The sequence below is a fragment of the Haliotis rufescens genome, unplaced genomic scaffold (assembly GCF_023055435.1).
Source record: "Haliotis rufescens isolate VD_foot unplaced genomic scaffold, xgHalRufe1.0.p SCAF_13, whole genome shotgun sequence".
Classification (NCBI taxonomy): domain Eukaryota; kingdom Metazoa; phylum Mollusca; class Gastropoda; order Lepetellida; family Haliotidae; genus Haliotis; species Haliotis rufescens.
In genome coordinates, this window is record NW_025963813.1 from 477070 (window position 1) to 549158 (window position 72089).

At 40.3% G+C, this 72089-nt stretch overlaps 5 protein-coding genes across 8 annotated transcripts in view; all 5 read right to left on the reverse strand.

The window, feature by feature from the left end:
• Window positions 1-814: 814 nt before the first annotated feature.
• LOC125378828 lies at window positions 815-2760 on the reverse strand. The gene is made up of 3 exons (XM_048394789.1): window positions 2733-2760; window positions 1160-2125; window positions 815-864 (listed from the first exon to the last, which is right to left on the reverse strand). The coding sequence occupies exons 1-3, from the start codon at window positions 2758-2760 to the stop codon at window positions 815-817; spliced, it is 1044 nt and encodes a 347-aa protein (XP_048250746.1).
• A 623-nt stretch (window positions 2761-3383) lies between these two features.
• On the reverse strand, window positions 3384-24448 carry LOC124148656 (organic cation transporter-like protein). 2 transcript variants are annotated; one of them, XM_048394051.1, is made up of 10 exons: window positions 24360-24423; window positions 16363-16478; window positions 15705-16025; window positions 14072-14493; window positions 13444-13677; window positions 12159-12290; window positions 10868-10950; window positions 10408-10528; window positions 6683-6755; window positions 3384-4311 (listed from the first exon to the last, which is right to left on the reverse strand). In XM_048394051.1, exons 3-10 carry the CDS (start codon window positions 15975-15977, stop codon window positions 4111-4113), a joined length of 1539 nt encoding a protein of 512 aa, XP_048250008.1. In that variant the 5' UTR covers window positions 15978-16025; window positions 16363-16478; window positions 24360-24423; the 3' UTR covers window positions 3384-4110. The 2 variants fall into 2 exon arrangements, with proteins under 2 accessions (XP_048250008.1, XP_046375841.2); XM_046519885.2 differs by lacking the exon at window positions 16363-16478 and having other exon boundaries at window positions 24360-24448.
• Window positions 24449-36761: 12313 nt separating this feature from the next.
• Window positions 36762-46664, reverse strand: LOC124148654 (organic cation transporter protein-like). Of its 2 annotated transcripts, none has more exons than XM_046519882.2 (8): window positions 46323-46664; window positions 44298-44719; window positions 43702-43935; window positions 42989-43123; window positions 41813-41895; window positions 40984-41104; window positions 37952-38024; window positions 36762-37330 (listed from the first exon to the last, which is right to left on the reverse strand). In XM_046519882.2, exons 1-8 carry the CDS (start codon window positions 46593-46595, stop codon window positions 37079-37081), a joined length of 1593 nt encoding a protein of 530 aa, XP_046375838.2. In that variant the 5' UTR covers window positions 46596-46664; the 3' UTR covers window positions 36762-37078. The 2 variants fall into 2 exon arrangements, with proteins under 2 accessions (XP_046375838.2, XP_046375839.2); XM_046519883.2 differs by having other exon boundaries at window positions 37190-37330; window positions 37969-38024.
• Window positions 46665-54230: 7566 nt separating this feature from the next.
• LOC124148653 (organic cation transporter protein-like) lies at window positions 54231-66071 on the reverse strand. 2 transcript variants are annotated; one of them, XM_046519880.2, is made up of 10 exons: window positions 65969-66071; window positions 63379-63657; window positions 62289-62494; window positions 61111-61326; window positions 59457-59690; window positions 58542-58676; window positions 57863-57945; window positions 56993-57113; window positions 56459-56531; window positions 54231-54959 (listed from the first exon to the last, which is right to left on the reverse strand). In XM_046519880.2, exons 2-10 carry the CDS (start codon window positions 63649-63651, stop codon window positions 54342-54344), a joined length of 1959 nt encoding a protein of 652 aa, XP_046375836.2. In that variant the 5' UTR covers window positions 63652-63657; window positions 65969-66071; the 3' UTR covers window positions 54231-54341. The 2 variants fall into 2 exon arrangements, with proteins under 2 accessions (XP_046375836.2, XP_046375837.2); XM_046519881.2 differs by lacking the exon at window positions 59457-59690.
• A 3686-nt stretch (window positions 66072-69757) lies between these two features.
• The window catches only part of LOC124148652 (organic cation transporter protein-like), an 11195-nt gene continuing 8863 nt past the window's right edge, over window positions 69758-72089 (reverse strand). Inside the window, exons 8-9 of the mRNA XM_046519879.2 lie at window positions 71286-71358; window positions 69758-70294 (exon numbers count right to left, since the gene is read on the reverse strand). Coding sequence (XP_046375835.2) covers window positions 69893-70294; window positions 71286-71358 — 475 coding nt within the window. The 3' untranslated portion in view covers window positions 69758-69892. The remainder of the gene's footprint in view (window positions 70295-71285; window positions 71359-72089) is intronic.

Consider the following 72089-nt stretch of genomic DNA (forward strand, 5'->3'; position numbering starts at 1 on the left):
TCACGATCCTTATAGTTGATTAAGACAAAAACGTAATTAGAAACCATTTTCTATCCAATAAAATCGTATGTTACAACTACGAATATACTCCTGGCGAGGTTACAGTAATAGTATTGATGTTCAGAGATTTCTAACGACACCAAAAATCGAACGACTCTTTGCACGTGTTATTTATACAATGCTTCGAAAGCGGAGGTATTTCCCAGTTTTTTCTAATGTCACTGAGCGGAAAGCTACTATTGGCGGGAAATATGTGACGATGGATCGTACTTAAAAAGAATTAATCATCATTCTCCAATTACTTTAACAATGAAAGTAAAGGCGAAATAAGTTAGTGGATAGCTCTATCATGAAATCTTAAAATTGCCGAAAATCGTAATAAATTTTCGCTTCCTTGGTGCTTAATCTGGACGTTATGAATATCTTAGCTGAAATCTTTAATAAAAACGAACTTAATTAAGTTGTAAATGCATTATTTAAATAATTTGAAAAAAATAACTTTAAAATTTATAAACATTAGGATTAGACCTTTCAAATGGTGTATGACATGTAGTATGTAGAGTATGTGTATGAGATGTTTTACAAGCTGATAATTTCCTTGATAAATGTAGGTTTCATCGATCACCACAGAGTCTCTGGGAACTCGGTGTGACAAAAGTAAAGCTTCTGGTTGACTGGTTGTGTCTTGTAATTTACATTGCATGAGTATGTCTCTCTGTTTCAGCTAAAATGTTTGGGCCAATTGTTTTTTCCACTGGGCCAACACTTTTTAAAATGTGTTGAAAAGTTTTCTCTGCTAAGTATCAGACACTGGTCATTTCACTTCTTGACATCTTCCTTCTAAATTAGGTTTATGTTCACCCACTGCACAATCACATAGACATTATGAATAGGCCTCACAAAATAAAGGGGCACAATATCTCCTTGTCAGAACTCTCAGCATGTCAGGTCCCCGTGGGGATTCCGGGTTAGAACTGGTCCCCACAACCTCGTACGAGGCGACCAAATGGATTAGATGGACAGGTGTGATGACTTAGTTGACAGCATTTCTCCACATCCCAACGGCGTGTATCATGGATTACAATATCGAGAAATGGTTGTATGATTCAGACTCGATTATTTACGAGTGCGGCGTTAAACAACAAACAAACATACATACAGCCCTTTGTATAGTCCCAGATGTAGCACAGTCCCAGATGTAGCACAGTCCCAGATGTAGCACAGTCCCAAATGTAGCACAGTCCCAAATGTAGCACAGTCCCAGATGTAGCACAGTCCCAGATGTAGCACAGTCCCAAATGTAGCACAGTCCCAGATGTAGCACAGTCCCAAATGTAGCACAGTCCCAAATGTAGCACAGTCCCAAATGTAGCACAGTCCCAGATGTAGCACAGTCCCAGATGTAGCACAGTCCCAAATGTAGCACAGTCCCAGTTGTAGCACAGTCCCAGATGTAGCACAGTCCCAGATGTAGCACAGTCCCAGATGTAGCACAGTCCCAAATGTAGCACAGTCCCAAATGTAGCACAGTCCCAAATGTAGCACAGTCCCAGACGTAGCACAGTCCCAAATGTAGCACAGTCCCAGATGTAGCACAGTCCCAGATGTAGCACAGTCCCAGATGTAGCACAGTCCCAGATGTAGCACAGTCCCAGATGTAGCACAGTCCCAGATCTAGCACAGTCCCAAATGTAGCACAGTCCCAAATGTAGCACAGTCCCAAATGTAGCACAGTCCCAAATGTAGCACAGTCCCAAATGTAGCACAGTCCCAAATGTAGCACAGTCCCAGATGTAGCACAGTCCCAGATGTAGCACAGTCCCAAATGTAGCACAGTCCCAGATGTAGCACAGTCCCAGATGTAGCACAGTCCCAAATGTAGCACAGTCCCAAATGTAGCACAGTCCCAAATTTAGCACAGTCCCAGATGTAGCACAGTCCCAAATGTAGCTGAGTCCCAAATGTAGCACAGTCCCAGATGTAGCACAGTCCCAGATGTAGCACAGTCCCAAATGTAGCACAGTCCCAAATGTAGCACAGTCCCAGATGTAGCACAGTCCCAAATGTAGCACAGTCCCAGATGTAGCACAGTCCCAAATGTAGCACAGTGCTTGACAGCATGTCACTGGATGTGGATGTCACGCGCCCTCGATGTACAATGACAGCGACAATTTGTAGTCTTGTGGGACAACAGTCCTTCAGGGAGCTTCCACGACGTTTTGTCTCGATATTCCCATGCAGATTAGCATAATATTGGCCATTAAAAGACAGAATAGTAGATAGTCCACCAACATGATTCCTTGGGGAGTCCCAGAAGACTGAAGCCACCACCTTGCCAGCGGTAGGAACACTCCAAGTTCTTCTATGGAGGAGACATTAGATGTTTCCACTGCTTTTGGTGCATTTAGTATCTGGCTGATAGTGCTAAACCCAAGACTTAACCATGGTGACACATCGCTCAACAAACACAGCTGGGTCTGCTTCCAAACGACGTAAATTCTCACGAGAGAAGATGAACCTGGAGCGTTTCTAATCAGGGGTTAGAAGTCTTGGAACCCAGTGTTCTGAAACCTTTGTCATGCCCAGTTCATTCCCTGCATGCTCACAGCTCTCTCATGAGAGATTAATGTATTTTATCAACGTTTTCTCAGCGATTGCAGTTGAAGGTCTGCCTGATCTTAAATCATCTCCGAGGCTCTCCCTCCCCTCTAGAACTCCGCTCCGGGGCTCACCCCCTGACACTGGGAAAGGAAGGAACATCATTCCCTGAAGGTGATACCATGGACGGCTGTTGGAGTTAGCCTTACCTGGTTTCAGTTGGACATTCTTGATGACAGCACATTTTGTACATTTTCATAGTCACTTTGATACCTCCAGAAACATACTGCTTGGGTGCATATATGGTTCAAATCCAGTGTTGTACTTGATACTCGAACACTTAAAAGTGAACAATATATACACAATTCGTAGTTTCCGTGGAAGAGCGGAATAAATACGATCCCCGACCGTTTCATACCAAAAGACGTTAAACGATGGTACCGTGCCTGGCGCTCGGCTTTAAGGGGTTAAAAGAAGGACTGGTCGTCTCGGAGTCAGTATATTGTGTCTGAGCGTGGTATTCATGTTAAACTGCGGCATGGTATCTCAGTGGGCTAGCACTATAAATCGGCATCAGTCCGGACTAGTACAAGCAGCCACACACACACACACACACACACACACACACACACACACACACACACACGTTTGTTTGTTTTCATGCTTCTGTTTAATAGTATGCTGGATTGTATATTCATATTCACCTTGTATCACTCCACTAAACTACTGCCTGGCAAAGATAGAAGAAACACACGTTGAAACAACATCGTCTCCGGAAAGGTATCTGCATTTATTTGAAATAGTGTATTGACGTTATTCATTGACAATGTACAAACGTCAATGTGTTAAGGACATTTACAAGAATCATTCAGCGAGTATCGCTATCACATTGAACATAATAAAGAGATAATAGTCCCAAATAAAGTATAGCAGTGTTCAGATAGAGAGAGTCAGTTCCTTTGAGTACCAGTACACATCCCACAATAAACACAACACAGACAAGAATGAGAACATAAATGAAATGTCAGATCTACGAAATGCATTACGCATGTTGTCAAAGTAAACAAAACCACTACGGTACAGTCTTCAATATTTTTTAGGGTTTACGTGTATTATCACATCACACCTTGAAGCCATGTGTATTAGCTGATTGTAATATATAAAATATATGAACGTTTGTGATTAAATCTTTCGTGGTGTCATCCAAAGTTTTGCCCTTTGTTTTCCTAAGTCGATGGTGGTGTCAAATAGTATTTGATGGTCTTTCCTCTACGTTTCTGAAGTAGGTTTCTTCTAAACTGTTTTACTTATTGACTCTTCGAAGCCATATTGAGGGGGAACAGTGATAAAGAGCAGTCCATGATAAAGTTTAAAACCAAATCTCAAGAAATAAGTTTCATGTGCAACCGAATGTACGAGAATGTAAAGACATTGGAGGTGGACATAGACATGCGGTCCTATATCCATCTCCAATGTCTTTACAATCTCGCACGGACTGAATCAGCAAGGAAATCATTTTCTGTTATCACGTGACTCTCCAGATGCTTTTTGTTGGAGGAGGTATCCTTTCTCAGTAGTTTCCTGTGTAAAAGGATTCATTGTGTCTTCCAAAGCTTTGCCACTTGTCTCTTCAAGTCCAAATGTAGCAACAGCTGCCAGAGAAACAAGGATTCCCAAAGCAATAAATGGCACCATGAGGTCTTTATGTCCACCCTGAAAAAATCAAATAGTGTATGAAAGAAGCATAAAATATCCGACTGAAACAATATACCCTCAATTTTTTTTAACATCGATAGGCGAATTGTCTCAGAAACACTTATTTATATACTGAACAACAAAAGTTCCTGTGACATTGAATAAGATTTAATGCAAAGTTATGTTTTTTACCAAATCTGAAACAATTTCGGTTTGCAACAGATAAAATACTCCTGTAAGTGTTCAAATGGTTTCATTTGTCATACTGACTTCAGAAAATGCGTGATTTCATAAAAAAAACATGAACATGCCAAAATGTCAATTTACAAATCAATAGCGTGTGTGTCCACCTCTGGTTGCGATGCAAGCAACGCATCTTCGTCTCATGGAATGGACCAGGCGGCGCACAAAGTCCTGTGGGATATCTGTCCATATCTGCTGGAGCATGTTTCGAAGTTCCTGGAGTGTCTGTGGAGCACGTGGTTGACGTCGAAGGTGCCGATCCATCTCATCCCACATGTGCTCGATTGGTGAGAGATCAGGGGAGCGAGCCGGCCAGAGGATGACATTCATGTTGTTTTGTTGAAGAGAATCCTGAACAAATCGAGCAATATGAGGCCGGGCGTTGTCATGCTGAAAGATAATGCCTTGGCCATGACGGTAAAAACGGTAGAACAACAGGGGCCGATGATCTTGTCGCGGTAGCGCTGTCCATTGAGATTTCCCTCTACCACTATCTTGCTGTAATCCCACCCCATACCATAACTCTGCCGCCCCCGAACCGATCTTCTTCCATGACACCATGATTGACGTAACGTTCACCTCGACGTCGGTACACTCGAATCCGTCAATCGCTGTGGCTGAGGCGAAAACGAGAATCGTCAGTGAATAGAACTTGTCCCCATTGCATGGCCGTCCAACGTAGACGCTGTCTGCAGCACTGTAGACGTGCTTGATGATGGTTTCCTGTCAAAATGGGATGTCTGGAGGGTCTTCCGGCGACAATCCCTGCACATCTGAGGCGGCGACGTACGGTTTGTGAAGATATTCGTCGAAGGCCAGGGATGCTTCTTGCAGTCACTGTTGCTGACTGGAATCGATTTCGTAGGTGTGTTGTTCGAATCTAGTTGTCTCGTCGATTATTGGTTACGCGTGGCCTGCCACTCCGAGGATGGTCTCTGACTTCATTCGTCTGTTGCCAACGTTGCCATAAACACCAAATGGTGTTTCTGTGGACGTTAAATTATCTTGCAACATCACGTTGACTCGATCCTGCTTCAAGCATACCAATGGCTCGCAGGCGCTCATTTTGGGACAGGCGTGGCATTTCGTAATGTTGAATAATTGCGTAATTTTGTTGTTTTTCTGAGTGGTTGTTGTCAGCACGATGCTAAACAATGCATATGGAATCCCGTTAACGCACATGTTTTCATACCCATTCTTGGGTAGTGTAATGCATGGGGCTTGCATAAAAGTCAACTTTTGCATGGAATGCATGCTTTTCTGTAGCAGTTGCGTTTTTGTGACTTGATTCCATACATGTACTACAATATTGAAAACCAAACTTTACTTGTTTGAAAAATACACTAAAATATTGGTGTCACAGGAACTTTTGTTGTTGAGTATATGTGACCTGAAGTAGAAACATTTCAGATTCAACAAAACAGGTGTCAGCTGATGTCTTCAATATGCATCAATATTTGGATTTTTTTGGGTGGTGAGACCAGATTCTTTTTTTCCAACAATATGAAGCAAAATAATTATTTTTAAGAAATTTCGGGGACAATTTTTTTCCCTCGATAAAATCCTATATAGTAGTATATTCGACTGATGGCATTTGGTTTTCGTTTAAAGATGCGGGAATTAGTGACATTTAAAATCCGACTTCCGACTGTTATGCCTTGATCAATGTTATGACCTTATGGTCTGTAGGCTGCCAGCAGAAGGTGGCCTCATCCATCCCATGCTTTGAGTAATACTAAAATATGAAAAAATCCTTTCATCTCCAATGGTTGTTTGGTTGGTATGTTGTTTAAAGCCGCGCTCAGCAATATCCCAGCTGTTTGACGGCGGTCTGTAAATAATCGAGTCTGGACCAGACAATCCAGTGATTAATATCATAAGCATCGATCCACGCAATTGGGATCGATGACATGCATCAACCAAGTCAGCGAGCCTGACCACCCGGTCCCGTTAGTCGCCTTTTACGACAAGCATAGTCGCATTTTTACAGCAAGCATGGGTTGCTGAAGACCTATTCTACCCCGGATCTTCACGGGTCCATCTCCAATGGATTTTTTCACTAATATAACCCCGGTACTCCTGATCCAACTCAAATTATCTGCAGAGTTTAATCGATATACCACGTGACCTGTATCTAGATACTCACAAGAGATAGAATTTGACCTGCAAGTATTCCACCGACTCTTGCACCCGAATTCTGAGCAGCAAAGGCCAGGTTTCTTGAGATACAAACATAATATTATGAATCTATTTTTTATTCAAATCAGATAGATAGATACACATCGATTTACTGAACTGCCTTTTGTACTTGAATATTTCTTTTTACATGAAAATTGTGGTATCTGTGATATGGAAAGAAACATGAAACTTTTTATAGATCAGGATTTCCTTATTGTTTGTTTCGTTTCCGGGTGGATGTAGGATGGAGTGAGTGAGTGAGTTGGGTTTACACCTCTTTCAACAGTATTCCAGTTATATCACGGCGTGTCAGCTTAATGTGGGAGGAAAGCCCGAAGTGATGTAGATGTCAGACGTTTACAACTTTGGGGAAACCCACGAACACGGGTGCGCTGCTGACCTAGAAACATGATCAAGGTGAATCGGGATTCGAATCCACGATAACAAGCTTCTGGAACGCCCAAGGGACGTAACTCCGGCCCGTCCTTGTCCGTAAGTTTCAGGGCGTCTTGGTTCTTCATTGGATATATACAGACGATATGTTTCCACAGGGGGAGATTATTAGGAAATTAGCTGTCCTTTTTAATGACTGGTTTGTTTCTTTGGATTTCTATATTTTCTTGGAGTTTCCTTTCTCGGATATATTGTGGATTTGTTGCTGGCTAGGGGTTCCGAAACTGCAAATTTCATGTCGAACTTAGCAACAGAGCTGTACTTTGTGCAACACGCTTTTGCAACAGAGTGTTCATTGATTATTGTGTCTGTGGGGCGTGACGTCTCTCCAATATAAGTGTATCCATTTGTCATCTCATTCACACTCAACCGAGTGGGACCTTTGCCATTGGACTGAAGGATGTTTCTAAGTGTCTGGTCTGAAATCTCTGGTATTGGGAATTTGGTGTGGGATACTGACAAGGCTATGTGATGGGGCAGATTTGGGCTTGCATCAATTTGGGTTTTGCTTGTCTTCCCAGTTTTATTTATCATTGTACATTAATCAGCATGGATATATATTAACACAGATACTCTGACTCGGTACTTCCCCTATGAATGCACAAGCAGTAGCCCTGAAACCTCGTTACAAAGTTAATTAAAAAAAAAGGTTATCCGTAAAATGGTTCATGTGTTCACATTCTTCAAGTTTCAAAATGGCTATGAAAGACATAAGATGTTTCTACTAACGCATAAAGTATCGTGTCGTTAATGGTTGTTGGAATATTAGATGTCAAGGTACGTAATGTTAATAAAACCAATGAGATAAACAAAAATCTCATTAAGGTAGGAATAGCCATGTGGGGAACAATCCTTACCCACAGAGATCTGTACTTTGTATACTTTGGAGGACCCGTACCAACCCGTACCAACCCGTACCTAATCAACAGAATGAATCGGACCTCCAAGCATATTCGTACTCAATGAAGGTTTAAAATGGTTTTAAAAAGTATTCGCTTCCATTGTTAGGTGTAGCAACAACCGGGCAATGATATTTGACACTGTAGATCTATGCTGTGGTGACCGTGATGTTATCTGAAAAATAGCTTCATTTCCGGGAACAGTGTTTTACCTGATGACCGCAGGGAATATTGTTAACCTGATGACCGCAGGGAACATTGTTTACCTTGTTATGAGAATCCATTATACATGTATATTTACTATACGTATATGTAGAATATATTTAATGTACTTTGTTATCATGAAATGTATATTCCTACCTTTTCATATATCATGTTGCTTGTGTACAGATTGCCAGTGATCAACACTGACCAATTACACACTTCACTTCACATTGTCTATATGTAAGCCCTGGTAAGCTCACAGCCAAGTTAAGGCTGATGTTATGCAATTGTGGCTTGGCTATTGCTCAACAGGTAGACAAAGTGGTCAGTTCCCAGGTCGGGTTGGAGGTGTTAACTGACATGCCATGTCGACAAGATTTTAAACTTTAATTGTGTATGCCATGTCGGCAATTTGTGAACTATGGTGTATTATGGATTACAGGAAACATTCACTGGATCTTGTTTGGAAATGATGTGATTTTTCATCATAAAGTAAGACTGTTTTTATTGTGATTGATACTTGCTTTTGCTGTTTGTAAATAATATGAATCTTGATTAGACTGCCAGTATTAAATTGTTTTTAAATTGTTGTGTGATCTCTCCTTCTTATGTATGAAAACGGTTTAGTGAATCCACACGTAACAACCTGATGGCCGCAGGGAACTTTTGTTTACATGATGACCGTACGGAACTTTTGTTTACCTGATGACTGTACGGAACTTTTGTTTACCTGATGACTGTACGGAACTTTTGTTTACCTGATGACTGTAGGGAACATTGTTTACTTGATGACCTTTGGGAACATTTGTTAACCTCATGACCGCAGGGAACATTGTTTACCTGATGACTTCAGGGAACATTGTTTACCTGATGACTGTAGGGAACATTGTTTACCTGATGACCAAACTGAACTTTTGTTTACCTGATGACCGCAGTAAACATTGTTTCCCTGATGACCGTTGGGAACTTTTGTTTACCTGATGACTGCAGGGAACATTGTCTTAACCTGATGACTGCAGGGAAAATTGTTAACCTGGTGACCGCAGGGAACTTTTGTTTACCTGATGGCCACAGGGAACATTGTTTACCTGATGACCACAGGGAACTTTTGTTAACCTGATGACCACAGGGAACATTGTTTACCTGATGGCCATAGGGAACTTTTGTTTACCTGATGACTGCAGGGAACATTGTTTTAACCTGATGACTGCAGGGAAAATTGTTAACCTGGTGACCGCAGGGAATATTGTTTACCTGATGACCATAGGGAACTTTTGTTTACCTGATGACTGTAGGGAACATTGTTAACCTGATGACATCAGGGAACATTGTTTACCTGATGACCACAGGGAACATTGTTTACCTGATGACCATAGGGAACTTTTGTTAACCTGATGGCCATAGGGAACTTTTGTTTACCTGATGACTGCAGGGAACATTGTTTTAACCTGATGACTGTAGGGAAAATTGTTAACCTGGTGCCCGCAGGGAATAGTGTTTACCTGATGACCATAGGGAACTTTTGTTAACCTGATGACCATAGGGAACTTTTGTTAACCTGATGACCACAGGGAACATTGTTTACCTGATGGCCATAGGGAACTTTTGTTTACCTGATGACTGCAGGGAACATTGTTTTAACCTGATGACTGTAGGGAAAATTGTTAACCTGGTGCCCGCAGGGAATAGTGTTTACCTGATGACCATAGGGAACTTTTGTTAACCTGATGACCATAGGGAACTTTTGTTAACCTGATGACCACAGGGAACATTGTTCACCTGATGGCCATAGGGAACTTTTGTTAACCTGATGACCATAGGGAATATTGTCTACCTGATGAGCATAGGGAACTTTTGTTAACCTGATGACCGCAGGGATTATTGTTTACCTGATGACTGTAGGGAACATTGTCTACCTGATGACTGTAGGGAACTTTTGTTTACCTGATGGCCGCAGGGAACATTGTTTACCTGATGGCCATAGGGAACTTTTGTTAACCTGATGACCGTAGGCAACTTTGTCTACCTGATGACTGTAGGGAACTTTTGTTTACCTGATGACCGTAGGGAACTTTTGTTTACCTGATGAGCAAAGGGAACTTTTGTTAACCTGATGACCGTAGGGAACATTGTTTACCTGATGACTGTAGGGAACTGTTCAGCACACAAAGTCATGGCAACCAACCACCCTACAGTTATTATAAATTTGCCAGTAAATGCGCATGCGTTGATGTAATTTCCTTTCTCATCAGCAGGTGCTGAAAATACATAAATCAAAGAAAAACATAAACTTATACAGTTAATGATTCCTGCATATAATTATTACAAGTTTTACGTACATTGCTAGGGTATTGTCCATCACTCACTCGCTTGAAGACGGTAGATGTATCTACTACTACTACTACTACTAATAATAATAATAATAATCCTACTACTACTACTATTACTACTACTAATCCTACTACTACTACTACTACTACTACTAATCCTAATCCTCCTCCTCCTACTACTACTATTACTACTACTACTACTACTACTACAATCACCATCACAACTGTTACTACTTATATCAGATATATGGAACAAGCTGATCGTACCTACACTTGCAGATGCAGCCAATCCAAAGCAAACAGCAGCAGTTAACAAAAAGCACGAAGCAACCCCAACCCGCCTTCCAAATCTGTAATGAAGAAATCAATGAGAACCCTGGCCATGAATGGCACTGTGATTCCTTTGACCAGACGATACACACTAAAGTGTGAGACATGTTGAGACGATGAATCCTTCATACATATACACAACTAACATCTTTAATGAGTGTTTGTTTGTTGTTTCACGCCGCACTCAGCAATATTCCAGCTGTAGGACGATGATCTGTAAATTATCGAATCTGGACCAGAAAATCCAGTGATTTACATCATGAGCATTGATCTACGTAATTGAGATACGATGACATGCATCAACCAAGTCAGCGAGCCTGTTAGTAACGACAGTACGAGTGTATGGTATATATCAGATATTGGAATGTGAATTATAAGACATGCACCTGCATATATGGGTAACATACAAGGACGCAATATGATTACGATGTTTTTTGTTGGCTACGAAATCCATTGGCCGCAAATCGGTCCAAAGATCCCATACAACATTGTGTGGGTAAATGTCCTTCCAGGCAGCGAGCCTGATCAGCCGAGGCCGTTCGTCGCCTCTTACGACAAGCATGGATTGTTGAAGACCAATTCTAACAAGGATCTTCACGGGTACAACTTTAATGAAGGTAACCTTCTATATGCATATTATATATATCGCCGCCAATGTTCTAAAGTATGCAGACCATTTCCAATCTCGGTCAAGTAAACTGTGCCTGAAACTCAAATTTTGTAGTGAGGTTTATCAGCAACTGCTAGGGTGATCAACATCAAAATATTTGTGTTAGAAAGAAAACAACCAGCTTGGCTTTAAATAATTCCAACATACGATGCCTCTTGCCCCTCTCCATATTACACATGCTGCCTCATCCCAACAAGCTAATCGGTTGGTTGTCGGTTGCATCAGTGACAAAAAATATTTCCCTATTTTGACCATAATTACGTTTCCGTGTTTTCTTTTGGTGAACAATTGACTCGCCTTTGCATGTGTTTTGGCGGATGCCACTTGTAGGGCAGAATAGGGACACCTTTTCGCGTACACCTAGTATCATGACTATTTGATAGTGATTCATAAACACATGCTTATGGTATAGTCGGAATCGTACAATCGACTTTTTTGCAGAGACTTTTATTTACTGATATCTGAACGTATATCCACAATACTGCGTTGTCTCCTGGAAACATCTTCAGGGCAAAACACTTGAAATCTCTAGAAACTACCCAACAGTAGCACACTCACACGGAGATGAGGAGGATGCAAGGCGTTGCCGGGAATTCAGTGAGGGCCATCAGAAGCATGTTGAAGTAAATGTCCCCCGAGAGATCCTTCAAGCCGAAGGTAATAGCATAATATACTACCGAACAGGCAAGCCTGTGGAAGAAAGCAATATAATTATACAACGTCAGCGACAGACAATAACCTGTGTCGATTATTAGCCGAAACAGATTCCATTGACCGTAAAGGCACAATGCAGGTGGAAACTGTATGAATGGTTCACTAAAATCCGTTGAGGACACAAGGTTTTAGCAAAAAGGGCAAGCATTTCCTGTCCTACCGGAAGCACGCGCCACTCACACAATTTGCCAAAATGTTAACATATTAGAACCAACAGCGGCTTATAGCCTTATAACCATATAACATTCTTTCAGTTATTGATCACCAGGGCATTAGTTTCGTTTACTGCTTGGGAGGAAGCAGGATTACACCATTCTAATGATCCAAGGGCAGTGAATGTCATTTGATGAACGTCAATAATGTCCATTAAGCGACAGCCTTATCACAATAAAGTTATGCTGTTCTGAATTGACATACTCTGTGCGTCTTACGTGCATAATGGGTGTAATGGTTGAAGCTTCCACTTAGTGATTAAAGCTTTCGCTCGTCACAGTGATGTTCTGGCTTCGATTCCCAACAAATTGTGTTTTACGATTCAACAGCAATAAAACAATTACCAGAATAAAGAAACAACACTTGGCCTGCCCCGAATATGAAATGGTCGAACACTTAGCTCTCAAGAAAGTATGAACGTGGCATCGGTCTCAAATAGAAGCCAACATTTCCTCAAGTTCAAGAGTATGGTAAACATAATTCTTTGACGTGGATGCTGTCGAATGCTATAAAGCCAGTATTTGTAACAAATGATTGACCTTAGTTTACATGTCACATGTTTCCAAAACAGGGAAGAACCCACTTGTATAATTTGCCAGATGACATCATGATTATTTGAAAGTATTTATGTACCCTGTTGCATAACAAATACCATTGGTGTTATCGGTGTTTGGGGCCGATCATTTGATATTCTGTGTGTGTGGGGCTTGGATTTTATCGAAAAAAATAAATTGTCCCAAATATACCTAAGGTTGACGTATACATACCCCACATCATGCAATCTGTTTTATACATTTACAACAAGTACTGCTTATCAAAGAACACACAAAGGTTTACTACACTGAGGAGCAATGAGGTCAAAACACCATAAGGGGATGTTGTTTTCTGAATACTGCAAGGGGTAGGTCTGCCTTACCATAGAAAACAAGAAATAACTGTTTTCGTTGCTTGTTCCTTTGTCTTCAGCAGATCCAGATAACTGTAGCACTTTGCTTTGTCCCCCTCCGCCTTTTCCCCTTCTGCAATCAGCTCCAAAATGGACGTGTCCGGCATTGGCTTCATGTTGAGTTCCGCCATCTTTCGGATGACTGTTCTCGCATCCTCGAGGCGACCCTTCACAACTAGCCAGCGAACAGATTCTGGCGCGAAACTAAAAACGGAAGCTGTATCTAATAATGCGAGATCAGTCTTACTGCATGCCAGGACAACAATTGTGAGTTTTGATATTGTAGATTGCTTACAGAATATAATGGTATTCCTAATCGCGATCTCCTTCTTGCACTTTAAATTCAAATGCAGATTGCCCTTTTTTGTTTGGACCACTTATACTTATGTAATTTTCATAGTCATCAAGCGAAATTATTCTGGCACAAAGTTAAGCATTTGTTTAATAAATAGTAACTGGTGACATAACCCCTGGTGTATATTAACCATAAGCCAATTGCGACACATGTCATAACTTTGAACACGTGTTTGCTCAAATATTCTTTTGAATTGAAAACGTAAAAAGTTAATAGTTTTTGCGTTTAATTACCATTACTTACAACCACGTAAAGAGGTATGGAAATGTCAAAGCCGCCGTTGCTAGATGAAGCCATTTCCAGTTGTGAAGCCATTTCGCGAGAAGACACAATATCACCATCCCCAGTGGCCACTCGGGAAGTGATGCTATGAAAACCCGCCACTTCGTACCAACAAATTCTATCTGGTACAGATATAAAGTACCCAATATGAGACCACACGCCATGCCAAGAAATGTTCTCACAACTGTAAACATGATCCAGGAAACGGAAAAAGCTGATACGATATTTCCAAGAAAGAGCCAAAGTAGTCCACTGTAGAAAACGTTCTTCCGGCCATATCTGTCTGCACAATAGCCAGCAATGATGCATCCGATAAGCACCCCGACCATCTGGATAGATATTATTGCATTGCTGACCCAACTCTTATCGCAGACTAAGTTCCACTGAAATCAGGAACAAGGATAATTGTATGATGTGGTGGGTACAAAGTGTAGTGTTGGTTTACATTTTAAATATAGCTGCAAGCAGCTAAAATGGGCTCCAAGTAACATATCTAACGCAGATTAAGTTCCACTGAAATCAGGGAAAGGGTTGTCTCGTTAAACTGTGGTAGTCACAAAATGAGTCAAGGTATGGCCATGCAGATGCATTTATTAACCAATCGCAATGAACTTTTCTATATTATGTGAGGTTATTATTGACTGAGATCACATAAACAATTTGTGACTATTGTCCTTTGAATTCCTTCAATAAGCATAGCTAGTGATTTAATTAAGGATGGGATGTATCTTCAAACATGACTGATTCAGGTCGGCCCGCCACAGTATATATGTTCTAATAGGTGCAAAAATATAAAAGGTGGTTTCAAAACATCACATTGGAATGGAATGGAGAGTCTTTTCCCCTTTTCCAGTCTAGGTCTAGACGTTGTATTTGTGTCAGGATTAAAACATTGGTTCTGTTTCATTAGGGCAATTAATGAGATATGTTAAAAGCTTTGAGTTGGCAAACCTTTCGTCACCAATGCTTCTAGTCGAAATCGTACAACGGATGGAAGTCATTCAATATGCTTTTCGTTCCTGTGGTGCACATTTACGGCTGTGTAAAGGAACTGGCTGTAAAGAGTGGAAGCCGGTTGTCGGCATACTGATCGTGGCTTTCGGATCACAGGCTCGCGTTAACTAAACGCCGTAGGCTTGCACGTCTTCAGTCTATTCCTCCACCTTAAATTGATACGTCTTAGTTTACATGTTACAAACATCATTTAACCCATCTCACTTTAATATCCATTCTCATTTTCAACCAAATAGACATGGGTGTAACGCCTGCACACATCTCCTGATATTGTGATCACCAAGAGTTTATAGAAATACTTTGAAGCCTTAATGCGCTAATTCCACTTTTCGATCTCGTATGTTTCCCTGTGACCTTCCAAAGGGTAAAGATTCTGTTTGTAATAAACGAAATTTCGTTAATTCTGACTTACCCATTCTCGTTTTCAAACAAATAGTTATGCATGCCATGATTACAAACGTCTTCTGATGTAATGAACCCCAGTAGTCCTTTTATCGGCTGTTCGTTATAACCGTAGTTCGCAAGTCCCACCTTTTAATCCCGTATTTACCACAACCAAGGGGTAATGATTCTGACCTACCTCTGAGACAACCGTAACCATGGCGTCGCTGAACTTCCTGTCACATGTTCCATCCCAAGAGCAATTCTGATAACTTCCGCTCAAATGACTCCTGTTCCATTGGCTGAGATTGATGTCATGTGATGTACACCACCAATCAGGTTCAACGCCAGCAAATGTCATCATCAGCATAGTGGGAACAACCACTATCTTTGAGTAGCCGAGTGTTATAGTCAGAATGATTTGGTAACGACCAAAGCCTCCTAGGCCTTCAAGAAGACCTTCTAAATTCATTATGTTACGCAGATACCTTCCTTGAAAATCGTTGTACTGGCGATAGATCTACATAGGGAAGAGAAACATGCTTTGGCAAATTACACACAATTATTATCGAGATCTGAAGAATAGAATTATTCGGAGACATTCTCCATAAATTTGTACATTTTACGACCCTTGTTGATGTTGTGTTGTTATTGTTTTACGGTTATTATCTCTCCAGACTGTGCAATAACACTAGTCATGACTCATTGTAATGGGAACAGTATGGACTCGATAATGACCCGTTGACCGTTACCGTTATTATTTTGTGCAAGTACTTGAATTGTTCCCAGACAATGCAGATATTGCCATTCAGTATTTGTCACACAATAGTATATTGTCTTCTTTTGCCATAACTTACATAATCTACCCATTTGCATCATGGCATCTCACTAGATGTTCAGAATCCGTGCTATGATTACCGGTCAAAACATCAGGTTTCGAGCATCATATCTGGACAACAACCATCGGACTCACCTATAGAAACCGAGAACAAATTATGTCCTTCGTGCATTTACTACATCAGTGAAACCCTCACAATCATCACATGTCAAGCATCTAATCACAGACAACACGAAGACGAATAAATACACGAGAAAAGCAATAATCTAAAATGTATTTGAAAACAACAGGCACCTGTTCTCGTCATTCACCAGCGACTACATTTGGAGACATAATGAATTTGGCACTGGAAACAAACCCAACCCTCATTTGGACTTGTCTTTAAATAATTCAAAGTTTTAGCATGAACTATTAAACGATTACGAGTTATGTTCTGGAACGAAACGTGACACCCTGTTTCTATGGGATTGCCTAAAAGTCGGGCCAAGAAAAGTCGGGCCGGGCCGGGCCGGGCCAGCGGGTAATACTAAAAATGGATTGCAGAAATATAAAACGAAACGTGCATATATAGGCAGATCTCAATTGTCCAGAAACGTATAGTTTTGCTCATTTAATTGAGTTTGAATCAAAATGCATCTTCAGCAATGTAATAAACTGATAATTATAGCTACATACCGAGAGTCCATAGAGTGTCCTGACTGTGTCTTTTCTTTGATGAGAAGGTTTCTCACCGACCTTAGCGTGTAGGGGTGTAATGTCCTGGGCAGGAATTGACGGTGTTTTGACTACTCTTCTTTCATAAATTAACGTGTTTGGCATCCCTAATTAACCTTTACTAATTCATGTTAAACCAACACAGGATGTTTGCTGCAAGTGGATATTCGCGAATGTCATAGGACTGACGACACGTGTTAATAAGTGTCAAAGCGCTTCTAAAATTACAACACATACTTTACATCTATAGCCTAGTATTATATCTACCTATATAACACTTTAGTGTCTCATATTGCATTCCTTCAATGCAGCTAAAAAAAATAGTACAAATATTTCACGTAACCGTAACAAAACAAATTCCAAATTGGCAGCAATTCACCCGAGGGGTAATAAGAGTAAACCCTAGAGAAACAGCGGAGGACCTAGAACTCTACACCCAAGAAGAAAAAACACAAATCAATATCCTCAACCCCAAATAGAAACGGCAAAACGGTCCCTGCCTCAATCGTTATTGTAAACTTCCAAGAAACTGCTTCCTTTCCTGACGCCCCTAAACACATCTTTTTCGGTGCCCACACTAAACTAGAAGTTAAACTATACATCAAACAGGTCAAACAATGTTCTAACTGCCTTAGATATAACCACACGGCCACCCAATGTACATTCAAAAAAACTAAATGTAATAAATGCGCCCAAACCGATTGCCCAGGCACTTGCTCTCCCTGGTGCATCCATTGCAAATGCATAAAACATACATCACTCTCAAACCAGTGCCCGCACAGACATGCCCTAACACAAAAGGCCAACAAACGCATAAACATAGATTCGGCCAAAACCCAAACAAGAAAATATGCACCACCTACATCCAAACCTCTCCTCCCCACACCACACCCAAACACCACACACCAACACCCGGATTCCCTCTGGGGCAACCACATAGAAACCGCACCCACCACATCCACAGATAACCTCACACAGCTACCTACAAACTCCCCCATACCACACACTCCCATAACATCAACACCCGCATGCAAAGCAAACAGCAAAACCACAGACACACAACGACCCTCAGCCAAACACTCTACAGCCCACAAGGCAACAACACTTCCCCACAAGCAAGCACAACAACAAAACACAAACACTGAGGAAACCACAGCTACACCCAACACGCAAGCACAAACTCAACCCTCCACACCACAAACACATCCACAAGCCTCCCCAATGGAAACTCAAACAATAAAAACCAACCTAAACGACGAAGACGAGTATTCTTCCACCGAGGAAATAAATGAAATAACCTTCTCAGCCCCTAAAGCAAACAAAAACTTCACGCGCAAAACTCCTCAATTAACTAGCACTAAAACTCTTAATAACCTCACACTACTCCTGGCCTACATGCATAAGCAAAGCTCACCAAATGCTAGTACTAAAGCTTTTCACTCAGTAGCGCAAAAACTAAAACTCACAACTCTCTCCTTTGAGTTATTTCTCCTCCAACTAAGGGAAGCTACCAATTAAACACAACCTAAAACTTAAAAAAACTAACAACCTCTCATCCCCAAAAATGGAAGGACTAAATATATTTCAGTGGAACGCCAACGGATTAGCCTCCCAAGGCCAGGAATTAAAAGCTAAATTCAAACGAGACAAAGGTTCACACATAGTCTGTATACAGGAAACTACATTCTCTACTTGATCTAAATTCACCCTACCAAACTATAACTCAATAAGAACTGACCGAGCCAAAACAAACCCAGGAAGAGCCGGGGGCGGCCTAATCATATACGTCAGGGAAGACTTAAACTACAAAGAACTAAAAAAACAAACACCAAACCTAGAAGCAAACGGTATCCAAATAACAAAAACACGTCCCATTTTAATTATGGAAACCCAAAAGTCCAGAAACTCTACTGTCTGTGCCCAGTCTCGGTCAAAGGTATTTACAAAATTAAACATGCTGTTTTCATGGGAACATACCAAGGAAGAAAAAATGAAAAATAAATTGTTCAAAAAATCAATATTTACCCTATGTCGCCCATGGGCCTGCCGATGGGCGAAGATTGGCCCATGGGTAGGCCCATGGGCAGGCCCATGGGCGAGAAAATGTATCTATACTTAAAACTCATGTTTTTCTTTCGCAAATAATTTTAACTTAATTCAACTTTTTTATAGCGATACTGAAATATTTCGCCCATGGGCGAGAAAAAAGGTTTGGCCCATGGGCGAGAATATTTTCCTTCGCTTAAAGCTCATGTTTTTGTTTCGCAAATACATATATGTATATCTTTCAAGTATCATGACACAAAACTTATGTCATTTTAACTTAATTCAACGATTTTATAGCGATATTGAAATATTTAGCCCATGGGCAAGAAAAAGGTTTGGCCCATGGGCGAGAATATGTTCCTTTACTTAAAACTCATGTTTTTGTTTCGCAAATACATAAATTTATTTCTTTCAAGTATCATGACACAAAACTTAACCCATTTTAACTTAATTCAACGATTTTATAGCGATATTGAAATATTTAGCCCATGGGCAAGAAAAAGGTTTGGTCCATGGGCGAGAATATGTTCCTTTACTTAAAACTCATGTTTTTGTTTCGCAAATACATAAATTTATTTATTTCAATTATCATGACACAAAATCTAACTCATTTTAACTTAATTCAACTAATTTATAGCGAAACTGAAATATTTCGCACATAGGCGAGAAAAAGGTTTGGCCCATTGGCAGGCCCATGGGCGAGAATATGTTCCTTTACTTAAAACTCATGTTTTTGTTTCGCAAATACATAAATTTATTTATTTCAAGTATCATGACACAAAATTTAACTCATTTTAACTTAATTCAACGATTTTATAGCGATATTGAAATATTTCGCGCATGGGCGAGAAAAAGAATATATTCCTTTGATCAACATTTTTAGTTTCGCAAATACATTAAGGGATTATAAGCATGACACATGATTCAACTCATTTTAACTTAATTCAACAAATTTTATAGCGATATATCAAAATATTTCGCCCATGGGCAAGAAAGAGGTTTTACCCATGGGCGAGAATATGTTCCTTTACTCAAAACTCATGTTTTTGTTTCGCAAATACATACATGTATATCTTTCAAGTATCATGACAGAAAACTTAACTCATTTTAACTTAATTCAACGATTTTATAGCGATATTGAAATATTTCGCCCATGGGCATGAAAAAGGTTTGACCCATGGGCGAGAATATGTTCCTTTACTTAAAACTCATGTTTTTGTTTCGCAAATACATAAATTTATTTATTTCAAGTATCATGACACAAAATGTAACTCATTTTAACTTAATTCAACGATTTTATAGCGATATTGAAATATTTCGTCCATGGGCGAGAAAAAGAATATATTCCTTTGATCAACATTTTTAGTTTCGCAAATACATTAAGGGATTATAAGCATGACACATGATTCAACTCATTTTAACTTAATTCAACTAATTTTATAGCGATATATTAAAATATTTCGCCCATCGGCGAGAAAGAGGTTTTACCCATGGGCGAAAATATTTTCCTTTACTCAAAACTCATGTTTTTGTTTCGCAAATACATATATGTATATCTTTCAAGTATCATGACACAAAACTTAACTCATTTTAACTTAATTCAACGATTTTATAGCGATATTGAAATATTTCGCCCATGGGCGAGAAAAAGGTTTGGCCCATGGGCGAGAATTATTCCTTTACTTAAAACTCATGTTTTTGTTTCGCAAATACATAAATTTATTTATTTCAAGTATCATGACACAAAATTTAACTCATTTTAACTTAATTCAACGATTTTATAGCGATATTGAAATATTTCGCGCATGGGCGAGAAAAAGAATATATTCCTTTGATCAACATTTTTAGTTTCGCAAATACATTAAGGGATTATAAGCATGACACATGATTCAACTCATTTTAACTTAATTCAACTAATTTTATAGCGATATATCAAAATATTTCGCCCATGGGCAAGAAAGAGGTTTTACCCATGGGCGAGAATATTTTCCTTTACTCAAAACTCATGTTTTTGTTTCGCAAATACATACATGTATATCTTTCAAGTATCATGACAGAAAACTTAACTCATTTTAACTTAATTCAACGATTTTATAGCGATATTGAAATATTTAGCCCATGGGCATGAAAAAGGTTTGGCCCATGGGCGAGAATATGTTCCTTTACTAAAAACTCATGTTTTTGTTTCGCAAATACATAAATTTATTTATTTCAAGTATCATGACACAAAATGTAACTCATTTTAACTTAATTCAACGATTTTATAGCGATATTGAAATATTTCGTCCATGGGCGAGAAAAAGAATATATTCCTTTGCTCTACATTTTTAGTTTCGCAAATACATTAAGGGATTATAAGCATGACACATGATTCAACTCATTTTAACTTAATTCAACTAATTTTATAGCGATATATCAAAATATTTCGCCTATCGGCGAGAAAGAGGTTTTACCCATGGGCGAGAATATTTTCCTTTACTCAAAACTCATGTTTTTGTTTCGCAAATACATATATGTATATCTTTCAAGTATCATGACACAAAACTTAACTCATTTTAACTTAATTCAACGATTTTATAGCGATATTGAAATATTTCGCCCATGGGCAAGAAAAAGGTTTGGCCCATGGGCGAGAATTAATCCTTTACTTAAAACTCATGTTTTTGTTTCGCAAATACATAAATTTATTTATTTCAAGTATCATGACACAAAATTTAACTCATTTTAACTTAATTCAACGATTTTATAGCGATATTGAAATATTTCGTCCATGGGCGAGAAAAAGAATATATTCCTTTGCTCAACATTTTTAGTTTCGCAAATACATTAAGGGATTATAAGCATGACACATGATTCAACTCATTTTAACTTAATTCAACTAATTTTATAGCGATATATTAAAATATTTCGCCCATGGGCAAGAAAGAGGTTTAACCCATGGGCGAGAATATTTTCCTTTGCTCAAAACCCATGTTTTTGTTTCGCAAATACATACATGTATATCTTTCAAGTATCATGACAGAAAACTTAACTCATTTTAACTTAATTCAACGATTTTATAGCGATATTGAAATATTTCGCCCATGGGCATGAAAAAGGTTTGGCCCATGGGCGAGAATATGTTCCTTTGCTTAAAACTCATGTTTTTGTTTCGCAAATACATAAATTTATTTATTTCAAGTATCATGACACAAAATGTAACTCATTTTAACTTAATTCAACGATTTTATAGCGATATTGAAATATTTCGTCCATGGGCGAGAAAAAGAATATATTCCTTTGATCAACATTTTTAGTTTCGCAAATACATTAAGGGATTATAAGCATGACACATGATTCAACTCATTTTAACTTAATTCAACAAATTTTATAGCGATATATCAAAATATTTCGCCCATGGGCAAGAAAGAGGTTTTACCCATGGGCGAAAATATTTTCCTTTACTCAAAACTCATGTTTTTGTTTCGCAAATACATATATGTATATCTTTCAAGTATCATGACACAAAACTTAACTCATTTTAACTTAATTCAACGATTTTATAGCGATATTGAAATATTTCGCCCATGGGCAAGAAAAAGGTTTGGCCCATGGGCGAGAATATGTTCCTTTACTTAAAACTCATGTTTTTGTTTCGCAAATACATAAATTTATTTATTTCATGTATCATGACACAAAATTTAACTCATTTTAACTTAATTCAACGATTTTATAGCGATATTGAAATATTTCGTCCATGGGCGAGAAAAAGAATATTTTCCTTTGCTCAACAGTTTTAGTTTCGCAAATACATTAAGGGATTATAAGCATGACACATGATTCAACTCATTTTAACTTAATTCAACTAATTTTTGGCGTTATTAAAATATTTCGCCCATGTTTTCGTCAGTCCCTTTAAAGAAATAACTAATTGTTTACAAAGTATATTGTATCATGTGAAACACACTTTGTATTATATCATCACATTACTATTTAAAAAGGGCCTTTGGTTGGGTGTTTCCTTTGCAGAAGTTTTACAAATTTCACCTTTTTTAAATATTGCAACGATCTTTAATGAACCCGGCCTTATCTCTCAAAACGTTTTGACAGTTTATCATACGAATTCATGCGCGTGTACACCAATTCATTGGCGTTATTTTCCAACGAATTAAAGTTTAGTTTGTTTCTTTTTCATTTCCCATTTTATGTCTCATTGATACATCACACTGGGAAATTAAGTGACACTAGATATGCAATATACAGGTACACACGCGCGTATTTTAATGGGGGAAAAACCCGATTCGTCTTTCATTGCATAACGTCTAGCTGAATATCTCACATTCTAACGAAATCTCGAAATAATTATTTCATTATATGCGGTGCGATGTTTACAGGCGATTGAGGAAAACCTGAGTGAATATTATGACACTAAAGCAACTTTTAAATGCATTGCCACTTGTGGTATGAAAATGGTAACAGTTCAGAAATAACAACAGCCTTCTTATGATAATTCTCATATTCTCATTAGTACGTTGTATCTAATTACAGTGTCGGCATTATTTTCAGATGATTCTAGAATACCTGCTCTCGGTCAATTACGATCTACCACACCACGTGTGAATAAACAGTTATGCAGGTGTTGAAGATACATCTGTGTGTTTAAAGTTGATTTTGACCGCCCGGGCCAAGTCGGACCCAACACATGCCAAACACTTCTGATAGAGACTATGTTGAGAATGTAGAGGGAAAAGGGCTTCACTTTGAGCCCCTTGTTTTCTATAGATTCTGCGATCTGTGGCATTATAAAGTGGTGTATAGGTAGATATAACACTAATCTATGAAGTGCTATCCTATAAATATAAACTCTATGCCGACAGATGGAAATTCGTATCACGATAGCTAGAAGTATTTGATACGTGTCAAATCTTACTTCGTTTAACGATTGCTCTTTGACATGTTATCTAGATCAGCGACGCTAACACATGGCTCCACTTTCTAGTTTTCAAGTGATTTACTCCGAATTACTTAATTATGGTGCACGTTTTGGGTTGGTGATTGTTCAGTAGTGTCATGTGTGTATGTTGCATCAATAATATGTAGATATGATCGCCGATAATGAAGTAATTAGCCAATAACACTTTGGCCCGTCCTGGCCCGGCCCGGCCCGACTTTTAGGCAATGCCCGTTTCTATCTTTCCCCTCAAAACTTGAAAGACAAAATATTAGGCGTCGTACGTCAGTGTCATAAAAATCTGAAAATTGTAGTTTGCTACATACCTTTGGTACAATGCCTTCGGTTGAGATTTATGTACACAGTTAGTCGAGTGTCACAGAAGACTCCGTTCAAAAGCTATCGTCTGTCCCAGCACATAGTCTGGAGAAGTTCGAATATCATGAGGTGCTTGATATGCACAAGATGAAATATGCACACCGGCTGTTGTGTGTGTCATTGGTATGAAAGACGACACCAATCTATTTCAGAATATATTTATTACAGTATGCAACTCTAAATGAGAGCCAAATTGAATTTTATCGGCATGTTCGGTTCGTTATGACCAAGTTTGGGCACAGATTTGAAAAACTTGTATGACAATTGGCGTTATGCAATATCAAGCACAGGTTGTACAGGCGAATAACGTGTGCTGCATGAGAGTATCGTGTGATGGAAGATGTACAGACGAATTACATGTGCTGCATGAGAGTATCGTGTAATGGAAGATTGTACAGACGAATTATGTGTGCTGCATGAGGGTATCGTGTAATGGAAGATTGTACAGACGAATTGCGTGTGCTGCATGAGCGTATTGTGTATTGGAAGATTGTTCAGACGAATTACGTGTGCTGCATGAGCGTATCGTGTAATGGAAGATTGTACAGACGAATTACGTGTGCTGCATGATGATATCGCGTAATGGAAGATTGTACAGACGAATTACGTGTGCTGCATGATGATATCGCGTAATGGAAGATTGTACAGACGAATTACGTGTGCTGCATGAGCGCATCGGGTATTGGAAGATTGTACAGACGAATTACGTGTGCTGCATGAGCGTATCGTGTAATGGAAGATTGTACAGACGAATAACGTGTGCTGCATGAGGGTATCGTGTGGTTGAAGATTGTACAGACGAATTACGTGTGCTGCATGAGAGTATCGTGTAATGGAAGATTGTACAGACGAATTACGTGTGCTGCATGATGGTATCGTGTGGTTGAAGATTGTACAGACGAATTACGTGTGCTGCATGAGCGAATCGTGTGATGGGTGATTGTACAGACGAATTACGTGTGCTGCATGAGAGTATCGTCTGATGGAAGATTGTACAGACGAATTACGTGTTCTGCATGAGCGTATCGTGTAATATTGTACAGACGAATTACGTATGCTGCATGAGCGTATCGTGTGGTTGAAGATTGTACAGACGAATTACGTGTGCTGCATGAGCGTATCGTGTGATGGATGATTGTACAGACGAATTACGTGTGCTGCATGAGCGTATCGTGTAATGGAAGATTGTACAGACGAATTACGTGTGCTGCATGAGGGTATTGTGTAATGGAAGATTGTACAGACGAATTACGTGTGCTGCATGATGGTATCGTGTGGTTGAAGATTGTACAGACGAATAACGTGTGCTGTATGAGCGTATCGTGTAATATTGTACAGACGAATAACGTGTGCTGCATGAGAGTATCGTGTGATGGAAGATTGTACAGACGAATAACGTGTGCTGCATGAGAGTATCGTGTAATGGAAGATTGTACAGACGAATTACGTGTGCTGCATGAGGGTATCGTGTGATGGAAGATTGTACAGACGAATTACGTGTTCTGCATGAGCGTATCGTGTAATATTGTACAGACGAATTACGTGTGCTGCATGATGGTATCGTGTGGTTGAAGATTGTACAGACGAATTACGTGTGCTGCATGAGCGTATCGTGTGATGGATGATTGTACAGACGAATTACGTGTGCTGCATGAGCGTATCGTGTAATGGAAGATTGTACAGACGAATTACGTGTGCTGCATGATGGTATCGTGTGGTTGAAGATTGTACAGACGAATAACGTGTGCTGTATGAGCGTATCGTGTAATATTGTACAGACGAATAACGTGTGCTGCATGAGAGCATCGTGTGATGGAAGATTGTACAGACGAATTACGTGTGCTGCATGAGGGTATTGTGTGATGGAAGATTGTACAGACGAATTACGTGGGCTGCATGAGGGTATCGTGTGATGGAAGATTGTACAGACGAATTACGTGTGCTGCATGAGGGTATCGTGTGATGGAAGATTGTACAGACGAATTACGTGTGCTGCATGAGGGTATCGTGTGATGGAAGATTGTACAGACGAATTACGTGTGCTGCATGAGGGTATCGTCTGATGGAAGATTGTACAGACGAATAACGTGTGCTGTATGAGCGTATCGTGTAATATTGTACAGACGAATAACGTGTGCTGCATGAGAGCATCGTGTGATGGAAGATTGTACAGACGAATTACGTGTGCTGCATGAGAGCATCGTGTGATGGAAGATTGTACAGACGAATTACGTGTGCTGCATGAGGGTATTGTGTGATGGAAGATTGTACAGACGAATTACGTGGGCTGCATGAGAGTATCGTGTGATGGAAGATTGTACAGACGAATAACGTGTGCTGCATCAGGGTATCGTGTGATGGAAGATTGTACAGACGAATAACGTGTGCTGCATCAGGGTATTGTGTGATGGAAGATTGTACAGACGAATTACGTGTGCTGCATGAGAGTATCGTGTAATGGAAGATTGTACAGACGAATAACGTGTGCTGCATCAGGGTATCGTGTGGTTGAAGATTGTACAGACGAATAACGTGTGCTGCATGAGAGCATCGTGTGATGGAAGATTGTACAGACGAATTACGTGTGCTGCATGAGCGTATCGTGTAATATTGTACAGACGAATAACGTGTGCTGCATGAGAGCATCGTGTGATGGAAGATTGTACAGACGAATTACGTGTGCTGCATGAGAGCATCGTGTGATGGAAGATTGTACAGACGAATTACGTGTGCTGCATGAGGGTATTGTGTGATGGAAGATTGTACAGACGAATTACGTGGGCTGCATGAGAGTATCGTGTGATGGAAGATTGTACAGACGAATAACGTGTGCTGCATGATGGTATCGTGTGATGGAAGATTGTACAGACGAATTACGTGTGCTGCATGAGAGTATCGTGTGATGGAAGATTGTACAGACGAATAACGTGTGCTGCATGATGGTATCGTGTGGTTGAAGATTGTACAGACGAATTACGTGTGCTGCATGCGGGTATTGTGTAATGGAAGATTGTACAGACGAATTACGTGTGCTGCATGATGGTATCGTGTGGTTGAAGATTGTACAGACGAATAACGTGTGCTGTATGAGCGTATCGTGTGGTTGAAGATTGTACAGACGAATAACGTGTGCTGCATGAGCGTATCGTGTGGTTGAAGATTGTACAGACGAATAACGTGTGCTGCATGAGCGTATCGTGTGATGGAAGATTGTACAGACGAATAACGTGTGCTGCATGAGAGTATCGTGTAATGGAAGATTGTACAGACGAATTACGTGTGCTGCATGAGCGTATCGTGTGGTTGAAGATTGTACAGACGAATAACGTGTGCTGCATGAGCGTATCGTGTGATGGAAGATTGTACAGACGAATTACGTGTGCTGCATGAGGGTATCGTCTGATGGAAGATTGTACAGACGAATTACGTGTTCTGCATGAGCGTATCGTGTAAAATTGTACAGACGAATTACGTGTGCTGCATGATGGTATCGTGTGGTTGATGATTGTACAGACGAATTACGTGTGCTGCATGAGCGTATCGTGTAATGGAAGATTGTACAGACGAATTACGTGTGCTGCATGAGGGTATTGTGTGATGGAAGATTGTACAGACAAATTACGTGTGCTGCATGAGGGTATTGTGTAATGGAAGATTGTACAGACGAATTACGTGTGCTGCATGATGGTATCGTGTGGTTGAAGATTGTACAGACGAATTACGTGTGCTGCATGAGTGTATCGTGTAATGGAAGATTGTACAGACGAATTACGTGTGCTGCATGAGAGTATCGTGTAATGGAAGATTGTACAGACGAATAACGTGTGCTGCATCAGGGTATCGTGTGGTTGAAGATTGTACAGACGAATTACGTGTGCTGCATGAGAGTATCGTGTAATGGAAGATTGTACAGACGAATAACGTGTGCTGCATCAGGGTATCGTGTGGTTGAAGATTGTACAGACGAATTACGTGTGCTGCATGAGCGTATCGTGTGGTTGAAGATTGTACAGACGAATTACGTGTGCTGCATGAGCGTATCGTGTAATGGAAGATTGTACAGACGAATTACGTGTGCTGCATGAGGGTATTGTGTAATGGAAGATTGTACAGACGAATTACGTGTGCTGTATGAGCGTATCGTGTAATTGAAGATTGTACAGACGAATTACGTGTGCTGCATGAGGGCGTAATGGTTAACCTTGGATTATGTAACAAATGCAAACTGATGTATGATTATGTTACATGGAGTGATCACAGCTGCCAATGAAACACTCATACATGCGATATTCATCTTTATAGACATATGGTCATAAACTAGTAGCTACAGGCACTCACGTAACAGATACTGCTCCGGCCAGGTTTAATTACGAGTGTGAAATCCAATATGAAACAACCGTTTACGTTACAAACTCAATTTTATGTACATGCAAGTCGATGTCTGAATAATAATACATGCGATCACATGACGGGGGTTGGTGGATGGTAAATCCCTACTCAACAGCTCTTTCTGCCAATTTAATGTGTATTATATATGTGATTTACTGGAAGATAACTGGCTAGTCACTCCAGACTTTATGTGGCCAAGTCAAGTTATAAGTATTTGTATATATTAGTTAGATATTTTAGATGTTTTATTTCAGCTTTTATCTTTACAGACAGTACACTGCAAACCCCTAGACTCATGTAAGCCCTCAATACAATAGTGAGTGAGTGAGTGAGTTGGGGTTAACGCCGCTTTTAACAGTATTCCAGTTATATCGCGGCGTGTCAGCTTAATGTAGGAGGAAAGCCCCAAGTGATGCAGGTCTCAGACGTTTACCACTTCGGTGAAACCCACGAGCACGGGTATTGTGCTGACAAACCTAGAAACATAATCGGGGCCAACCGGGATTCGAACCCACAATCATAGGTTTCTGGCGTGCCCAAGGGACGCAACTCTGCACAGCGAATCGCGGGGCCTTAGACTACTGGGCCACCCGTGCCCCCCTCAATACAATCAGCCTAGCCCTGCACGTATGTAATAACTAACTGAACAATGCCCATCTCACTGGATCAGGCCAGGTTCTGACCCATGCGGGTGCACTCGACACAAGTTTCTGTGGTCTTTCTGATTCAGTTTCTCTGGTCAGATGTTTGTTTAGTTTGTCTGTCGGGCAGATCTAGTGGGCAGTCTTACACATATGTTTGGGGATGTCGCTTGGATTATTTTCTGGAAAATCAGCCCCTCGCTGCCTCGGTGTATAATCAAACTGAGGTAGTGTTTAAAGTAAAGTATGTTCGTCAACCATCAGCGCAGTTCGCTGTATGTGAAATTGAGGTCATATAAATCAAAACTGTATCGTATAGCATCAATACAGAATGTTATCTTGTTAAATACGGTAAAACCAGGATAAACTTAACTAAACTAAATTACAATTTAAACATTTCCTAAACCTATAACTGTATGAATGCGGTGTGGAATAAGAAGGTATGTAAGTCATGGAATTGTGTGTAATCTCTAAGGAAGCTATATGTAAATCCTTTAAGATACCGTGTTTGCAAGTTGTGTCATATGCTTTTTCTAGATCGAAAAGATATGATGGTAATCTTAATGAATGCTTCTAAACCAACTAAATGAACCGCATTGTTTATTTTAAAGTATCAAACTTATGAAGTCTTTGAAAGGCATTTAGAAGTGATACACATAAGGAAGAGAATTTGTGGATGTCAACTTCTTTATTATGAGAAACACAACGTTTCGGAGTATATGCTTACTCCTTCATCAGGTGAAATGAAGGAATAAGCATAAAAGCAAAGGGCAAAGATTGTATCATATATGATATGCGATTGTGGTAAAAAGGCTGTGTTATTTATCATCAAGACTTCTTCTTAATGTTTGTGTCATATATAATGCTGGTGGGTATGTTCCAATACACATAGTATCAATCTCTAGTTATATATTTGAAAGTATGTGTATTAGTTGATTAAAATTATTCATATTAAAACGTCAATGTATTTAGGGCATTTACATTAACAATTCACAGTGTAGATTTACATGCGATGTTCAACAGTTCCTTAGCGTTTAATTTGACAATAGACCGAACATAGAAACTACGACAACTTAAATGTTCTCAGTTCTACCAAATATATTTATGTGAGAGTTCTTGTCAGATCTCGAATTGGAAACATGCAAACATGTGGACAGTTATTAAACCATTGATAGATTACTCTTATACTCGTTACTACTTAAAAACGTTATGGTTTATCATTTATATTCTGAAGCAAAGCGATCTGAATAATTGTAACACTGAGACTCCATAACCTCAACTTAGTAAGTATTAACTATGTTTACGGTGTCTTGCATTAGTAAGCGTTCATATTGGAATACATGCTTGCCGTAAAAGGTGACTATGCTTATCGTAAAAGGCGACTAACGGGATCGGATGGTCAGGCTCGCTGATTTGGTTAATGCATGTCATCGATCCCAATTGCGTGGATCGATGATCATGATATCAATCACTGGATTGTCTGGTCCAGACTCGATTACTTACAGACCGCCGTCACATAGCTTGAATATTGCTGAGTGCGGCGTGAAACAACAAACCAACCAACATCATATTGGAATATGTAAAACATGAAAACTGATGTATGATTATGTAATATGATCCCAGTTGCTTGAATACTTTCCCTACACCAATGAAACACTCATATATGCAATATTCATCTTCACAGACACCTGACTGACATAAAATATTATTTAGCTTTAGGCAATCATGTTACAAGTACTGTTCCAACCAGATCCCGTTTGAAATGCGTACGCCACATTGTGAACTACATTCTGTGTACATGTCAGCCAATGTAAAATGTCTGCGTGGAGATGATGTGAACACATAGTGGTGGCTGCTGTATGGTCCCCATGTACATAACAGCTGTTATTCCTCGTCACATACATCTATACATACGTAATTAGGGTGTGTGTGGCTAGTCTTGCTATACTTCACATTGATAATAAGTTTGAATGAGGGATCTGAAGTATTAACACACACACACACACACACAATAATTGTAAATAAATTTTAACCAAGCGAAAGGAAATAATGGCAAACACCTTTTAACCAGCACTTTTTCAAAAGCTTTTTTTTAAAGTAGGCATTTTTTATTAAGACCAGGAAAGCATCAACCCATACCACAGTCTACAACTTCATATAAAACAGCTCTAACTAGGGCCTCGTTCCACAAAGCGATCGTAGTGATAAGACTGTCGTAAGTCTAAGTTAAAGTATAGAAGTTAGGACCGTCTAAGAGATGCGATCACTTAGTGGAAAGGAGCCCAGGTTTATTTAAGAAATAAACGACGAGTGGGAGTTGTTTATCGTATCCGTATCGTATCGTATCGTATCGACATCCACAATAACTCATAGAGTGTCTATCCGTATCTCTCCATCATAGATGTTAACTGCCTCTGTAGCAAAGACAAGGCAACTTCTGATTGGATCAAAAACTCCCTATACAATATTAGCATACATCCTGGATACAAGTTCCGTGACAGTCCTGAGAAGAGATATACGGACATGAGACATGGCAGTGGATGAAGATCGGGACACTCGACACTCAATCAGCCGTTTGTCTACACAGGGGAAAGACCACACTGTCATCCCAGGCAGATAACTCTCGACACAAGGAGAAAGAGGATATATGGATGTGTTTAGGATGCAATGTTCGCAGTTACATATGATGGTCAATGTCAGGCAACATTAGCTACAGGAAGTTTCTTGCATGCTGCAACACTAGACAAGCCAGCTGATGTGTTGTATAACAACAGTGAGAAGAAACTGATGAAGATGACCGTGTCCAATAATGTAAGCACAGAGGTGACCACACTGGACGCATGGCTATACTGAATAAAGGCACCATTTACTACGATGGCTTTGATCAAACTATTCTAGGTGCAGTTAATTTGACCTATAACAATGCAAAAACTTTCCATTCAATAATCCTGACGTGGGTTGATCAGTTACATCTGTGTTTTATTCCCTGATTTCCACAATGGTTTTTCTGCAATGAAGTTGAAAAATACTCGATTCTGATTGGTCAAATGACAATTACCACCTCTAATTGAAACAGGTGATTTGACGACCGCATGACCGCGGAAGCTAAAATTTATAGAAAGAACTTCTTTCTCAATCATAGTTGGTGGGCAGATTGAAATTACATGAACAATTATAGGTTACAAAATGAAAAGGTTCGGTTATTCACAGTGTCAAAGCTATTTTTATGATATCAACTTTCTATTAGGAAATGTATTTTATTCAAATTATATCTGTGAGATTTATCCGCATACCAGTGATTCATATTTCGCACATGCGGCAAGCCACAATGTCACTCACTGTGAGCTAGAGACCGCTGATGTGAGTCTACCAAGCCGGACTGACACAGAGGAGCCCTCCCTCAGACAACCAGTGATTGGTGTGTTAACTTCACGTCACATGGTCGGCGTACATGGTCTGTTCGACTGTGAGAAAAGGGTCAGTGAGACAATTTGAGAACCTACCGGAATTTAATTATTTAAAAAAAAGGCGCAATCATCCATGGTTACAGCCGATACACCGCTGAGACCTGTGTTGTTGTAAAAGATATAAGAATTGGTCATCTTCAGTGTGTGATTGAATGAAGGCCTGAGTTGTATGTTCACGGATGTCAGAGGCAGCTACGTAGACTTCACTCTGCCTCCACCGACTAAAACCTTCAACCCAGAAGCTTTCTCTGTTTTTCAAGTTAGGAAACTATTTGACTTTGTATGTTAAGTTTTTCTGTTAACAATGACATAAAGAAGTTATATTCATTTTAGTGAGTGAGTGAGTGAGTTGGGTTTAACGCCGCTTTTAACAGTATTCCAGTCATATCACGGCGTGTCAGCTTAATGTGGGAGGAAAGCCCGAAGTGATGCAGGTCTTAGACGTTTACCACTTCGGTGAAACCCACGAGCACGGGTATGGTGCTGACAAACCTAGAAACATAATCGGGGCGAACCGGGATTCGAACCCACAATCATAGGTTTCTGGCGTGCCCAAGGGACGCAACTCTGCACAGCGAATCGCGGCGCCTTAGACGACTGGGCCACCCGTGCCCCCTATTCATTTTAGATATGTTGATGATATCGTAGATTTGTGAAATGTATCATTTGGTAAATAGCCAGTAGACAATACTCCCTCTCGGAGCATCATATTTACTGTATATATGTTATTGAACTACTTGCACGGCAATATCTCGAATATGAGCATATGCACCATACTTATAACAACGGTTTGCCTGCAATGTAGAATTCTTGTCAGAAGATAGTATAAATGGGAAGCGAGTGTGCTATATCTTAAGTGATTCTATTCCAAAAGATGTTTGTCATTTCCAGTTTTTATGTCAACTGTCCGTGCATGGCAGCGTGAAACGTTTGTACTATTTTATATCGATGTCCTACGTTGACATTGCTGCCCTAATGATGGTCACGTGTTGATATTTCAGGGTCTTGGTGGTGGTCAAGTGTTAACACTGTGGTGTCTTGATGGTCAAGTGTTAACATTGTGGTGTCTTGATAGTCAAGTGTTAACATTGTGGTGTCTTGATGGTCAAGTGTTAACATTGTCGTGTCTTGATGGTCAAGTGTTAACATTGTCGTGTCTTGATGGTCAAGTGTTAACATTGTGGTGTCTTGATGGTCAAGTGTTAACATTGTGGTGTCTTGATGGTCAAGTGTTAACACTGTGGTGTCTTGATGGTCAAGTGTTAATATTGTGGTGTCTTGATGGTCAAGTGTTAACATTGCGGTGTCTTGATGGTCAAGTGTTGATATTGTGGTGTCTTGATGGTCAAGTGTTAACATTGTGGTGTCTTGATGGTCAAGTGTTGATATTGTGGTGTCTTGATGGTCAAGTGTTAACATTGTCGTGTCTTGATGGTCAAGTGTTAACATTGTGGTTTCTTGATGGTCAAGTGTTGATATTGTGGTGTCTTGATGGTCAAGTGTTAACATTGTGGTGTCTTGATGGTCAAGTGTTAACATTGTGGTGTCTTGATTGTCAAGTGTTAACATTGCGGTGTCTTGATGGTCAAGTGTTGATATTGTGGTGTCTTGATGGTCAAGTGTTAACATTGTCGTGTCTTGATGGTCAAGTGTTAACATTGTGGTTTCTTGATGGTCAAGTGTTGATATTGTGGTGTCTTGATGGTCAAGTGTTAACATTGTGGTGTCTTGATGGTCAAGTGTTAACATTGTGGTGTCTTGATGGTCAAGTGTTAACATTGTGGTGTCTTGATGGTCAAGTGTTAATATTGTGGTGTCTTGATGGTCAAGTGTTAACATTGTGGTGTCTTGATGGTCAAGTGTTAACATTGTCGTGTCTTGGTGGTCAAGTGTTAACATTGTGGTGTCTTGATGGTCAAGTGTTATCATTGTGGTGTCTTGATGATCAAGTGTTAACATTGTGGTGTCTTGATGGTCAAGTGTTATCATTGTGGTGTCTTGATGGTCAAGTGTTAACATTGTGGTGTCTTGATGGTCGAGTGTTAACATTGTGGTGTCTTGATGGTCAAGTGTTAACATTGTGGTGTCTTGATGGTCAGTTGTTAACATTGTGGTGTCTTGATGGTCAAGTGTTAACATTGTGGTGTCTTGATGATGGTTAAGTGTTAACATTGTGGTGTCTTGATGGTCAAGTGTTAACATTGTGGTGTCTTGATGGTCAAGTGTTTACATTGTGGTGTCTTGATGGTCAAGTGTTAACATTGTGGTGTCTTGATGGTCAAGTGTTAACATTGTGGTGTCTTGATGGTCAAGTGTTAACATTGTTGTGTCTTGATGGTCAAGTGTTAACATTGTGGTGTCTTGATGGTCAAGTGTTAACATTGTCGTGTCTTGATGGTCAAGTGTTAATATTGTGGTGTCATGGTGGTCAAATGTTAACACTGTGTTGTCTTGATGGTCAAGTGTTAACATTGCGGTGTCTTGATTGTCAAGTGTTAACATTGTGGTGTCCTAATGGTGGTCAAGTGTTAACATTGCTGTGTCCTAATGGTGGTCAAGTCTGGTATTGTGGTGTCCTAAGGATGGTAAGTTGTTAACATTGTGGTGTCTTGATGGTCAAGTGTTGATATTGTGGTATCTTGAGGATGGTCAATTGTGAACATTGTGGTGTACTGATGGTCAATTGTTAACATTGTGGTGTCTTGATGGTCAAGTGTTAAGAGTGTGGTGTCTTAATGGTCAAGTGTTAACATTGTGGTGTCTTGAGGATGGTCAGTTGTTAACATTGTGGTGTCTTGAGGATGGTCAGTTGTTAACATTGTGGTGTCTTGAGGATGGTCAGTTGTTAACATTGTGGTGTCTTGAGGATGGTCAGTTGTTAACATTGTGGTGTCTTGATGGTCAAGTTTTAACATTGTGGTGTCTTAATGGTCAAGTTTTAACATTTCTGTGTCCTAGTGGTGGTCAAGTGTTAACATTGTGGTGTCTTGATGGTCAAGTGTTAACATTGTGGTGTCTTGATGGTCAAGTGTTAACATTGTGGTGTCTTGATGGTCAAGTGTTAACATTGTGGTGTCTTGATAGTCAAGTGTTAACATTGTGGTGTCTTGATGGTCAAGTGTTAACATTGTGGTGTCTTGATGGTCAAGTGTTAACATTGTGGTGTCTTGATGGTCAAGTGTTAACATTGTGGTGTCTTGATGGTTAACATTGCTGTGTCCTAGTTGTGGTCAAGTGTTTATATTGTGGTGTCTTAATGATGTAGCTATTGCGATTGTGTTTATAGTGGGGCGTCCAAATGATGTAGTCATTGTGTTCGTGGTCACGTCTTTCTTGTGAATCTAGTTTTGTTCTGTTCTGGTGATGTCCAGATTGGGATTTCACCCTATCATGTTCCCAACGAGATACAACTCTCCTTAATCTATATGTCGTCTCCTGCATTGATTCCTAACGGCTTCAGAAGCCTAATGATACTGACATTGTAACATTATTTTGCAGTCATTTTTCAAATGCGTTAAGTCAACCATTTTTGTCTTCTACACAATGTTCTGCTACTGCAGGTGTAATTAGGGTGTGATAAGACCGCTGTGTCAAGAGGGACTTGTGTTTTACTTCCAACAGGTGAGCTCCGCCTACTGCTACACCTGCAGAGTCGTGAAGATCAAAGGTCGGCCCTAGTGCATACCTGATTATACCTAAAATGGATAGCATATTATAGAACGGCCTTCTGGCATCTATGTGTAAAGTTTAGATACTCCTTTGCTTGGAGCAATGCAAAGATTCCTCTGGTTCTGTATAGGCTCTGTATTATAAAAGAAGATTCAAACCTGTAAACGTTTACAACAGACAAACATAGAGGAACGACAGCTTTTTAATTATAACAGTTCCGTGAACAGAAACGATTTAATCAATTAATTACTACAACAATCATCTCAGTTATGTAGTCCAGCAGGAATATCAGTTAAGTTACATGTGTTGCCTACACTTAATCGTGGTTACTCGTGGACAAAGGAAAATGGAAAATGATCAAGACCTTTTCTTGTTATGAATGACTTACTTTGTATACTTCAGTTTATATCTTTGTCTATCAGTCCAGGTTTAGCTATAACAGATCCATGGTAACCATAAATATCTTCTGATGTCACAGCCGTGAAACAATCTACAACTTTATCAGTTCTTCACAATTTGTTCGTCAACTTCATCTTTCCTGTTGTTAAATGAGCCCGAGCTGCTTGACACGAGGGGCGTCCCCTGGTCGCCCGATGTGTGTACACATCCATTTCGAGCAGATTTGGAAGTGGAGATCATCGTGTCTTCCAGTGCTTTCCCCCTGGTCTCTTCGAGTCCAATGGTAGCAAGCACAGTGAGAACCGCCAGAATTCCCAGAGCAACGAATGGCACCATAAGGTCCTTAGTTCCACCCTGAAACGTTTATTATTCTTTAAACAAATGTGGATTTCACTGAATCATAAAACAAGACATAATCTTTCGGCGAAGATTTCGAAGAGCACCACGCGAACGTTGCTCAAACGTTGTTTGATCAGGGTTACAATATTCAGGGCCTCAGCCAAGCCTCCAAAGTGTTTTGTGATAGACGCGTGGAGGACATTTCCAAATTCGACGCATCAGTGACAAAAATCATTATTTTAGTTCATAATTCGGCCAGAAAACAATCAGTATATTTTGTTCATTATTGACCCTAAAACGAATATTGCTTGTCATTTTAATATAGTGATGTGATATGAAATAGAAAAAATATGCACTTGCAACCTTTAAGAAAATCAGGGGACCCCATTGAGTGAAAGCAAATCATCTCACGGGCACCCTGATTATAATTATACAGCTGTGATAGAAATTTGAGTGAGTGAATGAGGATCGAACCCAGTCCTTCGGCATGACGCGCGAACGCTCTTAACCACTAGGCTACACCACCGCCCAATAAGGAAAGAGCCAGATGGAAAGAGAGAGACAGATGGAATACTGCACACACACGTACACACACACACACACTTTACTTTAAATGATTTGTTACCAGACACTGACCAGAGACAGAACCTGACCTGCGAATATACCACCGATTCTTGCAGCGGCACTCTGAGCAGCAGACGACAGGTTTCTGGAAGAACAAATGTATTATTTTATAACAAGCTGATACAACAATGTCAGCTAACATAACTTTTCGTAAAATAATAATAATGTCCTTTTTGACACTAATGTGATTGACAAGATTCGGGAAAAAAATGGCAAATATGCGGACCAGTGGATGCCCAGCTTCGGCACAAACACAGTATCTTAAGCGACATGATGGAGTGGCTCCATTAGTGTGTTACCGTCTTCGCCATGCTTGTGGTTTTGACACAGAGGTCCATCCGTGGTACGACCCAGAATATGTAGAGGGCGTCATGGAACATGATAAATAGAAAATTCTTTGGAATAGGCCCAGATACAGCCTCAGACCTAACCGGGCCAACAAACCTGATAGTGACCTTTTTGATGAATACAATGAAATCATTTATATCGTTGAATTTACTGTCCCCTTTGACACCAATGTGATTGATAATATACAGGAAAAACATGGCAAATATCCGGACCTCGCTTTCGAAATATCACGTTTGAATACCAAGTACCAAGTTGTCCGACTCCCCATTGTTCTCGGTGCCATAGGTTTGGTACCTCCCAATCTGTTGACTGACATTGGGAGAGTACTCGGATTTTCTACAGCCCTTCTGACAATCTGGGTAATGCAGGATGCTGCAGTGTTTGGGAGTCTTCACATTCTCCGAAAATGTTCTGGATGGGTTTGACTAGGCAGCCCTTACTGGGAGAAGTCCCATTCGCTGTGTGGGCTGTGTGTATAGGGGGCAAGGGCCCTGAGCTGATGATGAGCCTAACGAGCCTGACTGTGCCAGGATCACCCAAACCCTCTTTGCTGCATTTTATAATTTTAATCTGTACATAATAATAAGAATAAGAATAAGAATAAGAATAATTTTTCCTAGGCGCGGCTTTACATCCACTGTGGAATTCCTAATGACTGCTTTAAACAAGGGTGTTTTTAACCCGGTCTTGAAACTGTTCAGTGTTGGAGAGCATTTCATTTCATCTGGTAGAGTGTTCCATTTTACGACAGCAGAATGTTTTGAAAGAACAGTATCCACACGTCTTCAGGGCATGTACAAATTTAGCAGAGTGAGTGAATGAGCTGTGCAGAGTTACGTCCCTTGAGTACGCCAGAAACCTATGATTGTGGGTTCGAATCCCAGTTCGCCCCGATAATATTTCTAGGTTTGTCAGCTAGGCCACCCGTGATATCACATTACGAAGAGATCTCCAGGGGCCGTTCTTTTATGCACTGGTATGTCAAAGAGAAAACCTGAGCGTGTACTGGGAGCCAACGAAGAGACTCAGTATTGGTGTGCTGTGAGTTGATGTCAATGGCGCGATCCGTAAAGCAGTGCCGTGGACGCTTTGTCGCCTTTTGTGCCACTTGCTATTGAGTAAAACCTGTTCCACCATGGCCCCGCATATTAATTATAACCTTTTGAATTGTAAAATAAACACCACTCTGCAATGACGCAACTGCTTTTTACCCTTTCACTGCCTTGAGGATAGAACAATATCACGAAAAACGTCGAACCCGCGAACACCGCACCGAAGGCGAACGAATGTAGTCTTCCGTAACGGCGACATGGAGGACATTTTATGAAATAAACAATTAAATAAGTTAATAATTTATCCTTTCTGAACGGTGAAATGTGTGTTTTATGCAGAACGTTGTATGATATTCTATGCATTGTATATACGTGTGATTCGGTAGGTTTTCGTTCACAGAAACAAACAGATTAAAAAGAAATTATTCTTGTATTGATCAGGGCTATGTTTACGCATGAGTGGCCCATCATCATTTGCAAGTAATACTTAGGAGATAAATGTGCTCGAATTGGGCCTGTGTGAATTGTATACTTGCCCTGTAATATGTATTTCATAACCCGAGGGGCAAAAAGCGACGTGCACGCGAAAGGTTCAGGAAACATTCCACGTACATCACCGTAGGGCCAACTTACACAGTGTTCTCGCAGTTTTGCTTGGAGTTCTTGAATATCTTTCGAAATACGGTTAACAAGCATTGTGTTGAAACATTTTAGGTGCTTAGGTTCCTTGAATGATGGCCATTGACTTGCCTTTGCATGTGTTTGTGACACATGTTCGCGAACACCAGGTGTCATCACTATTTGATAGTAATTCATAAACACATGCTCATAAAAAAGTCGGGATCGTACAATCGACTTTGCTTTTGGCAGAGAATACGGAAAGGTTTTTTTATGAATACGGAAAGGGTTTTGTCGCTTTTATAGAATAGACCATTTGGACAATGTTGTCTTATCGTTGAGATGGTTATTTAGAGCCACACAAGACATCATGATACATGATTAACTCAATAAGAAAGTTCAAAGACAAAACGGAAGTAATTAATGGAAGGAAACTATGATAAACGGGATTGCAAAGTTTATCTAATTCGTGATGTGTGGGATCACTGATCCCCCTTGGAGATCTGGGGTACTGTTGGTCTTTAGCAACCCGTGCTTGCGGTAAATGGCAGCTATGCTTGTCGTAAGAGTCGACTAACGGGATCGGGTGGTCAGGCTCGCTGACTGGGTTGATGCATGTCATCGTATCCCAGTTGCGTGGATCGATGCTCATGATATCAATCACTGGATTGTCCTGACTGAATTATGTTCAAACAGCCGTCATATAGCTGAGTGTGTGTGTGTGTGTGTGTGTGTGTGTGTGTGTGTGTGTGTGTGTGTGTGGCTGCTTGTACTGGTCCGGACTGATGCCGATTTAAAGTGCTAGTTCACTGAGATATCATGCCGCAGTTTAACATGAATACCCCACAGCATACTGACTCCGAGCCGACCAGTCCTTGTTTTAGCAACTTAATGCCGAGCGCCAGACAGGGTAACAACAAGTACTATCTTTTAACGTCTTTTGGTATGACGCGGCCGGGGATCGAACCCCGTACCCCACCACCAGACCACGGAGGCGGTCTGTATATTACAGGAAATAATGTTTACCTGATAACTGTAGGGAACTGTTCTGCGCACAAAGTCATAGAAACTAGCCACCCAGACGAGATTGTAAATTTGGCTGCTATTGCGCATGCGTTGATGTAATTTCCTCTTTCATCAGCAGGTGCTAAACATACAGAAATGTTTGGTAAATAAACGCTTGGTGCACACAACAACTGAGCTGCTTGCCTTTTACATTTTAAAAGAGTAAACGACTAAACAGAACAGGCTAAAACCATACTTGCTGACATCGACCTGCTCCACTGTATTCTGCTTCAATTTTTACTATATTATCTACCCGTGCGTATCCAGTTACAATTGGTCTTCAGAAACCCATGCTTGTCGTAAGAGGCGACTAACGTTACTGGGTGATCAGGCTCGCTAACTAGGTTGATGCATGTCGTTGTATCCTAATTGCGTGGATCGATGCTCATGATATCAGTCACTGAATTGTCTGGTCCAGTGAGTGAGTGGGGATTGACTCGATTATTATTATTGTTATTTACTGACCGCCGTCATATACCTGGAACTTTGCGGCGTTAAACAACAAAGAAGCATGATTAATAACGGGTTTTTTCTATTATTATTATTTAGTTCGAAATGAAACAAACATTTTAAGATTTGTAGGTTATGAGCAGATAAACAAACCGACGTCAGTTTTGTTGGTTGACAGCTGTATAATACCTGCAACCTGCTAGCTCGTGTATCCGAAATCTTGAAAAGATTGTAATTATTTGCAGACTGCCTTAACTCAGCTGGAATATTGCTGGGTGCGGCTTTAAACAATAAGCAAACAAACAATTTTATCTAATAAATGCAACACAGCTGACTGTACCTAACCGTGTTGATATTGCCAGTCCAAAGCACAATGCAGCCGCCAAGAAGAATGGTAACGCAGCCCCAACTCGCCGTCCGAAACTGTGAACAGGATGAGCATGCACACATTTAGTGAGTGAGTGAGTGAATTGGGTTTAACGCCGCTTTGAACAATATGCCAACCTTATAATGTTGGAGTGAGTGAGTGAATTGGGTTTAACGCCGCTTTGAACAATATGCCAACCTTATAATGTTGGAGTGAGTGAGTGAATGAATTGGGTTTAACGCCGCTTTGAACAATATGCCAACCTTATAATGTTGGAGTGAGTGAGTGAGTGAATTGGGTTTAACGCCGCTTTGAACAATATGCCAACCTTATAATGTTGGAGTGAGTGAGTGAATTGGGTTTAACGCCGCTTTGAACAATATGCCAACCTGATAATGTTGGAGTGAGTGAGTGAGTGAATTGGGTTTAACGCCGCTTTGAACAATATGCCAACCTTATAATGTTGGAAGAGCCTTAAATGATGCAGGTCTCAGACCTTTACCACTTTGGTGATACCCACGAACATGGGAATGGTACTGATAAACCTAGAAACATAATGAGCAACGTTAAACCCAATTTCACCTCACCTCAAAACATGTAATTTCTGAGAAAAACGCACTAAGTTTAAGGGAACGAATAATTATTAGAATGCGCTCAAGAACAATGAAAAATGTAAAGATAGCAAAAAATGGTAAAAGTGTGCAATCAAACTTCGTTATAATAATCTTTTACAATAAAGGAAGATCTGTACGATATTAACCCGTTTTACATTAAGTGTTAACAGGTAAATGCTTACAAGAAAAGTACTTTTTACATTTAGGGTTGTAACACTATTTGTATTCTAATACAATTAATGGCATAACGGATGCACAACTACATAATTAAAATCGAGTTTATCAGACATATGATATCGATAGATTAACCATAAGCCTATTAGTTATCGTTGTCATCTGAATATATACCATACTTATTGAAGATTTAGGCATTGATATGGCAACTTGTTAACAGATGAATTCGATCAGTAGGTTTTAGAATCCTTCAAATATATTAATTTTAAAGCTGCGTTGATTATGGATTACATATTGTTTTGTGTATTACAATATCGCCCCATGTAAAGCAGTTGGCAAAACTTCCATCTTGAAAACTCACAAAGAGGTGATGAAGATCATGCAAGGAGTTATAGGCAACTCTGTGAGAGCCATTAATGTCAGGTTCATGTAGAAGTCACCAGACAGATTCTTCAGGCCGAAGGCTATACCATAGTATACTACAGCGCATCCAAACCTAGTGGCAAAAACACAAACCAATTACATCCACATGCTGTAACGTTGAATGCACTCACAGAAGTCAAGAAGTTACTGAGAGTTCTGAAATTGCATTGTGTAACATCAGTGAAAGACTTCTTCGCTAAAATGAAAGAAGCTACTTAAAGTATAATACCGATGACCTTTTAGACTAGAAATAATACAAGCAAACACTGAAATACATGCAGCGGAACCATTTCATATTTTTTATTCTGTACAAATCAAGAACAATTTACGTCTTTTCAGAAAAAAAATGTTTCTGATATACCCTCTTTACTATTACTTTAACTTCGACTTAACCAGCACAATTATATTATCAATGTCTACGAGTGATTATGGCAGGCAACTTTCAGACCAGGTGAACGTTCACACATGATCTGCGGCATCGTAGAGAAGGCAATATGCTTTAATAGAAATCAAATGGTAAATATGAATATAGAACCAGTCATAAAACACTGAATTATTTGCATGCAATTCCATTTACTTCCACGGCATTGCAAACCTGTCTCTCTCACAAGTCTTTCTGCATAAAAAGGAGGATGTTCAGGCCAAGCTTACCAGATAAAACATGAATAAAATGTTTTCTTGAAGAGTTTCTTTGTCCTCAGTAGATCCAGATAAGAGTAGTTCCTGGTTTGTTTCCCCTCCGCCTTCTCCTCCTCAGCTATCAGCTCCAGGATGGACGTGTCCGGAACTGGCTTCTTGTTGTAGGCCGCCATCTTGTTGATGACACTTTTCGCCTCCTCCAGACGTCCTTTCACAGTAAGCCAACGAAGCGATTCTGGTACAAAGCTACAAGATCACTTAATAACTTAAATACTTTGTTACACAGTGATTTTGGCTTGGTAATATGATCTCCATTAAATGTCATCAAGATGAGCCATCCCCAGCCCTCTCTGCATAAGGACCAGCACTGAGCCTGTTAATGGAATGTCAATTTGTAACGTGAAACTCCACAGTCTCTGCTCAGATCCGAGCACATTCTGACCACTGGAGGATATAGTATAAAGGCACGTTTCCACTTGTAACAATTTTTAATTGACAACATTAGAAAGATTATGTCCAATAAATGAATGACAAAACTTTGTTATAAGATATGATTATCTTCATGATTGTGAAAGACCACGTTTTTGTTCTTTAAATCTTATACTTACAACCATGTACAGAGGTATGGGATTGTCAAAGCTGCCACTGCGAGATGGATCCATTTCCAGTTGTGGAGCCATTTAGCTAAGATACTCAATATCAACATCCCTAGAGGCCAGTCAGGCAGTGCTGCAACAAAGGCCCGCCATTTGGTTCCAACAAATTCTATCTGGTACAGGTATACAGTTGCCAAGAGAAGACCACATCCCACGCCAAGAAATGCTCTCACGAATGTAAACATGATCCAGGAAACGGAAAAGGCTGATACGATGTTTCCAATGCAGGTCACAAATAATCCACCATAGAAGACCTTCTTCCGTCCGTATTTGTCTGCACAGTAGCCAGCGATTATTGCACCCACAAGCAAACCGGCCATTTGGACAGATATTATGGCATTGCTGACCCAACTCATTTCACAGACCAAATTCCACTGAAATAAAGCAAACCGAAACGTCGTTTAGTAAAGTATACAAGACAGCTTCACGATAAATCTCAACGAAGAATGAAAAACGAAGAGTGGTTTATTTCACGATAAAACATTGTTCTATCATGACGTCATTTCTGGATATTCGAACATGCGCTCACATCTTGATGACGTCATAAATTGGCGACGTTATTTTTGAGAGGGAAGTGTCGCGTGAGTTATTCCCCATAGATGTAACTGGGCAGCGCAGATGAAAAGTGGGAGAGATATGACAATCGGTATTGGGTGAAAAGGTGCGGATAATTGTCATAAACATTGTGAGAATACCAAACTTAACCTTGAAAAGGCTGTACAACATGTTGATATCTCATATAAAAAATAATCGACTCGTTGTCGTTGTCTATCGTACAATAAAACACTGCAGGGAGATTAAACCATGAGGGGCGCCACTCGTCGTTTATTTCTTAAATAGAACGGTTTTAAGATTAGGTGGGACTGATGACGTTTTGTTTCCACATTGATCGTGATTTGCATCCTATAAGTGTTGTAAAGTCCTAAACGATGCACTGTAAACAATGTTTGTGTTGTCATAATGAGAGAAACAACAAAGATAAGTTGGCTTGCCGTTTTACTCCTCTGTAAGTCACAAATATGAACAAAAAAATAGATTGCGTTTTCACATATTTAAGTGTAAGTGCAATAAACTGGGACTGTAACTATAACAACAAAATAATCCCCGATCGATAGAAGAATACATTTTTTCCTTAAGTTTGTAATATGAGATACAAAATTGAAAATCAAATGTTCTTTGAGAATTGAGTATTCACATGGTAATAATTCCACTTGCCTCAAAGTATTTTCTGTGAATATATGGAAAATCCTTCCTTGATTGGATTGAGGATTATGGTTAATGAAATAGAGACTTCAGGATGTAGAATCAAGCCAAAGGCTGACAGTACTGAAGCGTGGTTTTGGCAGAGCTGTGACATTATTGGATATGTCAGTTATACCAAGTTCTTTGACCAGATAATTAATGTAGTGATGGTCAGTGGAAACAACTACAAACAGACTTTGGATGAGAGCTGGTTGGGACATCGTGGATGTATTCGAATTCTGTTGTCACATTTCAGTTTGTGTATTCTACCAATGACAACATCATGCACTGACTAAATCCACTCTGACGTACATTTAACAGGTTCCTCTTTTTTACCGACCCATATTGGCATATGCTTCTGCAGCATCCCTAAAGATTGTACAGTTGTGGTCTCAGTTGGTCATGTGCTGTTCATTTTGAGCCAAATGTAAATAATATGGCATTGTCAATAATAGCGTCTCCTGTGATAAAATCATCTACAGGGAGGGAGTAGTATGGTGAGCCTTGGCAGCCACAAGTTACATCATGAGCTGCCAAATCCACCTTCTGCAGCAGGTCCCTACAATTGAACGCCTTTGAAGAAACGGTAGGAAAATGAAACTGTTGGTAGTTCCTGGAATGTGATACGTTTTGGGACATTTAGGGAATATAACTTTTTTCTGAGAAGGTTACTTGTGTTTAAAGCATCACTCTCCTTGGCTGCAAATTTCAAAATCTGAAGAATATTGAGCATACCTCTGTGACTGCCGTCTCCATGACATCACTGAACTTCCTCTCACATGTTCCGTTCCATAAGCAATTTTGATAGCTTCCGTTCAGTTGACTCGTGTTCCACTGGCTGAGTTCAGTGTCACCAGATGTACACCACCATGCAGGCTCCACACCAGCAAATGCCATCATCAACATCGTCTGAACAATTATTATCTTTGAACAGGCCAATGTCGGAATTAAGATTTTTTGGTAAAGACCAAATCCTCCGATATCTTCAATGAGACCTTCCAAATGCATGATGATCTTCAGTGCTATCTGTGATGGTCGTTGTATTGACTGAGTCTGATGTATCTGACATAGAAAAACCAAATACATCATAGCAACAGAATTTGAATTCATGGCAAGACAATGTCAGTCCAATTGTCATTAACCAAATAATATTGTATACTTGATATATACCAATAACCTTTTTCCTGACACTTAATGATTCAGTTTGGATCTATCAAAACGCCAGGCAATAAACTGATTGTAAACGGTCCATTATTATTATTATTAATGGTAGTAGAAGTATTATAAGTAGCAGTAGTAGTAGTAATAGTAGTATAAGTAATAGTAGTAGAATAAGTAGTAGTGGTAGTGGTAGTAGTAGTAGTAGTAGTAGTAGTAGTAGTAGAAGTAGTAGTATTATAAGTAGTAGTGGTAGTGGTAGTAGTAGCAGTAGTAGTGGTAGTAGTAGTAGTAGTAATAGTGGTGGTAGTAGTAGTAGTAGTAGTGGTTGTAGTAGTAGTGGTAGTAGTAGTAGCAGTTATAGTGGTAGTAGTAGTAGTAGTGGTAGTAGTAGTAGTAGTGGTAGTAGTAGCAGTAGTAGTAGTAGTAGTAGTGGTTGTAGTATTAATGGTAGTAGTATAAGTAGTAGTAGTAGTAATAGTGGTAGTAGTAGTAGCAGTAGTAGTAGTAGTATTATAAGTAGTAGTGGTAGTGGTAGTAGTAGTAGTAGTAGTAGTGGTAGTAGTAGTAGCAGTAGTAGCGGTAGTAGTAGTTGTAATACCGGTGGTAGTAGTAGTAGTGGTAGTGGTAGTGGTAGTAGTAGTATTAGTAGTAGTAGTAGTGGTAGTAGAAGTAGCAGTAGTAGTAGTAGTAGTAGTAGTAGTAGTGGTAGTGGTAGTGGTAGTAGTAGTAGCAGTAGTAGTAGTAGTAGTAGTAGTAGTAGTAGTAGTGGTAGTGGTAGTGGTAGTAGTAGTAGTAGTAGTAGTAGTAGTAGTGGTGATGGTGGTGGTGGCTGCACATTTGAATGAACAGGCAATTCTTGGGCCAAAATATCATAAAGAAACATGTATAGAAAAATAATTATACTAAACAACAAAAGTTCCTGTGACACCAATATTTCAGTGTATTTTTCAAACAAGTAAAGTTTGGTTTTCAATATTGTAGTACATGTATGGAATCAAGTCACAAAAACGCAACTGCTACAGGAAAGCATGCATTCCAAGGAAGCCCCATGCATTTCACTACCCAAGAATGGGTATAAAAACATGTACGTTAACGGCATTCCATATGCATTGTTTAGCATCTTGCTGAAAAAAAACACTCAGAAAAACAACAAAATTACGCAATTATTCAACATTACGAAATGCCACGCCTGTCCGAAAATGAGCGTCTGCGAGCCATTGGTATGCTTGAAGCAGGATCGAGTCAACGTGATGTTGCAAGATAATTTAACGTCCACAGAAACACCATTTGGTATTTATGGCAACGTTGGCAACAGACGAATGAAGTCAGAGACCATCCTCGGAGTGGCAGGCCACGCGTAACCAATAATCGACAAGACAACTGGATTCGACCAACACACCTACGAAATCGATTCCAGTCAGCAACAGTGACTACAAGAAGCATCCCTGGCCTTCGACGAATATCTTCGCAAACCGTACGCCGCCCCCTCAGATGTGCAGGGATTGTCGCCAGAAGACCCGCCAGACGTCCCATTTTGACAGGAAACCACCGCCAACCACGTCTACAGTGGTGCAGACAACGTCTATGCTGGACGGCAATGCAGCGGGGACAAGTTCTATTCAATGACGAGTCTCGTTTTCACCTCAGCCACCGCGATGGATGGATTCGAGTGTACCGACGTCGAGGTGAACGTTACGTCAATCATTGTGTCATGGAAGAAGATCGGTTCGGGGGCGGCAGCGTTATGGTATGGGGTGGGATTACAGCAAGACAGAGGACCTGTTTGATAGTCGTAGAGGGAAATCTCAATGAACAGCGCTACTGCGGCGAGATCATCGGCCCTGTTGTTCTATCGTTTTTGCGTCGTCGTGGCCCAGGCATTACCTTTCAACATGACAACGCCCGGCCTCATATTGCTCGACTTGTTCAGGATTCTCTTCAACAAAACAACGTGAATGTCATCTTCTGGCCGGTTCGCTCCCCTGATCTCTCACCAATCGAGCACATGTGGGATGAGATGGATCGGCACCTTCGACGTCAACCACGTGTTCCACAGACACTCCAGGAACTTCGAAACATGCTCCAGCAGATATGGACAGATATCCCACAGGACTTTGTGCACCGCCTGGTCCATTCCATGAGACGAAGATGCGTTGCTTGCATCGCAACCAGAGGTGGACACACACGCTATTGATTTATAAATTGACATTTTGGCATGTTCATGGGTTTTTTTTATGAAATCACGCATTTTCTGAAGTCAGTATGGCAAATGAAACCATTTGAACACTTACAGGAGTATTTTATCTGTTGCAGACCGAAATTGTTTCAGATTTGGTAAAAAACATATGTTTGCATTAAATCTTATTCAATGTCACAGGAACTTTTGTTGTTCAGTATATATTGAAGCACCCATAGTCATACAGAGATAACCCATAGTCATACAGAGATAACCTATAGTCATACAGAGATAACCAATAGTCATACAGAGATAACCCAGAGTCATACAGAGATAACTCATAGCCATACAGATATAACCCATAGTCATACAGATATAACCCATAGTCATACAGAGATAACCTATAGTCATACAGAGATAACCAATAGTCATACAGAGATAACCCATAGTCATACAGAGATAAGCCATAGTCATACAGAGATAACCCATAGTCATACAGAGATAACCCATAGTCATACAGAGATAACCCATAGTCATACAGAGATAACCTATAGTCATACAGATATAACCCAGAGTCATACAGAGATAACCCAGAGTCATACAGAGATAACCCATAGCCATACAGAGATAACCCAGAGTCATACAGAGATAACCCATAGTCATACAGATATAACCCATAGTCATACAGAGATAATCCAGAGTCATACAGAGATAACCCATAGTCATACAGATATAACCCAGAGTCATACAGATATAACCCATAGTCATACAGAGATAACCCAGAGTCATACAGAGATAATCCAGAGTCATACAGAGATAACCCAGAGTCATACAGAGATAACCCAGAGTCATACAGATATAACCCAGAGTCATACAGAGATAACCCAGAGTCATACAGATATAACCCAGAGTCATACAGAGATAACCCAGAGTCATACAGAGATAATCCAGAGTCATACAGAGATAACCCAGAGTCATACAGAGATAACCCAGAGTCATACAATAAACATCATGTAATCTGACACCGTTCAAACACAGTGTTGTATCTGCAAATGCCTAGTAGATACTCACTTCTTTTTAAAAGATATTTCCTTATAAATAAAAAAAAGAAGGTCGATGTTTCACAGAGAGTACTGCTCTCTTCAGCATACGATATAGATGTAGCACAGACTAGTTGGTAGCACGGAAGTGCTGTGTCACAGGATATGCCACATCACGATGTGACGTGCTTGTGATAAGATTAAATAATCTGAAAATGTCAAGTGTATCGTTACACAACAAAACGGCACTCTTTTTGTGAAAGCAGGTGCAACTGGTACTTTCTTACCTCTTTGGACTACATATCTTTCAGATATTCAATTATGATTCCATTATGATCAAAGTAGATCGATGTAACGCTGAAGGCTTCCCTCTGTTTAGGTAATGGAAACTACGTCAGCTATAGCACAGCTTAGTCAGATGTGCGAGGGACGTGTGTCACAGATTGATATAAGGAAGTCTTAATAATGTCCACAAAAACGCCCAGCTTCCTGATTCAATGTATGGCTTTGTGAGTTGTGTGGACAAAATGTCAGCCATAATGACACAACTGTAGCGCAATAATGTCAGCCATAATAACACAACTGTAGCGCAATAATGTCAGCCATAATGACACAACTGTAGCGCAATAATGTCAGTAATAATGACACAACTGTAGCGCAATAATGCCGGCCATAATGACACAACTGTAGCGCAATAATGTCAGCCATAATGACACAACTGTAGCGCAATAATGTCAGCCATAATGACACAACTGCAATTAAGCATGCAAAGTTAAAGCTCAAAGGAACCTTAATAGTAATTCTTCTCAAATAAACAGCCAGGGGTTAAATATTTGAATGGGGAAAGTCCCTTTAGGCGACCAAAGTGGTTTAGTCTTTTAGAATCACTTTGAACCAAAAGCTAGTGTAGTTTCGAATTGGCTGTAATGGGTTCTTTTTTGTGTAATGTTTATCGACAACATTCGCAACTTTTTTTTCTGAAAATGTGTTTGGCTGTTGATACATGACGGCCACAGTTAATCCACATCCAGAACTTGAATATTCTCTGTCGTGTGGCAGGAGTACTGCTGAGCGGAATAGGGCAACACATAACTTTATATGCCTATTGTGGGAGTGGCGGGTTCTACCTGTGGGGCAGGACTTGCTTACCTTTTTCGCGAGCACCTGGTGTCATCACTGATTTTCAGTGATCCATTCATTTTCATCGCTTTTTGCCTTTTACGCCCAATGTAATCGGTTTCGTCGGATAACCGAGACTGGGTATTCTCTAGCGTCAAGGGAAACGAAACTCCGTTGTTGGTTGGTTGGTTGGTTTGTTGTTTTACGCCACATTCAGCGATATTCCAGCTATATGACGGCGGTCTGTAAATAATAGAATCTGGACCAGACAATCCAGTAATAAATATCATGAGCATCGATCCACGCAATTGGGATCGATAACATGCTTCAACCAAGTCAGCGAGCCTGACCACCTGATCCCATTATTCGCCTCTTACGACAAGCATAGTCGCCTTTTACGGCAAGCATGGGTTGCTGAAGACCTATTCAACCCCGAATCTTCACGGGTCGAAACAACAGGGAATTCTATCACCCTAGATGGCGTCAATGGAGCAAAGATGATTTCTGACATAAAATGTGACATATGGCTTTTTGCACTGAATTGGTTTAAAATAATTATTTTTTGTATTATCAAATATTCGTACATAGATGATACGGCAGTCTGAATGTGTATCATACACGTGTCGGAATAGAAACATAAATCAGCTGCGTACTGCCAACAAAAAATAATGTAGCTGTCGTTGAGGTGAAAATTTACATTACCGTGGCGTTGCATCTGAACGCAACATCTAGTCATTTCCCATCCTGGAGGAACAGTTCGTGTTAAAGGCGTCATGTGAAGGGTGTGACCCTAACAGCTTACGATAGGCGGCAAAGATTACGTTGGGACGGGCTTTGCGATAATGGCGTTACACCATGTTTACAGATGATGAAGGTTTTCCCTCCAATTCACAGATGGCAGAAAAGGTTTTTGGCGACGTAGCGGCGATCGGTATGCCAGGGCAACAATTCTTGACTATGATCGGAATGGAGGAAGTAGTGTCATGGTAAAGGACGGTAGTGTCACACATGACAGGTAAACTGATTTGGTTATTGCGAATGGACATTTGACTGGCCAGCGATATGGTGACGCCTTTTACTTCCATTCGCTAGAATAATCGTTAGAAATATTGAACTGCAAGATGACAATGTCAGACCACATCATGCCCAGATCGTCACCGAGTATCCTTGCCGAGACGGCATACGAACATTGGACCATCTGTAGGATATTCTCGGGCGGATAGTGTATGCTAGCGACCCAGCGACCCATGCCGACGTGGTCCAGCTTGGGGTAATGGCAAGCAAGGCAACCAAACACAAGTGAATCAACAGTATGCCATCAAGGTGTCATGCATGTATCGCCCACATGGTGGACACACCGGATGTCGATCTACACGCCCGAAAACAGTTTTCCTCACTACATTTTCACAATCATCTCATCAGTTCCCTTATTTTACGTCGGTAGTATAGAAATCGGCAGAACAATTCCAACAATTGCATGTTTTGTACAGATGATGCGTTGATTTGATGCTTGAAATATATTATATATTATAATATATTAAAATAAATGAAAGTATGGTGGACAGGATTATTCGCAGTGTCATTACTAGTAGTAGAATGGACAGTCGGTAATTGCGTTACACCACTGTTGCATCACGACTTCGCTCAACCATGCATATATGTATGTACACGAAGGCACGTCGATGCGCATATGTACGATTACATATAAGGTGTTTGAAAAAAGGTGTTCACTAGCGCCCTGCATTTCGCAACCATCGATATTACAGTTTTCGGCCCCATCCATGACCAAAAGAAAACAAATAGTAAAGATGTCTCTTAAGCATATACGTTATACCAGCGTAAATGAACAACGAGTTGTCTCCATGATCCTTTACGATAACATGCTAAAATTGAACAAATGAAGATAACATCATGTGAATGAACTGGTTTATTAAACAAGATGATTCAAGAAAATTTGAAAATACCTACTGTTCATCAGCATTGATATACAAACAAATCTATGTTACACAAACCGTTGAGAGAGATACGCGACCTTACTGTAGTATCATGACACAGCAGCTCAGATCGCCTGATGAGCTGAATGAGCTGAATGCAGAGTATCGGGAGGACTCCAGGTTTCGAGTGTCAATAAACAACATGCTTCCTATCATAACAGATTGCTAGACAACCAGAATTACAGTGTTGGAGATTTCTTCCGTCGTTTCATTTCCGTAAATCTGCTTTTTAGAATCAAATTCTTTTTTTTATTTTCACAGTTACAAATATTTTGATCATGAAGGTGATCAAAACGTCTGTTCATCCAGATAGTTTTAAAATATATTAAACTCACCACCTTCCTGTTTTTAAAACTATATATTTCACACCAAAGCATTCACCAAATCTCATTATGAGCAGAGACTTTTAAATGACTTGTGATAATATGTTGGCTTTTTGTTGTTTAACAATACACTCCATATGCATATGACGTCAGCCCGTAGAAAATCGCGTCTGGACAATGCAACCTATCCTGTAAACATTGTCATCACTTTTTCTCGTATCACATGCTTTGAATTCAAACCAAACTAAACATTATTAGCCAGGTTGTTCTTAGAACGAGAAGCAATTTTGTCTCTGAACAAGTCCTTTTATTTAAGAATTGACTTAGAGATATAAACGGAAAAAGGTGTGCATATTGTGAAATCCGTATAACCCCATAAAATCAAAAACATATTGAAGTCTATTAATATATAACGTCAACAATAATAACTTCAGACTGCTTATTAAAACATTAACTCACACAAACATGTAGACAACAATACGAAATCAGTGACATCTGTCAGCGCTGTATACAAAACAAGCCTCACCCATTCTATTATCAACCATTCAAGGAGTCCGATAGTGGGCGTGTCATAAAATGTTTCGAAAGAAAAAGTTGTTTGTTTAGCCAATCAAATGCCTCGGATAGTCTTTTAGTTCCCTTTTTGTTTTAATATCCTCATTTTTCACCCAACCAGTCACTTTAATTATTCTTGTTTATGTGCTATTTCGTCGGGGGCACGGGTGTCCATGTCGTCTGAGGCATCGCAATTCGCTGTACGTCCCTTGGGTACACCAGAAACTTATGGTTATGGGTTCGAATCCCGGTTCGCCCCGATTATGTTTCTAGGTCTGTCTGCACCATACCCATGCTCGTGGGTTTCACGGAAGTGGTAAACGCCTGAGACCTGCATCACTTCGGGTTTTCTTCCAACATTAAGCTGACACGCCTCTTTGTTTCATTCACTCACTCTTTATTTCATCTCTGCATACACCATCCCTAACATCCATAAGCCCCGTCCCAATATCACTGACGTCCTGGTCATCTAGCGTGACATATCCATCTTTATCACCCTTGTCGAATTCGTGTCCATTGCTGTCAACATCGTTTGGTCCATTCTCTTGAATTATTACAGCTTCAGGGTTTAGTTCCATAAAACCATTCCTCGTGTGACCACAGTCAGAGACGCCTGCATCAGCATCAGCTTTGTCACAGGCATAATCGGTTTCGGATGACATGTTTACTTCTCGTTCATCTGAATCAGACAACATGACATATTTCTGGTTCTTGGCCAATTCACTACAACCGTTTTCTACAACACCCTTGCCACCCTCGCCAAGCATATGTGTATCGTTCCCTTCAGTAAATGACGCATCTGTGTCCTCGACTATACCATCAATATCCTTTCTGAGGGGGATCATCTCCTCTGGTTTGTCATTGGGCTTCTTCGTTATCTTTACCTCCATTGTGTCCTCCAGCGCACGACCGCTGGTTTCTTTCAGCAACAACGTCACAACGCCATTCATGAAGATCAAAACGCCCATGGCGGCAAACGGTGACATGAGGTCATCCTTGCCTCCCTGCATAAAGAAATATATATATGAATCCAGAGAATATTTAACATGTATAATGTATATTTGGGCGGCCCATGAGTTATGAGACTTTACTCATACCACGTTTGCATGAATTAGGGACTCTCATTTGATATTCCGGGGCTTGGATTTTCTCACCCAAAAGCATTGTTCCACATATTCTTTAAAAAAATAATTATGCTTCAAACCGTTGAAAGAAAAATTGCCTGCGACAAACATGACATTGTTGCAAGGTGTTTTTCTTATTTTCAAATTCTGGCGCATTGTCTTAAATAAAAATATATCTGGTTTTGTGGCAGTAGCTGAACAAATATATCTCGATACAAAATACCGTCTGAGAAATTACAAAAGTGCAGTCTTTAGACACTTATCTCTTTGGTGAAAAGCTTAACCAAGGATCATAATCAGGGTGAAACCCACAATCAGAGGATCCTGTTACGAAAATGTGTATGACTAAGAGTTGGTCATACTTACTTTAAGTTTTTAGCTTTATTTACAATGCTCTTAGCCTAAGGGGACTTTGTGAAAGGTGTAATAGTCAAATTGTTTATTTCTATTTTCAATCAATTATGACAGCTCAATTGGTTAAGGAGATATAAAATCTGTTTTTTACAATTTCCACAAATTATGTATTGCACACAACAACAGTATTATACAATATGAAATAATTGTAATGGTTATGATGTCTATTTTAATTTCCTGGTATTGAATGTTTCATTTTTGTTTCTAAAGTAATTGTGAGGCATTTTTATTCACTCATTTGAAAATTCATAAATAGGAATTTGTTTGTAAATGCATCTACGTAATTTCTACCATACATAGTAACTTCATTCTTCATAATTTAGGTTTTGTGGCTGATTTAGACTTGGCTTATGGAAATTTGGCCTAGACTTCAACTTTTGTTCATAAGTAGGAAAGGTATATGAAATATTAAGCTTCCTGATTATTTAGTGCAGTTAAGGTATTGTTTTTGCACATTTTATTGGACTATTATGTACTAAGTGCAATTTCCAGGTTTGTGTTATAATTTACCTTATTGTCAAATGCCTTTGTAAAGTAAACAGGCCCAACCTAGTATAATACTGCTGTATTATGAAGTAAATGTGTAACTTAAGGAAATTTAAAAGCAACATTCTCAATGAAATCCTTTCTATCTGTCACAGTTAATCTAATGTTTGTACATGAGAAACAAGAATAAGGAAAGATTTAAGAGTTAAGATTATTGTAATCAACAAAAGTGCCCTTCCCTTGGGCTATGGGCAAAGTTACGATCACCTTAGACTAAGGGGGCTCTGTATTAGCGGGCCCTGGACTACTAGTGTCCCCCCAAGGAACCATTCCTTACGACAATGTCTTCAGACTATGGGTTTGTTCGAACTGTACTGTATTGACAGACGCATGGATCAACGTACATGAAACAGATCCACTACATAAAGCAGATAAAGACTCTGAATTATAACATTTGAAGGGCCCATGAACTTCCATACCAGCGACAAAACTTGTGCTGCCAGTATCCCTCCAAGTCTGGCTACTGTGTTCTGCGACGCATAGGCAAGGTTCCTGAAAACAGACAGACAGAGAACAGACGTAAAAATGTCCATTCGGATCACACAAAAACAAATCAGTTCCTGGAAATATGCAATCAGTAGAATTGAGTGTTCATTCCCAACATGAACTATTACATAATCTTATTTTAATTCCACTATAACTATCGCGACACCATTCACAATATTGCCCATGTTATATACAAAAATATCATGTTTCAGGATACCCGCACTGGTCCAAATTACATTACTTACAGCTTTACTTATCCCTTCAATCTCACTTCTCCTAAAAGTATCAAGTCTGTCAGGTTCAACTGCAAACCAAATTTGGTACAAACATCAAGTCGAACGTGCACATATTTTGATGAAAAGGATTTTTTTTCTGTCACGGCTTCCAGACATTCATTTCATGATAAGTGGAGTGCAGTAACTGATCACTTTTGCGATTTGGTGTTGGGATTGGAGGTGTATTTCTACCTGATGACTGTTGGGTATTGCTCACTCGACAGTGCTTGCGAGAGGGCCCATGCTGATATAGTTAGAAACTTAGCCAGTTGTGCAAACGCGTTCTCCAGGGTGCCTTTCATGTGAGGAGGGGCTAGGTCCAACAGAAAGTGAAACATAAACCTACAATCTCTTCTCAAAATACAAAACATTAAAGTGTTTATAACGAATAACCAGTTGAATAAATAATAATCTCATCAAAATCGGATCTGTTACTCCGATGTGATGCCTCTTAAAATGAAGACTTGAGGACACCTCCACAGGAGGTCGCGTAAGTTAGGCGCTGAGCAAACACTGACCATAACATCTAAATGAAAGATGCGTGGCTTCTTTGGGCCACCATATGTCAGCTTTCTAAGACACCTAGCTCATTTGTTTACCACATCGATTCGGAATTTCTATTTGTACAAATAAAAAAAAACAAGATGCTCCCGGTTGCTTTGGGTGTGGATGCCATGGTGCTCAGAAACGACCGGGTGATTTTAATATCCACACAATATAATGACACGGTCTTTTATCTACATTCGATAGTTCGCTTGCGAGATACAGAAACAAGACAAAGGTCTGAATGTTTCGCTCGCTCGTACTGGGCATCTGAAAGACTCGACGTTACTCTGCTTATAAGAAAGTCTTCATGCAAGTATTGAATCAAAGTGAAATATCTCATTTTAATGAGAGTGAGTAAATTCACAGTCGCCGCGTATTAATACAACAGAATACCAGTTCTTCCTGTGATCAGTTGTCAGAACATTGTCATTGTGACAACGTGTCGACAGCAGAGCACAACATTCATGGCATTTCATCCTTCATTTCCAACCAATCTTGTGACCGTGTAGAACTTACCAAGACGGTTAGCCATTGCAACTCCACAACACGAGAAAGAAGATAGAAAGAACAAAATTGCACAGGACCATCTACGTCCAAATCTGAAATATTCATCATCAGTGTTATTTCAAAATCTGAAACACAAATTTTGACAAAAGAAATGTGTTAACCCTTCCACAGTCATATATGTACATGTGCTTGAGCGAGGTGTAAACAATCTTGTGTGACATTCTTATTTCATTCTGTCAAGTATCACTGTTTCCATTTACATTAGGGGCGGTTGGGTAGCCTAGCGGTTAAAGCGTTCGCCCATCACGCCGAAAACCCGGATTCGATTCCCAACATGGGTACAGTGTGTGAGGCCCATTTCTGGTGTCCCCCGCCTCGTTTAAACAGGTAGTTTTCTCCATAGTTTGTCTGTTTGTTGTTTTACGCCGCACGCAGCAATATTCCAGCTATATGACGTCGATTTGAAAACAACCGAGTTTGGATCAGACAATCCAGTGATTGATATCATGAGCATCGATCCAAGCAATTGGGATCGATGACATGCATCAACCAAGTCAGCGAGTCTGACCACCCTGTCCCGCAAGTCGCCTCTTGCGACTAGCATAGTCGCCTCTTACAACAAGCATGGGTTGCCGAAGACCTATTCTCACTCGGATCTTTACGGATCTTCACAAAAGGAAACACATACAATAGCGACACAAGGAGAACTGCAGGCATGACGGGAAGTTCCAGAACCGCAGTCGTCATCAAGTTCAGATAGAAGTCTCCAGAAAGCTTCCTCACACCAAAGGAGATGGCGTAGTACACAACAGACAAAGTAAACCTTGAATGAAGAAATATATCACCAGGTAAATCACCCATTAAATAAAGTGCATTCTATTATGAACAAGAAATCAACATAACGTATACACATCAGATTTGTTTTGTTTGTTTGGTTGTTGTTTGACGCCGAACTCGGCAATATTCCAGGAGTATAGCGGCGATCTGTAAAAATCGAGTCTGGAACAGGCAATCCTGTGATTGACATCATGAGCATCGATCTACGCAATTGGGATACGGTAACATGCATCAACCAAGTCAGCGAGTCTGACACCCGATCCTGTTAGTCGCCGTTTAGGGCAAGCATGGGTTGCTGAAGACCCATTCTCTACCCGGATCTTCACAGGTTATATAAACATTAGATTACCGAATGTGTTGTCAAATGTGACTTAAAGTCTACCCTTTCGTATGTGTGTATACTTTCTGGATTCCGCTACCTATGTGATACCTCGGCGCGGGCAACGATGGCGTAGGGATAAGGCAGCATTTCACAGTAAAAGATGTGAAGCCACATCCAGCCGCATTTAGCTCGTGTAACCCGACGGCCATTTTAGAAGGGTATTCTGTGTTTTAAAGATCTTTTGGCATACGCCTGAAGACAAAATCGAAAACAGAAACAAACAGAATCAAAGCTGTATTATTATGTAAGCTTCATCGCCAGGTTCTGTTGTGTCATGTGGTAGACACGTGCAGTTCTGGTCCAGGTCATACTGGACTTGAATGGCGCCGAGTCATCTGGATTGAGAGACGGCAGATGACACGGAACTTTAGCCGACATACGTACCAGATATACCATGTGATGACTGTTCTCTTCGTGAGGCTTCTGGTCAGGAAAAGGTGTTTATAAGTATATGATTTTGACTTTTCGCCCTCCGCTTTCTCCTCCTGAGCAATCAGCTCCAAGATGGACGTGTCGGGCATTGGTTTCTTGTTATAGGTCGCCATCTTATTGAGAACACTTCTCGCTTCCTCCAGACGACCTTTCACCGCCAGCCAGCGTAAGGACTCGGGTACAATACTGACAACGTTCACGTGAATACATGAGGCTATGTAGACGTACATACATGGTGGATAAGTGGAATCTGCCTGAAGTTTAAAATTGAGAGCCTATGCATGCAACAGGGTCCAAAGATCGATTTTTGATAAACATTAATTCTTGATTCTATATAGAGACACATCTCCGTTAACAAGTTCCTATTTCTGACTGTCTGGGCGACGGTCTTTCTTTCTTTGAATATTATCAGCAATAACCAATGCAACGTTAAACAATAGAAATAGACCATGACACTCCAGCAGCGTGAATGTAACCATGCCAAATCTTAAATTCCATTCTCTCGACAGAGCTGATGAGGTACATTCCTCCAACCACAACGGTGCATGTATTTTATATTTGAAGTTCCTGCAACCTTATTGTGCAAGGAGGTTATTATTATGCCGAGGTTCCTGCAACCACATTGTGCAAGGAGGTTATTATTATGCCGAGGTTCCTGCAACCACATTGTGCAAGGAGGTTATTATGCCGAGGTTCCTGCAACCACATTGTGCAAGGAGGTTATTATGCCGAGGTTCCTGCAACCACATTGTGCAAGGAGGTTATTATGCCGAAGTTCCTGCAACCACACTGTGCAAGGAGGTTATTATGCCGAGGTTCCTGCAACCACATTGTGCAAGGAGGTTATTATGCCGAGGTTCCTGCAACCACTTTGTGCAAGGAGGTTATTATGCCGAAGTTCCTGCAACCTTATTGTGCAAGGAGGTTATTATGCCGAGGTTCCTGCAACCACATTGTGCAAGGAGGTTATTATGCCGAAGTTCCTGCAACCACACTGTGCAAGGAGGTTATTATATGCCGAGGTTCCTGCAACCTTATTGTGCAAGGAGGTTATTATGCCGAAGATCCTGCAACCACATTGTGCAAGGAGGTTATTATGCCGAGGTTCCTGCAACCACATTGTGCAAGGAGGTTATTATGCCGAAGTTCCTGCAACCACACTGTGCAAGGAGGTTATTATGCCGAGGTTCCTGCAACCACATTGTGCAAGGAGGTTATTATGCCGAGGTTCCTGCAACCACTTTGTGCAAGGAGGTTATTATGCCGAAGTTCCTGCAACCTTATTGTGCAAGGAGGTTATTATGCCGAGGTTCCTGCAACCACATTGTGCAAGGAGGTTATTATGCCGAAGTTCCTGCAACCACACTGTGCAAGGAGGTTATTATATGCCGAGGTTCCTGCAACCTTATTGTGCAAGGAGGTTATTATGCCGAAGATCCTGCAAACACATTGTGCAAGGAGATTATTATGCCGAAGTTCCTGCAACCACATTGTGCAAGGAGGTTATTATGCCGAAGTTCCTCCAACCACAACGCGCATGGGTGTTGTTATTTCGAGGTTCTGGCAAAAGAAGGGGTTGGTTTGCATGGTACCTTAAAATACTTACAACCAACCCAGCAAAAACGGGCATGACAAGGCTGCCGACGCCAGGTGGAGCCACTTCCAGTGTTTGATCCACCACACCATTGCTGCAAATATGACCACGCCTAATGCCCACGTAGGGAGGGATGCCAAGAGAGAACGATACCGTCTTCCCACAAACTCCATTTGGTAAGGGTAGTTTACCGTAAACAGCATCCCAAGAGCGAAACCAAGTAGCAGTCTGTAACAAAGTGGAGGTCAATATAAGTTGTCACCGATCCTTTGGGCCATATGGTGTGATGTACCTGGTGTGTGAGCCTGTGTACCCCTAGCCATCAGTCGAGGGGAAACAGAGGTTCATACACAGGGTACATCTCACCACATGCCCCGAAGTACCAGTTGACAACTAATTTATGTCAGTTTGACAGCTAGTAACGAACCAAGTTACTTCCTTTACCCAAAACATCGGTTCATATCAGCCTAACGATACTTATGCGATATAAGCAAGTTACCTAAGTTGTGTTCCGATTGATTTCTGACCGGGTAACGGAAACTAGTATATAATGTAAGAAGAGATAATGTTATTTGTACATATTGCTTATTCGGGATTAACTTCCTCCAAAGTATCCTCAAACCAGTTCGTCATGTCCGAATTGCGTTATAACCGGAAGTGTTTTGCGATCTGTTCACTCAAGAATTGACTTTCACTTTGTGGGATTTCATTGGAGTATGAACCTTCAGAGAGTGAGGACCAAACTGTATGAACGTCGAAGCTTGCTCAGTGAAAGTCAATTCTTCTTATTTTTATCACAATTTTATACCTCAAAGGATGTATGCCTAGATCTGTACACAATTTGATTTTGCACGTGTGAGTTCCTGTTTACACTGACAGCCATACAACAACCAGCTGTATCGCGGAATAAAATAGTTCCTCAAAAAGAGAAGTGGTATGAGCGTATGTACAACACATGTATTCAAATAATATCACCATTAGATGAGAAAGGTCTCTTAAACTTTTATCATGATCAAAACTGATGGCATTTACACATCTCCCGATTCAGGAAACTCCGAGCATCTAGTATTGGATAAAGTGTTTCTTATTATTGTTAATGCGAACATTGTGTCGATCCCGCCAGCTTAAAGCAAACAGACAAGTCGGAAACCTAATAAGTCTTCAGAGTTTCAGCAAAATGTCCAACACACCTCATTGCAGCAAACATCACCCAGGACACAGAGAAGGCAGTCACGACATTTAAGACGGTGCTCAGAAGTAAAGCCGTGTAAAGGACTTTTTTCCGCCCATATGCGTCTGAGCAGTGACCTGAAATGGCTGCTCCTACAAACACGCCCGCCATTTGGATGGAGATGATGGTGTTTCCGATCCAGCTCTTTTCGCATACCAGATCCCACTAGAATGATAGAATAGCATCACCCATTGATTTCCCCTTGGAGCACGGATATCGGTGCCATTATTTGCTGTAAATTATACAGAGCTTTTGTTACTCGAATTGTTTTGATAGCGAAGCGGCCAATAGCAACGCGACCTCATATGGACGTTTTGTCGAAATTAGAGATACCAATTATGCCATTTATAAAGAATACCGAGTAATGATGAATTATGAATCATCTGTTCCTCGTAAATACATGTTATGGAGAACCAATAAATTATTGTTTTTCGTATTTCTCTAACAATGAATAGCCCCTTGCAAAATCAGAAATATACGATTCCAGTCAGTTTTCCACAGTGTTACGATGTATCGTCTAAGACGATGGTAATACATGGTCCAAGACTTGATATCACCACACACATGAGAATATTGAGAGAATAGACGACGAGCTACGAGGAAGTATTCGTCCCGAGAGACTTAATTTTGTACGTTCCAGACCTTGGCGAGGGACCGCTAATCCGTTATTTCGTAATCCGAATTGCAAGTAGGTTATTCTTTATATCACCAATTGTCTTTTTTTCTGAGAAAATTTAGGAAAATGTTGGTTCCTGATCTCATGTTGACATAATCTCATCATCTATTGACGTATCTCCTGCCTAAATCCAGAAGGGAAGCCGACAGGAAGGAATTATCCAATAACTCCTACACAGAAGTTGGAGTGGACCAAGGTTCTGTCGGGGGACAGACGGTCTTACTTGATGCACACCAGTCATCATGACTGGTAGCAAGGGATGGGGTAGATGATGAGATGTTTGCAACAAACTTGTAAAGAAAAAATGCATAAGAAAGGCACAAGATTTATCGCCCGGTAATAATATATAATACCGCTTATTCAGCTTACACACCTCTGTAACTATCGTGTCCATTGTTTTATCAAAATGGCGGGCGCATGTCGTGTTCCAATCGCAATTCTTGTAGCTGCCATTTTCAAAACTGACTGATGATGAGTTTGAAGACTCGTCACGTGATTCACACCACCAACCAGGATTGACTCCAGCAAACGCCATCATCATCATCGACGATGCCATCACTACTTTGGTGAATCCAATCAATGGAATGATACATAGTTGATACCTCCCAAATCCTCCAAGGTCGTCGATCAAGGATTCAAGATGCATCTTCACCTACAATTATAAAAAATATGTTTGCTATCTTGGCGTTTGAGTGCCAAAGGAAACTACCAATGCTTTTAACTGAATGTGTCATCTGGGTGTGAAACAGCTGCTGACCATGTTTCTATCAATGTGTATTAGTTGGAAGCTACACATGTATTGACTCATCGAGTATTTTCTAAATTCATAGTTCCCTACTGATCCTGGAATGAAATGGTGGAAATTATTTGATATCGTCTTTGGATATTTATCACTTATTGGCGCATCTTCCCGAGGCAGGCGTCTTAACTTGTCCATATCAAAGTGTTGTTTTCACCCTTGCCATGTCAAGCTAACTTTTCTTGGCTCAACCGTGGCGCCACCCCATGTAGAACACGAGTTGTGTCCCTTGTGACGAAAAGGCGATATTTAATCAGATCACTGTCCTTATTTGGTATGGATTCACAGAGATTACTACCATAGCAGACCTGGTCGATCAGATGACGACATGATGTGAGATTCCATCCCTGACAAGCGAAGAAAATGGCAGAGTACCACAGTAAATATACTTATGACTTTCTTCACTCAAAAAGGCATAGACACTACAGTATCAAGGACACTGCAACGCTCAGAGCAGGTCGTCTAAAATAGCACCGTATGTCAGCCACTGCGATAAGGGTTCGAGTTAAAAAACAACACTTGCTGTTCAATATATAAAAGTAATAAGGAGAGTTGATCGAAAAGGTTGAACCTCTTCTAAAATATGTGTCTATGTTTAATGTTTGGAATAATTTCAGCGCAAATGCGACAGGCGATGGCTGTGACCGAAGCAGCGACCATGCTTTAGGAACACGGATGTTGATATTGTAAAACGTTCTCTGATTGGACTATCCATATGTGCGATTGTCCACTCATATTTTAGCACAGGAAGTATGCTTGAAATGGCAAGGGTGAAAAAAGACTTTGACGTAGGCTGTGGACACTCTTCCCTCGGGAAAATGTTACTGACCCTTTACCCTAATTATGTTTCAAGGTAAGTCAGCACCATACCATTGTATTTGGTCAATAATGTTTTATTACATAATTTTTTTTTAAAAATCGAGTAAATAACAGCGGCACGAGCAGCCATATTGTTTTCCTTGGATATGCTGCTTCGCAGCAACTATTGCGTTCCACTCTCGCTGATTGGCTGAAAATATGTCGCTCCTTTAAGTCGATTGGCTGAACCATCACTTTTGATGGCGGCCCAGCAAGGTTGGTCCCAGGTCAACACCATGTTTTAAAAAAGGTCATGTGACCCTTTCTCAACCAATGAAAATACAGATACAATTTGTAAACGTAATAACAACATCAAATTAAACTGCCGGGCAAAAGAAAGTACACACGCATGTTTGGTGGTTGCTAAACATGAAACAAACAAGAAACGGTTGTTCGATGGTGATGTATTTGATGCGGGTATCAGAGATGTGTTTTGGCGACTGTTTTCTACCAAGTAACATTTTTATAACGTTTGTCATTTTTTGTCTTCCAAACGTGTATACTTTGCACTGTGCTACTATCCCGAAGATGAATAAAATAATATACAAAGAAGTGATGCAGAGCATGTAAATGCACCAAATATAAAATAATAACAAATATTAAGTTAAGACATCGCATCATTGGCATACAGCGATACAGCCTACATGTATATTCGCACTGTCAAAATTTATGTTGCTGTGAGGTAAATATGTCTCCCACTTTATATGGCGAAACGTCTCAAAAAGTGTTGCAATTGAAAACGTCTTTAAAATATACTTTACATTAACAATGGTTCAAACTCTGACGAAGTCAACAATGCACGTATTTCCAGCCATTCTCCATTATCAACACCATGGATCCTTCAGGCAGCCAGAGAATAATATAGTTTTCATCACATAGGATTCACGGGTTTGCCCAGGCGTCTAAGGCGCTGCAATGCGCTGTGCAGAGTTGCGTCCATTGGGCCAGAAACCTATGATTGTGGGTACAAATCCCGGTTCGCCCCGATTATGTTTCTAGGTTTGTCAGCACCATACCTGTGCTCGTGGGTTTCACCGAAGAGGTAAACGTCTGAGACCTGCATCAAATCAGGCTTTCCTCCCTCATTAAACTGACACGCCGTGATAAAACTGGAATACTGTTAAAAGCGGCGTTAAACCCAACTCACTCACTCAAACGAATCACGAACTGTAATCTCATAAAATATATTGTCTTCTTTTGAAGTTTTACAAAACAAACCTACAATACCAGACCAATTTACGCAGTAAACGATGGTTGTAATGCATTAATTTAAATTCCAATCACTATCAAGTTATGTGTAGGTTACCTTTCAACAGCGTCGATGTTGGGATATCAAACCGTTGAAACAAGGGTCTGTCTGTAAGACACTGGTCCGCTGTAATGCTGTGTGCCAGAGTAAGACACGATGGCCGTGCTGTGTTTATATCAAGGTAATTTTGCACGGGTTTGACGTCATTGTGTTATTCAATGTCACAACCAGGGCTGTAATAATGATTAAATCTGTGACGCAATAAACTGACAATGGTAGAAACTTGTAATTCCTTGCCTGAATAATGCTTTCGAATCAGAGGTATTACCAAACCACTAAAAGGGATGGTATTGTATCGAGAAAAACAAATTGTCCCAGAGAATGATTGAAAAAGATTATGCTTCAGACTTCTTTTTAAAAAAAGGGTCTGCCACAAAATATACATTGTTGCAAAATGGGTTTTTTCATTCTTATTTTGGCTAATAGTTCTAATTTTTTTTTAAATATCTAGTCTCCATATAAAATACCAGACCCCTAGGATTTCAAATGCTCTGTCCCTAAATAGTGCCCATCAGAAAACCGTATATTAGTAATTGTGTAATGTTGACAAACATTCTTCAAAAGTCGATTGCTCGCGAAAGAATGATAAGAGCCCAAAATGAATAGCTTGTAAAGTGATTTCATGTGCCCAATATGAATTGCTTGTAAAGTGATTTCATGTGCCCAATATGAGTTGCTTGTAAAGTGATTCCATGTGCCCAATATGAATGGCTTGTAAAGTGATTTCATGTGCCCAATATGAATGGCTTGTGAAGTGATTTCATGTGCCCAATATGAATGCTTGTGAAGTGATTTCATGTGCCCAATATGAATTGCTTGTAAAGTGGTTTCATGTGCCAAATATGAATGGCTTGTGAAGTGATTTCATGTGGCCAGTATGAATCGCTTGTAAAGTGGTAACATGTTTTCAGTGGATTGTGACAACCTCGTTGATACTTTCCTAGTTTGCGGTCGAATAATACTGGATTTTCTGTGTAGCCAGGTTCAATGAACTGCATACTACATGTGCGTTTCTTCTTTTGAAGAGTGTTTGTGCATCAACATAGAGAACAACAAAACTCTATAACCATCTGATTACTTTCTTTAATACGTTTTTTTAGTTCTATTTTTAATTTGAAAAGGTCACCAGAAATGCTGACTTGCTGGCTGAAATCATTTGCTGAAAACACAATGATTTGACAATAAAGTGTTTCAAATAAATAGTCAAGATAGTAACGTTATCATTCATTACAGTCCAAATATATATATACATACTCTTCAAAAAAAGAAACTTGACATAGATGTAAAACAACTTTTTGCCAAATATCTAAAATAATTACATTAAATGAGAACCAAATAAGTCAAACAGAAAGATGATGTGTCTATAATTCGCGAAAACACATGCAAAGCACATAAACGTAGCGTTTGGGGATCAATTTTACAGCTTCATCCAAACGCAACCGCCTGTAAAAAACGTGAAGCACAGGATCCTGCACTTAGGCATGCAGGCCCCCCTGCTGAATGGGTATAAAAATCAACAACGGCTGTTCATGAATACAGTCTTTATAACGGCAGCAGAGGCGGTGACAGAATGCCAAGACTGAATGCAGCTCGACGGAACAACGCCATTCGGAGATTTTAAGCTGGAGCAACTCAGCAAGAAGTGGCCAGGCACTTTGGCGTATCCAGACAGACAATCTCCGCACTGTGGACCCGATACAACAACACCAACAGAGTTGACGACAGACCAAGGTCAGGAAGACCAAGGGTGACAACCCAAGCACAAGATCGATACATCCGGCTGCGACACCTCCGAGACCGCACTACCACAGCCACGTCTACAACCACACCGATCCCTGGGGTACGCAGAATATCAGATCAAACGGTACGCAACAGACTGAGGGAGGCTGGACTTTTTGCACGAAGACATGTTCGACGTCATGTATTGACCCCACGTCATCTGGCGGACCGTCTGCTTTGGTGCCAACAGAGGGATAGATGGGCACGTGCAAGGTGGGGAAATGTACTGTTTACTGACGAGTCCCGTTTCCTACTCACACGTGCTGATGGGCGCGCACGTGTCTACAGACGTCGGGGTGAACGTTACGCCCCCAACTGTGTGCAGCAGGTTGTCCCATTTGGCGGCGGGAGTGTCATGGTATGGGCCGGAATTCATCACGGTGGTAGGACGCCTCTTGTGCATGTGGCAGGTGCATTGACAGGTGTGCGTTACAGAGACTTGATCCTACAGCCTTACGTTCTTCCTCACGTCAACGTTCATGGCGGACAGTTCCAGCAGGACAACGCTCGACCGCATATTGCACGTGTTTGTCAGGACTTCTTACAGCACAACAACATCCAGACATTACCTTTGCCAGCCCGGTCACCAGATTTGTCCCCGATTGAGCATCTGTGGGACGAGTTGGATCGACGCGTTCGCAGAAGGAATCCACCGCCTCAAACACTTCCGGCGCTTCTTGATGCACTTCAGCACGAATGGCAGCACATCCAACAGCATGTTACTGACAACTTGATTGCATCTATGGGTCGTCGGTGTCAAGCGGTGATTGATGCACGTGGTGGGCACAACCGATACTGACATTTTCTGTACCCCTGTGACATTAACTGTATCGTGTACGTGTGTCTGTCTAGGTGACACGATTAATGTTTTGAACATTGAGTACATTGAACTTCAAACAGTGTTTCAATTATGGTTTCTGTGTCCTATTTTGAAACAATCGCATTATATTACATTTTGAAAGTCAGTGTCAAGTTTCTTTTTTTGAAGAGTATATATAGAGAGAGAGGATCCCACCTCCGAGATCAAATATATCAAGACGACTTGATAAAAGTTACAAATATCCGAGGCTTGCCGATGTTATTTTTACTTTCTAAAACGAGTCTTGATATATTTTTAGTTTGGAAGAATCGCGATTCAATCATCCAAAATCATTATTCCAGACTGTTTTTAGTTTGTAAATGTTTTTCACCAAGACCTTCCATTGAAACTGTCGTTATATCTGTCGTGAAATGCTGCCTATAGTAAGACCAGGTATTTTAACACACAGGTTTAAAATATTATTTTGTAATTCACTTAACCTGATTCTTTCAAACTGACAGCTATTTTTCAGATATCTGGTTTAAGCGCACAACTGTTCTCTGGAAGAGGCGATATCGAAGACATGGGATTGGTAGCATGCGATGCCACGGAGCCCTTGAGTAACAAGACACAACTCAGAGCACCTTCATTAAAACATGAAAAGATTTGCAAAATATCTGTCGATGCTTCTTAATCTTGCAGTCGACCGAAATCTGCAGGTTGAAATCCATGTTGTTTACGAACCGGATGTTAGTTTGTTACGCGATTTTGATTGGACTATGTAGACTCGTTAGTCCAGCCACAATGTAGCTCCGGAATTCCAGCCTAGTTTGGCAAGTGTGAAAACTGGACTTTAATAGTCAGTTCACCCCCTTGCCCCGGGAAGATATATCCCCGGACCCTGTAACACGATGCGATCGTAGCGCTAAGACGATCGTAACTCTCACACTTTAACATAGACTTTGTGCCCAGAATAACACTTCTTTAAGTCCCCGGTTGTAAACCTTGACGTCTGGCATTAGTCCTATGTGCCAGTGAGTGTTACCTTTACAGGATACATGTGACCGAATCATCCAGAACCAAGATAGGATTGTCTTCAGTGACAAGCTTCAGTGAGATGAGCGAAATTACTTTGATTATATTTTGATAAAGCAGTTCCACCTCCTGGGGTATTCATTAAGGTATAAATAAGTAAGGACCTGCAATGGTTTTGTTTGTACATCTTTATTTCTTTTCAGAAAAATAGCAAAGTGACGAACCAGAATTTGATCCTTAGATGCCACTCCTATTTATTTCTTTGTCAAAACCATGGATCAAAGTCTGAACTGTTACTTTCACAGGGCCTAGCTGGCTTGTTCTGGTTTGATGAAGGTGGTACTCCTTGGTTCCTCCTCTTCATCCTTCTCTGGTACATTGTTATCAACCATTTCCACGATTATTTTCACCTTTGACTGGCAAATACCTCCTCTTTCGTCATCATCGCCACAAGGTATGGTATCAGCACCATCCTCTTCCATTTCAGGACTGTCGCCCTTCGCACCAACACTACCGTTCACTGTCAGAGTATTAGCTTTTGGAAGAAGAGTTTCTTTAACCTCTTCGGTCGAGACTTCTATCGTATATTTCTTCATTGTGTCCTCTAATGCCATTTTGCTCGTCTCCTCAAGAGAGAAGCATGACAGTGCTGTAAGAGTCATCAATATTCCCATGGCGACGAACGGTGGCATCAGATCGTTCTTGGGACCCTGGTAGGGGAATAAGGGGACGCTAATCAGGGTTATAGGTTTTACACTGTTTATATCCATATTCCTGTCATGTCAGGCAGGGGCAAACCTAGAATGGTATCCACATACAGTATAATGTAGAGAATATAACCACACTGAATGCTTTAAACAAGAGGATTCCCAATCACCCGATAGCAATTTGGGCCGGACACCCTGTATTCTCGACGTCAACTTTGAGGGGCATGGTTTTACACCGCTTTTAGAAAAACTACAGCAATATCATGCCGGTGGACATCAGAAATGTGCTTTCTGGTCCATGTGGGGAATCGAACCCGTGTCTTCTGCGTGGAGGACGAACGCTTTAAACACTAGGCTAACCCACTTCTCCAAACAAGGAGGAACGTTTGGCTCGATGTCAGTATGATGTCACATGTTAAACTGCGGCAACTCTATGGACGCATTGTATGGGACGCAATGTGCTCTTCAAAATAGGCAAAGTTGTTCCATTTATATAGATATGTATTTAATATGAAATTCACTTAATGCAAGATACGACCGCCTCCGTGGTCTAGTGGATAGAGCGTCTGTCCGGAGAACGGAGGAAGTTCGGGGTTTAGATCCCAAGCCGCGACAAACCCAAAGACGTTAAGAGATGGTACTTGTTGTCACACACACACACACACACACACACACACACACACACACACACACACACACACACACAATGTGTCAGCATGTGTAGACCCGTGACAAGGGTTTACGAGTATGTCAAGGATACAACCCAGTCTCCTTTGCACAGGAATTCGATGATGATGTGTATAACATAATAACAATATAACATAATATATTCGTAAAGAAAAGAATCACACCCCTCTATAGACATATAGACTATTTATAGAGGGGTGTGATTTTTTTCTTTAAGAATATATTATGTTATACACGCTATCATCGAGTTCCTGTGATCCTTTGCTGTTGACAAAGTGGTCAGATATAAAGATATGTATTCCTTTACCAGAGAAAATATCTGAGCTGCGAAAATCCCTCCAATTCTTGCAACTATGTTTTGAGCAGCAACTGCCAAGTTTCTGAAACAGGTGAGATAGTTGCATAAAATACAGTTGATTTACAATATATATATATATATATATATAATAAATCGTAACACAATAACAAATGTTGTTCGCCATCTTGGAATACTTTCGTGAATGAACTGGCACAACGATGTCTAAGCGTTAATTTTTTTTAATGTAATTGAAAGTTGGAAGAACTGTTGTATAATTTGAGTATGTCAATTTAACCATTACTCATCCCCACAACGGTTTGTAAAAAGTTATCTGTGCTAAGTTTGTAGTTTTTAGTTTTTAGGGAAAGAATTTGCAACCTAGTGACCTCTACCATGTTTGAAATGTAAATTTGTGCCGGAAAAAGATAAGTATCTAAAGTACACATCAGTGTATTATGCGGTTGGTGTTTTTAAAAGTATTTATCATTTCTAAAAAAAAAACAGAAGTATTCTTTGAGTGCTTTAAACACGAGTTCTAGTTCATTGTTTTAAATGCAATATCACAAACTTAAAATAGTTTCAACTGAAAGTTAAACATATCATAACTTCAACTGAGAGGAAACGGAAAGCATAAACTCACTCACTCACTCAACTGAGAGGTAACGTAAAGCATAAACTCACTCACTCAACTGAGAGCTAACGTAAAGCATAAACTCACTCACTCACTCAACTGAGAGCTAACGTAAAGCATAAACTCACTCACTCAACTGAGAGGTATAGTTTCTTTTTCTCCTCAGTTGTTATACAAACATG

Coding starts and splice junctions, on each gene's coding strand:
- LOC125378828 (XM_048394789.1), bottom strand. CDS start 2,760: ATGTTCCTTCCTTTCCCAGTGTCAGGGG. Junction 2,126..2,732: donor TCCTTTCCCAGTGTCAGGGG/GTGAGCCCCGGA, acceptor ATCCACATCCAG/TGACATGCTGTCAAGCACTG. Junction 865..1,159: donor CTGGGACTATACAAAGGGCT/GTATGTATGTTT, acceptor GTGATTGTGCAG/TGGGTGAACATAAACCTAAT.
- LOC124148656 (XM_046519885.2), bottom strand. CDS start 15,977: ATGAATTTAGAAGGTCTTCTTGAAGGCCTAGGAGGCTTTGGTCGTTAC. Junction 14,494..15,704: donor TGGTTACGGTTGTCTCAGAG/GTAGGTCAGAAT, acceptor TCCTGATTTCAG/TGGAACTTAGTCTGCGATAA. Junction 4,312..6,682: donor CAGGTCAAATTCTATCTCTT/GTGAGTATCTAG, acceptor TGATTTTTTCAG/GGTGGACATAAAGACCTCAT.
- LOC124148654 (XM_046519882.2), bottom strand. CDS start 46,595: ATGCATTTGGAAGGTCTCATTGAAGATATCGGAGGATTTGGTCTTTAC. Junction 43,936..44,297: donor CCATACCTCTGTACATGGTT/GTAAGTATAAGA, acceptor GTGATCTTGTAG/CTTTGTACCAGAATCGCTTC. Junction 43,124..43,701: donor TTTTATTCATGTTTTATCTG/GTAAGCTTGGCC, acceptor TTTTGCCACTAG/GTTTGGATGCGCTGTAGTAT.
- LOC124148653 (XM_046519880.2), bottom strand. CDS start 63,651: ATGCATCTTGAATCCTTGATCGACGACCTTGGAGGATTTGGGAGGTAT. Junction 59,691..61,110: donor CCGTTTTTGCTGGGTTGGTT/GTAAGTATTTTA, acceptor GAACGTTGTCAG/TATTGTACCCGAGTCCTTAC. Junction 56,532..56,992: donor CAATACCCAACAGTCATCAG/GTAGAAATACAC, acceptor GTCTGTTTTCAG/GAACCTTGCCTATGCGTCGC.